Below are 72,089 nucleotides of genomic sequence, written 5' to 3'. Positions count from 1 at the left end.
AGATGTACACTCGCATGCATGCCCTTCTTAAATAGTGCTGTGCTTTTGAGGTGATGCCACAGATTGTATTAAGGTACATATAAAGAGCTCCATAGTTTTATTTTAAGTTCTCTTCCTACTTTTCTCACATATTGTTGTATACCATCTATCATCATTCCATGAGTAATGTGAGCAAGAGCACATTTACCATAAGGAAGTCTTGCTCAACCATACCTTGTTTCACTCTGTCCAACCCTATCATTGTAAGTCAATCTTTCTAATCCCGTTAGGGTTATCAGTTACCAGAAAACACCTTTGGTATGTATTGTAATTAGTTCCAGGAAACTGAGATTACATCATGTTTAATCCGATAGGCTGCATGGATCAAAATAGAAATTGGTACTGTGTCATTTAATCAGATCCAGCATAATTCTGCAAGCTTCAGCAAGCAAGCCTGCTGACATATAATGTACATCATTACCAATGATGATAACTTACACCACCTTCAAAGAAAAACAAAACAAAAACATCCTAGAAAAAGCCTGGTTGAGAAAGTTAATAAGAACAAAGAATCAAAATCCTGAGAATGGATTTCATATTAATCTCCCAACTAATAATTACATCCACCGGTGAATAAATGCACATATTTGGGGAAGGGGAGTCATTCCATTTTAATAATATAATAAAGATTGTTTATGTATGCATATATTTATTTTATTAAGTGCTCTTCACTGCCTAGAATCACTTCTTGCGAAATGGGTGGCTCTACAAAAAAATAAATAAATATCTAACAGTCTTGTTTTCTGTCAGCATCTCTATCTATTACTTTGCTTTTTCCCCCCCAAGGATCAGTTTCTCCATTGATGCTTGCCTTTGCTTTATCTACCCCACATTTTTATTGATGCTTATTGTAGCATAGGGACGTGGTGGCTCAGTGGGTTAGGACGTTGAGCTTGTCGATCAGAAGGTCGGCAGTTTGGCAGGTCGAATCCCGAGTGTCCCATAACGGAGTGAGCGCCTGTTACTCGTCCCAGCTTCTGCCAACCTACCAGTTCGAAAGCATGTAAAAATGCAAGTAGAAAAATAGGGACCACTACGGTGGGAAGGTAACAGCATTCCGTGCGCCTTTGGCGTCTAGTCATGCCAGCCACATGACCACAGAGACGTCCTCGGACAAGCGCTGGCTCTTTGGCTTTGAAACGGAGATGAGCACCAGCCCCTAGAGTCGGAAACGACTAGCACGCATGTGTGGGGGAACCTTTACCTTTACCTATAGCATAAAATAAAATGAAAATAAAGATTAATTTTAAAAAGTGTGCAGGATAAGAAAGAAAGAAAGAAAGAAAGAAAGAAAGAAAGAAAGAAAGAAAGAAAGAAAGAAAGAAAGAAAGAAAGAAAGAATTGTCTTTCTCTCTGCAACGTATCTATCCTAATACAGCTACTATGACCGCAGCTTTTTACATTGGCTATAATTATTACAAACTAGTTCTTTAATTACTTAATTACTAAATATTCAATCTAAATTCTGAATTTCAATTTTTCTATCTCAAGTACAAAAATCAGAACTAATATCCCAATAGAAAGAAGACCAAATAAAATCTCTCTGTTTGAAACAATTTACATCTTAACCAAATCCATTTTTTCCTTTCTTCCCTGTTGTTACCTTTATTAATCTTTCTAAATGATCATTTATATTAAATAAAATCACTATACTCCTTCACATTTTTGAATCTTAAAGGAGAAACTCTTTTATATTCATTTTAAAATGCTAAACATTTCTTAAAAAATTATCTTTGTAACCAAAATAATTAATTCAAATTCATTTTAAACTCCCTTTTAGTGAACACTGGGCACTATCTAACAAAATGAAATTCAATGGTGAAAAAAGTAAGGTTCTACACTTAGGCAGGAAAAACCAAATGCACAGGTATAGTATAGGTGGTTCCTTGCTCAATAGTAGTAACTGTGAGAGGGATCTCGGAGTCCTAGTAGACAATCACTTCAATATGAGCCAGCAGTGTGCTGCAGCTGCCAAAAAAGCCAACACAGTGCTAGGCTGCATTAACAGAGGGATAGAATCAAGATCACGTGAAGTGTTAATACCACTTTACAATGCCTTGGTAAGGCCACACTTGGAATACTACATCCAGTTTTGGTCACCACAAGGTAAGAAAAGATGTTGAGACTCTAGAAAGAGTACAGAGAAGAGCAACAAAGATGATTAGGGGACTGGAGGCTAAAACATATAAGGAACGGTTGCTGGAATTGGGTATGTTTAGTCTAATGAAGAGAAGTGTGAGGGGTGACATGATAGCAGTGTTCCAATATCTCAGGGGCTGCCACAAAGAAGAGGGAGTCAAGCTATTCTCCAAAGCACCTGAAGGCAGGACAAGAAGCAATGGATGGAAACTGACCAAAGAAAGAAGCAACCTAGAACTAAGAAACTTTCTGACAGCTAGATCAATTAATCAGTGGAACAACATGCCTCCAGAAGCTGTGAATGCTCCAACACTGGAATTTTTAAAGAAGAAATTGGACATCCATTTGTCTGAAATGGTATAGGGCAGGGGTGTCAAACTGCCAGCCTGTGGGCCGGTTGCATCATAGCGAAACCATGCCCACCTCATTACTGTGACATTGCGGGTTTGACACCCTTGGTATAGGGTTTCCTGCCTGAGCACGGGTTGGACTAGAGGACCTCCAAGGTCCCTTCCAACATCATCATCATCATCATCATCATCATCATCATTATTATTATTATTATTATTATTATTATTATTATTATTATTATTACTATTATTATTATTTTGTTGTTTCAAATTCACTTTGAATAATATTTTGCAAACTTTAGGAATTTCTCAATATGAAAAAGAAAAAACTATCTGAAAAGAAAACTCTATATGAAAAGAAAAAAAAAGAAGCAATCCATTTTCAAATTCAATTTACAAGCACATAATCAATAGAAAAGCTATTCTAAGTTTATTTAACTTATTAAATTTAAGTCACTCCTTCCAGTTTGCAGTCCTAAAACAAAATATTTTTCTTTTTTGGAATGCCTATCAAATGAATATAAACAACTCTTTTTCTCTAAAGATTTTCCAATATGATTTTTAAAGCAAATATGTCAACCTTATCAATTTCCATTTTGATTTTAAAGTTGAAATCCCAAATGTGTTCTTTTGAGGAATGTGTAATTAAACATCTTCATAATAGGCACAGCTGATGTCAGGTTTATATCTAAAATTGGAGTTAAATCCTTTGCATTGTCAAATACTTTCTGCACTTGGTTGCACCTCTGGATTATTCTACTTTCTTCCAATTACTAAAGTAATGTGTTCCTCTTGCTCCTCTTTCACAACATCTTTGGAACATAGTTGATTTATAAAATGAATTGTTTTGTTTAAATAATATTGGCAATTTCTGTTCTGGTTAAATGCCTTCTGTGTTGTTTCTGTTCTTTAGCTTCCTCCTGTGGTCAAAGAAATATCTTTTTTTTAAAAAATAGATCATTTGATATCCTGTCAATCCATTAAAGTCAGAAGATTTCAGCTTCCCACATCAAACAATACAAAAATGCAAATTGCAACTGCCAACATCAAATAAAGATGGCAAATTCGTGAAAATGAGGATATAAAATCACAATTTTAAAATCATATATTTATGTTACCTCACCTCTAGCAACCCTCTTCTTCATTTTTCAACAAGAACAATGTCCTAAAATGGCATAGATCAGGGGCCTTCAAACTTGGCCCTTTTATGACTTGTGGACTCCAACTCCCAGAATTCCTCAGCCAGCGTGCCTGGTTGAGGAATTTTGGGAGTTGAAGTACACCAAGTCATAAAAGGGCCAAGTTTGAAGACCCCTGGCATAGATCTTCAAAAAGAAGTCATAGGCTGTGACTGAAGAGAGGCTGTTTTAAGTTATTAAAGATAAAAATCAAAGAAAGTGCTTAAGAAGTAAAAGGCATGAATTATTGTCCATTTGAAAAATAGATTCCCAATTGGCTGCTTTTTCAACAGTGAAGTGATTGTAGCCCTGATTGTCAGCTAATGGATTACTCACCTGGCTACTTTGGAGTGCTGCTTCAGAATCTCCTTGCAAAACACTGCAGTAAGGAGCTTTTGTGGGGTTACAGCAGAGTCATCAAAATAAGGAATTCAGTTCCCAAAGTTTTTAAATTAAAAAAGCTTCAACCCAGAAAGAGTTTTCTGGACTGGTCAGTCGTCTGTTTTCACTAGAAGTCCCACCCCACATTTTAAAGATTTAGTTTCTATAATGAACGCAGAAGAGTTTAGAGCAGATGTGGGCATTTTACAGCCTATGGGCCACATCCAGTCTGCAGGTTCTCCCAGCCCAGCCTGCAAGACCAGGTGATGGCAACTGGGGAGGGAACGTCACTGGTGGCAGGGAATTGGGCACAATCATCAGGGCGTGGGACATCAGTCACAGGGAATGGGTGTCAGCAGGGCGCTAGCAGCACCAGTCCTTACAACAGTCCCTCATGTGGCCCCTTGAGAAAATGTATTGCCCACCCTGATTTATAGAAAGATACTGAAGAGAACATCAGAGGTAGAGAATATGGCAACATTTTTCAATACCTAAAGTCATATAAAAGATCAATGCCTGTTTCCAATTTATCCAAGACCATAGGACATGGACTTAACTTACAAGAAGGAATATACCTCTTGAATACTAGGAAAAAATTAGTAACTGCCAGAGAAGTGTTGATCTCCTTTTCAGAGAATATTCATGTAGAAGCTAGGCAGCCATTTTACAGGGAGGCCTATTTCGGATTCCGTTACTTAGCAAGGGAATTAGACTTTATGGTTTAATGAATCTTTCCAAATCTGTGATCTGATTATTCCAAGCTATTAGCTCATACCTATTTGAACAACTATCCAAGAAACTGATGTGGGAAGGGATCATTCAGAATACTTCCAGCTTACTTACTTTAACAGAAACTGCCATAAGCTGAAGCTTGGAACCCTCATTATTTAAGGAATAGAAAGAATTTTAGAACTTTTACAGCTCAATAGTCTTTTAATGTCTGTGTGTCATATAACTAAGTTATCTTCGATTATTGAATGCTCTTTTGCTAGATACCTGGATGGATACATGGATACACAACCTTCTGGAACAGACTGAACTACAACTAACACATCCTTCATCACGCTAGCTCTGCTTTCTGGATTGCAGTTTAGCAGTATTTCAAGTTAATTGTCAACATAATGGCTCTTGAAAGAGATGACAGTGCTATCGTTTCACTGACCTTGAGCAGCAAAAATGTGATTGAGGTCAATGGATTTTAAAAAGTCCAGTGATAATCTTTTACACTGGCCCAACACTCTCTGCATCTATAAAGGATATCCATCATCCGTTGCACCCCAGTATTACTGGGGTTTCTTTCAAATGTGAATGACAGGGCAGGGAGAGGCAAAAATTGGATGAAATTGAAAAATCAGATTAATGATATGTAGCATCAAGGTAATACTCTTTTTGAACTCTTGTGAGGTGTCATAATGGAAATAATTTACTGTATAGATTATACGTAGATCAGTGATCATGCACCTGTTCTTTTAAAACTGGTAACAAATATAACAAGGAGCTGAAAACTGATGATGGGCCAGGAAAATTAGCTGAGATAAGATTCTAGCAGCTGGCCAAGAGTTACTTCTAAGAAGTGTTGTTCTCCGAATTAATATAAACTGCTGAAGATTTTTTGCTGCCTCAAGTAGCATTCCTTTCCAATCTATCATGAAGCTCAATAAGAAAACATAAATAAATTATGATTTGCTATAATGTGACACCCCAAATATTTTATCTGGCCATTTCATTATGCCTACTGCTATGAATGAGCCTACAAATAGATTGCATATTAACTGAAACCTATTCTAGAGAATGACCTATCAGATATTGATCAAGCTAAAATTAAAATTAATAAACAAACAAATGATTATCTAATTCATTTTGTCTTCATTTTCTCTAAGTTCAGGAGTATTCACACATTCTCTTCTACCATCCGTGCATCACAGATGAAAATAGGTCTGTATATTTTTATGTTACGTATGTTGGGATGGATACGTACAGGCATGCATGCATGAAAGGAGGAGTGTGTTTGCTGCTAATTGCCATGCAAAAACAACACTAATTGTATAAACAAAGCATCCAAATAAAATTGCCAGTGATTGTGCATCATATGGAAATCATATGGAAGCCTGGGGAAAGAGCCTATTAATGAAAAAACAGATTTCTAATATTCTATAATCCAGTTGTTTTAATATCTAGAAATAAAAAAATCTCTTCAAAAATTTGCAACAGAAAGCAGTTGCCTTATTCTTGTGCCCCCTCTAGTGTTCGCTCCTAGATATTTTTACCTAATTATCTTGATATTTCGGACATAATATCACGAACTAAGGAAAATAGAAACGGCCTTTCCATTTAATCATTTTGAAGGGAAGATATACTCATTTGCATTTAGTGCTCAGATAGTGCACATATTTCCAAGTCAGCATAGCCTGGTAATGAAATAGTGGGGCTTTTTTCTAAAAGCTGAAAATAAAACAAGGAAAGTGTAACCTGATTCCAATGATTCTTTTTTTCACTTAAATACAGGTGGTCCCTGCTTAATGATCAATTTGTTCAGCAACCATCTGAAGTTGCAACAGTGCTGAACAAGTGAGTGATACTTATGACCAATACTTGGAATTCCAGCCACTGCAGCATCATTGAAGTCATGTGATCATAATCAGAGCCCCTGGCTCCCGGCTTGCAGTGTCATATTGCAGTGTCCCATGGTTGCCATTTATAACTTCCTTTGCCAGCTTCTGAAAAGCAACATCAGTGGGGAAGCTGGCAGGAGACTGCAAATGGCAATTATACAATGTTGTCGCTAAACAACCCACAGTAATTTGGGTAACAACAGCTACCATTAATTAAATAAATAAATAAACCGCCCTGAGTCCTTCAGGAATAGGGCGGTATAGAAATTTAATTAAATAAACCAGGAAAGCCAGAATTGCTGTTGTTGCTAAAAAGGAATGATGCCATGCTTTATGACTGTGTCAATTAACAACAGCAATTCTAGTCTCAAATGCTGTTGTTAACCAAGGACTACCTGTAAATAAAACAACAAACATCAAAGTATCGCAATAAGATAACAACGAGCAATGTTTGCACCCTTCATCACTCCTTGATTGTGCTACTGAATTTTGATGACACAATTTTGCCTTTGTGGAAAAAAATGGGGGTTTTAGAAGGTAGACAATGGGAATGGTTTGCATTTTACAGCCTTCATATTATAAATACGTCCAAAAGAATAGGTGCAATGAGATACTGACTTGTTTCTTAGAGAACATTGTACTATAAAGCAATCACACCGGTTGGTTTTATGCAGCATGTTAAATCGCAAAGTTGCCAACCACATTTTAACTCAAAATATTTTATTTTAGATGTTATATAATCTTTTAATATTATAGTTTTTAATGGTTTGCTTTCAGAGCCTATTAGGGTTTCATAGAATATAAATGCCAAAGATTCCAACCCATACTGACCATGCATTGCTTCCAGCAGACAGCTAGTTTTCACTGATCAATGGTAACTGGGACCAGAATGTCTGTCGCTAAGTGACATGGCTGAAAAGTGCAACATCACATGACTGTCTTGCTTCAGGTTTCAATAACATCAAATACAGTTGCTATGGAGATTAGCAATTTAGGCAAGGTTAGGCGGTAACAGCAGATAAAGAATGTAAACCAAACAATACTCTCTGAGGAAGAAAGATTCCCTGGTTAGATTTACTTTTAGTAGGAGTACACAGAACAGAAGTCAAATCCAATGTGAAAGTCAGATAGCCCAGTCAGTTGGTCAACCAGTCTATGGTTTGATGATCCAAATTCAAAAGAATGACATACCAGAGCAGGAATTCAAATGGTTGTTTCCAGTGAAGGAACATGGGTCAAAGCAGCCTCTTAAATCATGCTGTAGCCAGCAGCTGCATTTAATCAAGAGAGTTAGTCTCTTGCTTGGCAAAGAGCCTCATAGAATATCTTTGCTTTGTGTCTCTTGAAGCTGACATTCCACAGAGTCTGCTGTTTTTTTCAAAATCAGATTCAAAGTCTGAGGGTTAGGTTTAGGGGAGAAAGAAGCATTCAGATTTCCAATATATTCTGTTACTATAGCTATTCTAATAAAATTAGCTTTAGATCTATACAGTCGTTTTTTCCCTAGTCTGATCTACTAAATATGTCTGATAGATATATCTGATAGGGCATGAATATTTGGCATCTGTTTTTCCATATAGGGTTCTAATCTCTGTTGAATGATCATAATCATTGTTTTGCTAGCATGTGAAATTAAGGTTATTGTATAATAGTTTGATAATAACTAAATTAAGAGCATTGCCTAATAGTTTGGTAATAATTAGAATGCTTATTTAACTTTATCTTCTAGTGTTAGAGGTTCTTGTATCTTCTAACATATCTTGGATAGTGACATCTCTATTGTACTAATATTTCAGCATATTCCTACCATCTTTGTTTCATCTTCTTAAAATTATTTTTAAAATGTCTAAAAAAACATTAAACTGCTGAATCCTGTCCTGATGGGTTTGTTCTCTTGTGTTGTGCTATGCATTTATGAAGTTGTTGTTTTGTTTTCCCAATGTACAGATCTGCATTGGGAAAACAAAACAACCACTTCATAAACATATGGCACAACATAGGAGAACAAACCCATCAGGACAAGATTCAGCAATCCATCTGCATTTAAAAGACAAAGGCCACTCTTTTGAAGACAGCAAAGTCCACATTTTGGACAGAGAGGAGCACTGGTTTGAAAGAGGGGTCAAAGACACCATCTAAGTCAAAACTGAATAGCCCTCTCTCCACAGAGGGGGAGGGATACAACATCATATATCTCCAGTCTACAACACAGTCCTTTCAACAGTTCCAAGAAGGTGCCACACACATTTGCACTACTCAGGTGACCCTGAAGACATAGATAAGAATCCAGATAGCACTAATGACTCGCTAAAAGAATGCAAATGACCTGCAAGGTGTATACATCTTTCCATTCTTCAGTTAGAGCTGAAGAAGCTTCTTGGATTAGAAGCAAAATGTCTTCAAAGAAAAACAAGAAAGTGTAGTTGCCTGGTGAAAAAGCATCTTTGGGATAACTATGATCTAGATGACTGAGAATTTCCATAGACATCTCAGTAGGCAGTGGGAATCTTGCAAACAGAGCCATTATCTCAAGTTTCCAGTATCTACGCTAAGATATTCATATAGGTTTTTATATATTTCTTTTGCTGTTTTTTTGTTTTTTTATATCTCTTTGTAGGGAATGTTTGGGCACAAAATTAAAAGATGTAGATTCCCTAATTCTTTGGTAGATATGCCCCGATGAAATTATGCCTAATGCATATATTATAAGGCACAACACTTCCACAACCACTGATTACAATCACTAGTTTATGTATTTTATTCAAAAGTGTTTAGAAAGGAATACATTTCTATACATGATTAGTAACTGCTTGATATATTTATAGGAAAAATGTACATTACATATCTAAAAACGTGAAGAAACATTTTCCACTAGATGGCAGTATTAATATTTTTTTTTTGATTCTTAAAATTATCATTAACATCAGAACTGGATTTAGATATGATGAAGCCTTAAGGTATGGGAAACATAGAGGCAAGTGCTAACAGTGAATAAAGTTGTGTCACAAGTGAACTTGGAAAGCATGCTGCTAATATGCATAATGAACTTCTGATACAGTGAGGGAAGAGTGTTATGAATACATGTGGAAACAAAATATATCTTAACTAATGAAGGTTACATAAGCCTTACAGGAAATTTTAATTTACTTTCATGTATGAAATTATAGTAAAACTGTAATAAATGAAGCAAAATCTGAAATTTTGAGATACTCCTTTTGATGTGCGGTTCTCAACCACTGTTTGTTTAACTTATGCTCAAATCCACCTTTGATTAGCACTAAATTGACCTGTTTAAATACTAGTACTTTGCATTTGCAAAATTACATTGAACTAAGAACCTAATGTTAATTCATAAGACTGTGTCAGGAATGACAGCATTCAAAACAAAGACATATTGTACGATTATAATCATAATTGTCATTGAGCTGGGAAAAAGAATTTTCCTATTTTATTGAAAATAAAAAAAACTTTCTGACTTCTAGTTTACAAGACTCAAACTAGAAATATCTGCAATTCAGTTTATTCCCAAAGAGAACAGCAACAAGAAAAAGAAGTTACCAAATACAAAGCAAAATAAGAGATGCCTAATTCCACAGTGTTGGCACAATGGCTTCCTGATTATGATGAGCACAAGTATTCATAAAATAAAGTTAATCTTTACATGATGCCAGAATATTAAAAAAAGTAGTACATCCTAGATAAGATGATAGTAGATGTCATCCTAGCTAATAAAACAACTGAAAGATCTCAATGCTGGTAAAAGGCTTAGTGTAGTTGGTGTGGAAACTGAAAAACAATTTTCTCTTGTTTTTGTTATTATGAGATTAAATGATATCTCAGTTTATTTCCTTCACATTGAATGAAAAAACTTTGCTAATGGGTGTTATGATCATTAAATAGAATCCCATGTACAGTGACATGCAGCAAGTATAAAAAGGGGAACGTGAGGTGTCTAAATGTCTTGGCTACTAAGAACCTTTATAGGTGTCTTGTGGTCTGATGGTTTTGATCTCTCTGAAAAATATGAGAAGTGTGACCTCTGGAAGAGTTATGGGGAACCTAAAATGGTTCTGCAAAAATGAAGTCGATGACCACAGCAAAGATCAAGAAACCAGTGAGTATCTGATTCCGTGGAAACTCTCTGGATAAGGAAATGACTACCCTATTTCTTCCAGATGGCTGCTTCTTCCAAGGAGACCGCATGACAGAGGTTTTCTGTGAGTTTGAGCACTGTGAGACCAAGGGATGAACCATCTTACAGTGGAACCTTTTAAAAGAAGCTAACTTTCTAATAACTTTTGAAAATTGCCTATTAGCCATTTTAAAGCTACTAGAGAACTTTGGAACAATAAGTTGGAAAAGTCTTCATTGGGTGAAACTTCAACTGTGAGAAGGATAAAAAATAATTATACGCTTAAGAACTTAAAGAATCCGAAATAACCAACATAAAGCTAAATAAGATTTTGATCTTAGAAAGTTATAAATGAATTAAGGGTCCAGATAAATTTGAAATATCAGAATAAGATTTGGAATTACTTACAAAGAACACGTAGTTTCTCATAAGAAATAGACCTGTATTGGTGTTTCAGAGATATTACAAAGATAACCAATTTCATAATTTAAAAATTGACACTAGAGAGAATTAAATATTTTATTAAGAGAAAAATATACAAGCCTATGATCTGAACAATATTTTCCTGATGTACAAAGGAAGCTTGTTAAAGCTTGAAGAACTCTGTGTGATGGGACAAAGAAGAAATGAAGAGAAATCAAATCCTATGACAATATTTGAATGAACTAAATATTAAGATTGTCAAAAGCAAAAGGAAGAAATACAGAATTGATTCACTTGATCAAGTTTAATACAAGCTATGTTGTTACTTCCAGCAATCCTTTATGGACTTTCTGCTAATACCAGGAATGAGAAGATTATGTTTTATGAACGTATCCATAGATAAGGGATGGGATAAGGTAGGAATAAATCATCACAATAAAGTCTAAATTTGTTTATACATGTTGCAATGAATGTTGGGGATCACTTTTTTATATATTTCCAAATCAATTAATCCATATCCACACTGAGCAAGTCATTCAAATGCTCTGCATGCTTTTACAGCACATCCTTATGAAGATGGGAGCATGTGATGGGGATGGGAATATAATGCCCCCAATATATGCCCCCAATATAACTTAGGAGATCATGGTAAATTACATCTTCCAGTATCTCCCCCTATTGGTTATGCTGGGACATGCACCTCAACAACAGCTGTAAACTTTTATTTTCTCACAGCCTAATCTAGTTGGTTAAGATTTTGCAATGGTTGTTGTTGAGTTTGCACTTTCAGTTCCAGTTAATTCATTTTGACCTCTTCATCTGGATAGAAAATTCTTCGTTGCCAGAAACACCACTTGCATTGCTAATAGTGCAACTAGTCTCTTGAAGACATCTCAAAAACATCACTTGAAGAAGGCTGATTGTACGGTAAACTGACCATCCGTGTAGTGATTTTGAACTTTAAAACCTTTAACTTTAAAATGCTGGGATGTTGGTGATATGACTGCTTGAAAAGTGCTCTGTACAAATGTTAACTATTCATAAATGGACTAGAAAACCGGTCATCTGAATTGCCTAGGCTTCTTAATCCCTTACATTTTTATCAGTTTAATCATTGTTTCTTTTCCTTGAGAACACTTACATATCAGGACCATCTGCCCTTCTGAATCTTTCAAAGCATATTAAAGCCAAATTCTAAACACATTCACATCTGCTAGCTTGCTGAAATTAGGCAAAGGACACCACGAACAAATGAGTGCTCCATACAGTATAAAGTCTGGCATTCGATCACTGTCCTATTCTCTGAATTGCTCCACTCAAAATAGATTTTTTTTAAAAAAAATGTTAGCATTCTCCATCTTTTCAGAATATGTTGTATGCTTTTGTCTTACCATTTGCCGGAAATGCTGAGAAATTGATATAAGGGGAATATGTTTCTATTTTATTCTACTTCTATATAGAACTATGAAGACTATTGAAGCCACTGAAACATATGTTAGCCTATAGCAACCAGCCACTTCTAACAATGGCCCAAACTATAGTACTTTGTTACTATGGTAGCAGTAGTGGGGCGGGGAATGTGGCTGAGACTGATCTGGGCGGGTTTTGTTTTTATTTAGAAATGTGAAACTTTTCCCACAGTAAAAAATAGCTCAGAAAAAACAAGCATGGGATCAAATTGGAGTTCTGCTTTCTTTTTCTATTTGGCAGGCAACCAGAAACTGCTGCTTAGGTCTAAACTAAACTTTGGGGGTTGCGGGAGGGGGAGGCTTTAATCAATGGATTAAATTTCGGAAATAGACAATGGGGTGAAGTGAGCATTTCTACTAATGTGAAAAGTGGACTGCTATCGAGCAAAATGCTGCAAGATACTGTAAATGCTAATTTTGTTATAGCTTCAAATGTAATCCAGAAAGTCAAAAATAGATCCAATTCTCAAACTGTAGCTCCTGGGAAATTATAGATGTTTGAAGCACATTTTGAACTAATACAGAATCTTCATGTGGGAGTACAATAGGCCCAAGCTGGGAATTCCTTGAACTACAAGATGGCCACTGAAAATTAGAATATTTGAGTTAGATTTTCTTTTCTTAATAGAGCCAATGTCAGATCATGAATATATGACACCACATAAATTGATAGTGTCACCTCCTGCTGAAGTGATGCGCATTTTAGAATGATTTGGAATAAGAGGCAACACAGGCGTGTTCTGGCACCCTAAGCTAGTACATTTGCATCTCATTATCCATATGATTTCAATATGTACATGTTTATTTTTCCACTGAAAGATGACTAAAGACATTCACAGGCAAACACATAGATCAAGAAGGACCAAGTGAAACCATTCTTAGTAAGCAAAGATTGGAAGCAGAATCTATGAAGTAGAGTAGGCAACGGATGGGATTTTCTGAGATTTCCAAAGACTTCTGGAAGTAGGTTTGCCATTATTTTGAGTGTAGTATGTTTATTTTATGTACTTTTTCCTCAAAATGCTTGGAAATTGCACCATTACTTTGGTTTGCACTGGGCTCTGGAAGCCCCACAGGAAAACCTGGAGGGCTGCTTTTGATTCTGGAGTTGTTGTTGTTGCCCATCTTTGTCCTATATTAACTCTTTAATCCCATGAATATTGACTAGGACAGTGTTTCTCAACTTCAACAGTTTTTAAGATGTCTGGGCTTTTTGAGAACTGAACCCATCTTAAAATTGCTGAGGTTGAGAAATACTAGACTATGCTGGATTTCTGAATAAAGATACACAGGATTGAATTAACTATCATTTCCCTTCTCTCTTTCCACTCCCTGTTTGCCCCCCCCCCAAATCTTTGATATTACCATTTTAGGGCTTGCTGGAAATTGGACAGATTTTGGACAATTAACTTCATTTCATTAAGGACATGCTTTACATTCCAGCATTCCATGTATGTGATGGCAGTAGAAAATAGACCGCTGGATTATAAAATGCTGAGTGCACATTTTCTTTCTTCTGTCTCTTGGTAAAGCTTTTCAAATACTGAAGCATCTCAATTAGGTCACATGTGGGAGAAACACTGAACCACAGGCTGCAAGGAAGTTCAATAGTTTCCTGTGAAAAATGTGGCTGAACATTTACAGCAAAGCTTTTGTTTTTTGTGGCTAAGAAGCTCAGAGACTTTGTGAAAATGCTTCCTTTATCACCTTTATGATAAACTGGTATTTTTTGTTCAATACTAGCTGCATGTTTAATTCTCTTTCAAATTATCAGCCTACTCCAAATGCTTTTTAAGTTGAAAAACAGGAATTGAATGTTTGAAATAAATATATTTTGCAATTGTCTTTTCTTCATACTCTTCTTATTACTATTTATTTTATTTTTATTCTGCTCTTTCTCAGATTCTAAATGAAGATGCTCTTGATAGAGTGTCTCTAAAAGACAAACTATGAATACAAAAGTGAAATATATAAATTGAACAAAACTCACAATAAGAGCAAAGAATACGAGCAAGAGCGTCCATTCCCACCATTAATTTCATGTACAGTGACATTTGCACAAGTGGCTTGTCTCCTGTCCTCCATTCATCATGCTTCAGATCACAAGGTTCCCATGGCCAAACATGGGATTCCCGAGGATTTCTTGATAAAGGGCTTGGTGATACCGCCCAAGTTGATCAATAAACTCTTGGGAAAGGCAAAGAGGGGGAGCACCCCTGCTGACTCCAGAAATGGCTTTCATCAACCACCATATCTGTGCTAAGCTACAGTTTAATGTACAAAGAGTAAGACTGACAACGTATTTTACACTTGTTTCTCTCTGCCTCCCCTCCTGTGCAGCTGCAAAGTGGCTTAAAGTCTGTACTTCTATATTGACTACAGTTTCATGTAAAATATAAAACACAAATTGTGGATCTTATTTATTTTATTAAAAACAAGCCATCTTTTTCTCTGTAGTTTGAATCTGGCTTGTTTGGTAATTATAACTGATATTAAGCATTTTTTTTTAGTTTAGATAGAACTCTGATCTGCAGGTGAAGTTTGGGACCCTTTTATTTTTGTAATGAAAAAGCAGATAATTCTTTAAAAAAAAATATCCACATTCCTACACAATGTTCTTCAACACAGGTACAAAAAACAATGGAAGTCATTTTTCAGTATTTTTTTCTTATTTCTCTCATTCCACTTATAACTTTCTAACTTTTCTGTTTTTTTGATCCCTTACTGCTTCTTTTAATCTTCTTTCTTTTTGTTAATTTATAATTTATATTTTTTTGAAACTTAATAATGTTAGCTTTTTTAAAAAAAAGCATCAATATTCCTACATTGTCCCGAGAAGAATCTTTTATGTCCATATCAATACTCATATGCTTTTCATTTGGCAGGGACTGTATCAACAATGTCCTCAATTTTCTAGTAGACTTTTCTCATTGAAAAACATATCCATTTTCTTAAGTACATATTCTGGTCTTATTTCTCTTCAAATTTCTTCTTTTTATTGCTTTAAATGTTATTCTCTGCACATGTGTTACAAAAATATATTGCAAATCTACAAAGATATAGTTTAAAACATTTATATATACATATGTAATGATTAGGAACAAAATACAGAACAATAAGCCATCCAGGAAAATATTTAAATTGTTTGAAAACAACAGCAGTCATACAATCATAAAACTAGGTCAAAGCCTTTCTATCAGTAGTCATGAAGACCTATATAGCTTTTTGTGCGGGACTAATAATTTTGTGCGGGACGCGGTGGCTCAGTGGGTTAGGACGCTGAGCTTGTTGATCAGAAGGTTGGCAGTTTGGCGGGTTGAATCGCGAGTGCCGCGTAACAGAGTGAGCGCCTGTTACTCTCTCCCAGCTTCTGCCAACCTAGCAGTTCGAAAGCACGTAAAAATGCAAGTAGAAAAATAGGGACCACTACGGTGGGAAGGTAACAGCGTTCCGTGCGCCTTTGGCGTCTAGTCATGCCTGCCACATGACCACGGAGACGTCCTCGGTCAAGCGCTGGCTCTTCAGCTTTGAAACGGAGATGAGCACCGGCCCCTAGAGTCGGTAACGACTAGCACGCATGTGCAGGGGAACCTTTACCTTTACCTACCTTAATAAGTTACTCTGAATCTTCTGATTTCCTGGTTTTGGTTCTTAACTAATCTATTTGCCAACAGCCACACTTTAAGCCTGCTCAGAGTTGGCTGGCTAACCATAAGTTCATAAAAATCACAATGGCAATATGGAAAGCGAAAATACTTCTTCTGAGGTAAGTATGCAACACAAAAATACCTAAGGTCTTTCTTTTATGCGCCGGGGTGGTTTCGGATGAGGGCATGATTTGGAAGGACCAGTCTGTTGTTTCAATTCAAAAGGAGGTGAGCTGCTTTTTTGAGGTGTTGGATTCGAGCCAGAAGAAACAGGAATCTCAGGAAGTTTCCTTTGTTTCATGTGATTGTTAATCTGGAGTTGCAGGGCATACTCCTCAACTGCAATAAGGACAAACAACAAAAACTCTAAGTAATACTGATTGACCTAGTTGAAGAACAGCAGAACAAAATCAGTTCTGGATTGCATGAATTTTATGCAGAATATCACAAAGGTGAAGTAGCATAGTGTTCTGAACCAGCCAACTACCGGCCTTGTAATAAGGCAAACCCCTGTTCAAGCAGTAGAGACTGGAGAGCATCTGAGGCTGCAAAGCGTCTGCCAAGTTTAATTCACAAGCAAAACAACAGAACAAGAAACACAGGAACTTGAATCCTCAAGCGGAAGGGTTGCTTTCAGCAACCAGCCCCTCCCCAAACACTCCTTTTATTTAGAGTTCAGGGCGTGGTCTCCCTGTGTCTCCTCCCGAGGAGTCCCACAGCCTTTCTTTGTTTGTTCCTGCTCGACTGCCTCCTGCGTCGGGCGTCCTTGAACAGGGCCAGCTGTGGGTCATCATCCTCCGCACTATCGGGCTCACGCAGCTGAGAAGAGGGCCCCGGCTGAGGGCTCTGCGAAGCCTCCAAGCCATCATCAGCCGGTTCGTCTTCCACACCCTCCTCCTCCCCCTCATCTGAGTCATCCGATACATCCGAGCCGGCTGCCGGACCCACCGGCTGGCCCTGAGTCACAACACATAGGATTATTGTGAAGTACTCAATTTCCAATACTAATTCAAATCTGGACTAAGGTAGACAGTCTCAGAAATGAAGACTGCCATGTCAAAGTTTCCAATCTAGCACCAAGGTTTAAATCATCCTTCCCCAACCTGGTAACATTATATGTGCTTAATATAGCCAGCATCAAAATGAAGAATTGTAATCCAATATATTTGGAGGCTACTGGTTGGGGAAATCTGCATCATGATGACTTGATTATCACTAGGCTGCCTTTTTTTCTCTTATCATCTTCAGTCATCTGTACTTAATATCACTTTTTTAAAAAATATATATTTCATGACACATGGAGTCTCCAAAAGCCTTGGGTAAATCATTATCATCATCATCACTATCATCATGCTCCACTTTAAAAAGTAAACATTGGTCAGAAATAAAGAATATCAATTAATTAAAATATACAAAAGTACAAATAGATTACTGTACAAAAAACTCTTATGTAGCACAAATACAAAATAGGTCTTTATCATTAAAAAAGCTAGATCAAAGACCTATTAACAAAATATATATAAATAAATCAGATAAAATTAAACAATACAATATAAAAGGCTGGAAAGTCTACTACCAAGGCTAGTCAGAAGTCACAGAGCCCAAACAGAGGATTACTCCTACTCCATAAAGTCAAACTAAAGAAATTGATAAATAAGAAAGTCATCAGTCATCCAAAGATAAAAAGTCAATTCCAAAGTAATGGGACTAATTCTGAAAGACTCTCAGCCTTGACTTTCCTGGTGGAATTGTGGGGATTGACAAAAGAGCCCAAGGAAGATGACTGAGTACATTTTGTTGGGATGAACTTGCTCAATGATGAAGATAGGAAGAGGTACCACACTGCATTACCTCAGAGACTGAAAGAGATTTTCTAGTGGTATCTATCCCTAATTAGGGACGCAGTGGCTCAGTGGGTTAGAACACTGAGCTTGTCGATCAGAAGGTTGGCCGTTTGGCGGGTCGAATCCCGAGTGCTGCGTAACAGAGTGAGTGCCTCTTACTTGTTCCAGCTTCTGCCAACCTAGCAGTTCTAAAGCACGTAAAAATGCAAGTAGAAAAATAGGGACCAATATGGTGGGAAGGTAACAGCATTCCGTGAGCCTTTGGCGTCTAGTCATGCCGGCCACATGACCACGGAGACATCCTTGGACAAGCGCTGGCTCTTCAGCTTTGAAACGGAGATAAGCATTGACCTCTAGAGTTGGAAACGACTAGCAAGCATGTGCGGGGGAACCTTTACCTTTACCTTTATCTCTAATTAGAAACCAGGACAGGATTGTGAAGTTTATGAGGGGGGAAAAATGACAATATTAAATTTTATTGTGTAATTTGACAGGAGAAACTTATGAAATACATGACTTAAGCATAATCATGCTAACCCACGTTTAATACTATTTAAAGGTTAATTTAACAAGATCAAATCTACTTTTTGTCGCTTTATGCTAATCTTTGGAAATGGCAGACCATTTAAGACTCAGTGGGGTCTTCTAAACATTTGTGCTTGGTCAGGGAAAAGGAAAAAAAAACATGCATCCTTCCTCAGCACATTTTAATGATTTTCACCTTTGAGGAACCAATACAATTTTCAATCACAAATCACTTATTTTATTTTTTTAATGTAGAAACCAGGCTTAAAAAAATCTAAAGAAAATCAAAGGCTTTTATAAAAATCAGGCTTTTTTTGGACACATTAAGTAAAATACTGTATTTTCTGTGTTCTTTTTTTTTTAATCCCATTTATATCCCGCCCTTCTCCGAAGACTCAGGGCGGCTTACAAACTAAGAAGCACAAATCAATGTGCTTAGCAATAGCCTTCATTCTATGTATATGCCTGCTTATTAGGGCTTTCGCCCCCCCCCCCAGCGGCATTTTTACAAAGTCAGCTTATTGCCCCCAACAATCTGGGTCCTCATTTTACCTACCTCGGAAGGATGGAAGGCTGAGTCAACCTTGAGCCTGGTGGAACTCGAACCTGCACTAATTGCAGGCAGCTGGTGTTACTTAAGGAGGCATTAGCCCACTGCTTAAGGAGGCATTAGCCCACTGCTCCACCAAGACTCCCCTTCCTTCAGGGGCTAGGCCTGAACTTTAATTTTCATTAAAATATGGCTAAAATTTACTTAGTGCATGATTTCTTGTTAGAAAGAGAGAATCTTGTTCGATTTTAAATGGAAGGAATGCCAGGCTTACCTTCCCTTTCACATCTTTTTGCTTTCTTCCTTCTGATGCAGTAAATAATCAGAGCCAAAAAGATTATCATTATGACTACACTTCCTGTGATGATCGCGATGAGGAACGTAGGTTCTAAACCACGGGACTCTAAAACACAGAAAAACTCACAATAAAATATTGAATGTGGGTACTTATACATTCATGCATATAGAGAAGGGGAAGGAGACATATACAAAGGAGACAAAAAAACAGTCTATTATTTTTTCTGCCCTCCTAACATGTTAAAAATTAGGGGAAAAACACAAAGCTTTTATTCATGGCTTCCTTAAAAATTGTTTTTTGAATATATCACAGTAGGCATAAACAATCAAATCACAATTTCATTTAGCATTTATTCATGTAACTGATTGGCTCTGTCACAATTACAGGTACTGTATATATTTAGATATATGGAATATCTCAAATTGATTTGATTCATGTTAAAAATTAAAAACCACTCAGTCTGAATTTACACATTAAGCCAGAAACTAAACAAACTGTATTATGGTTTACATATGTAATATTCCAACCTATACAGTCTACCATTTAGAAGTGTGCTATGAAACTAAGTTAATACCTTCTGCTGGACATGTTATTTGTTTCTCAGTATGATTCTTCTCAGAATTAATATCAATCTCACATCTGAATTTTCCAGAAAGGACTTTTAATTGTAATGTCACCTTCCATGTCGCGTTGTCATATTTTGGCTGTACAAAGATTTCAATTTCTTTAGTATCTTGAAACAATTTAAATCTGGGTTTTGGTTCCTCAGAAGCTTTCACCTCACATGCCAATATTCTTTGGAAACAAAGCTCAGTAAGTTTTGGTTGAAGATCTGAAAGAAAAGAAATAGGCTCTGCTCAATATAATTCTGGTTTAAATACACTATTATTTTAAAAAAATCCAAGAATTGCATAATGGAGAATTAAATCTTTATATTTTTGACTGTGTTTCCATGCAGAGCCGTGATGGTGCAATGGTATAAAATGAAGTATTGCAGGCTAACTTTGCCTACAGCCAGGAGTTCGATCCTGACTGACTCAAGGTTGATTCAGCCTTCCATCCTTCCAAGATCAGTAAAACAAGGACCTAGATTGTTGTGGGCAACATGCTGATACTGTATATCAGAGTGTGGTAAAGCATTATGGGATGGTATCTAAGTTCAAGCACTATGATCCCCTGCTATTGGCTTTGCTGGATGGAGTAAATAGGAATTTAAGTCCAAAACATATCAAGGATATTAAAATGCATAACCAGCATGTAAAGAAACATGATGTTTTAAAGTCATCTTACAAACTGTAAATTAAACAAATTTTCTCTGGTGAGAAAAATAATAGTATTTGGCTATCTAATATTGACAGATATTCAGTTAATACTGTAACTATTACTATTATCATATAGAGTAGAGTAAAATACAATATAGTAAAGGTAAAGGTAAAGGTTCCCCCGCACATGTGTGCTAGTCGTTTCCAACTCTAGGGGCCGGTGCTCATCTCCGTTTCAAAGCCAAAGAGCCAGCACTTGTCCGAGGACTTCTCTGTGGTCATGTGGCCAGCATGACCAGACGCCAAAGGCGCATGGAACGCTGTTACCTTCCCACCGTAGTGGTCCCTATTTTTCTACTTGCATTTTTACGTGCTTTCGAACTGCTAGGTTGGCAGAAGCTGGGACGAGTAACAGGCGCTCACTCTGTTACGCAGCACTCGGGATTCGACCCGCCAAACTGCCAACCATCTGATCAACAAGCTCAGCGTCCTAACCCACTGAGCCACCGCGTCCCTAAAATACAATATAATACAATGTAATAAAATATAATACATAGATACATGAATGAATTCCATCTGACTCCTGTTTTCTTTTATCTAAATATAATTTGCCTATGTGCAGACTACTTGAGGGATTTTCATCTTTTGTATTCACTGTTGTCCCACTATAGAACAATATTCTATATATCATACCTTTTTGGATAGTCTGGCATTCTGCAGCAAGGTTATGCATTTTTTTATTTTTATTTTTGGATCATACCCATGCACTGGTGCTGAGAGATTACTTTTTGTCCCAAGGCAGGGATAGGAAATTGTTGGTTCTCCAGATGTTGCTAAAGTATAAAGTCTGGCTTCTTTATTTGCCAAGATGTCTGGAATTGTTGGAAGTTCAACAACAAGCTACCGGTTTCTACCCCTGCTTTATGATGTTCCATACCTTTTCATTCCCATACACCATCTAACATCAACATGAGACTGTTAGGAAATGTCATTTTATGGTTTCAATACTTCAACAAAGGTCAAGTGAGGCTTTCATTTCTGGAAAATTTATCTGTTGTTTTTTTTCACAAATTGCAGGAATTTGCCTACTAACTGAACTATGGTATCACAATCATGTTACGTCAATGTTGCATGTTTTCCATTGTCAGACAGGTTTTCTTGGCTTACTCCGATCTATTGGCATTTGTTAGACACTTGGGAATCTAAGACATTCTGAGGGCTGTCAATCTTTTTAATGCTTACCAATTTTTCAAAATTTACAGTAAACACCATATAGGAATATCACTACCCACATAAACCCAACTATGGCCAATCCAAAGTACCTGTTTATAGAAGGACAAAAGAAGTAAAACAAAGGTGCTCACAGGTTGATGAATGGTAGATATATAGTATTCAAAAACTCACCATCAACTTGCAAAGTAATTAATCGATGAAATAAACGTACGCCTTTCATAAATCCTTCTACTTTGTAATTTCCAGCATCTGTTTTCTTCAATCTATTTATTTTCAGACTTCCATTAAGAAATAAGTGATATTTGTTTGGTTCTGGTTCTTTTTTTGTTATCTCAGTATCATTATTCGTACACTCTGCAATAAATACAGTGTCCTTAATCCACCTTAAGTCATCCGGTCTGTCACTGGCTCTGGGTCCGGAAAGAATAATTTGGCTTCCCACATGAGCGTGAACCTTGTCATTCGTGGACACAGAACCTACCAAAAAATGTACAAATTTTGTTCTTTAGATTATAAATGGAAAAATATGTGCTTGCTGCTTTTTAAAATCCATCATTTTCCCCACATATCTCATGACATGCAAGGTTTCATCTTCCAAAGAAATTAAGCTCAGTGTTGAACACATTACCTTTATCTAAAGTAATTTGTAGGTATAACAGTGGTAAGTATAGAAAAGGTTTGGTCCCTACAGAAGCAGTTATATTACTTAAATTTTACTTTAAAAAATTAACAGCTAAATCAACTTCCCTTTTACTCACATATATATACACAGTTAAAGATAACATCTTCCCTGAAGAAACTGTAACTACTGTATATAAATATAGTAAATTGCTTTCTCTGGCAACCATACAGAAACATACTTTTCTTTTTCAGAATATTGTCTTTAACTTCCCAGGCTAGTCTACTGCCCTGAGATTTTTGATGGTCTCTGTTATGTACTGGGCTTTTGGTACCACACCACGTGCATTGCTGGAGAGCTAACGGCTCTCCAGCAACCCAGTCAGGATGTCTCCGGTCCTGCAATTGGTCAACCTCGGGCAGCAAGCATGGGTTCAATCTGATTGGTTGCTACCATAGGGTTTGGCTATATATTGTGGCGAGGTGTGCCCCAAGTCCTAGTACAGTTCCAGCTTGAATAAAAGAATGAGTTTCTCTGTACTCAGCTGTGTGTCTTCATTCCTGCTCACCAGAGCCCATGATAACAGTGGCGACGAAGGTGGGATCCTGCTTCACTGCCTAAAGGGCTGAAGTTCACGAGTGGTTGGCATTACATGCTGGAGGGAAGAGGCATCTTTCCCCCCCCCTCTAGGCCGGCTAGTAAAGCTACACTAGCGGCCGCGTACTCAGTGGACGCATTCCCTGAGCCCAAGAAGCAGGATCCAAGAACTCAGGAATTGTGGAAAGATGCCGAAGGTCAGCAAACTCATTCGATGTAAAGCATCCAGAAGAATGGCCATCTTACCTCTCGCAAGTGGAGAACTATCTACGAGCAAACCAGATTGCAAAGGAAGGCCTAAAAGCTGCCACGTTGTGGGCCAGCGACTTTCGACCTAGTGGAAAATCTTTTCACACCAATGCCCATTGAAGCGGTTTCATTTGCAGACCTTAACAAGAAGCTGACCGGGCATTTTCAGCCCAAGATGTTGGAGATGGCGTGGCATTTTAAATTCGATCAAAGAGTGCAGCTTCCTGGAGAGACAGCTTCAGAGTTTATCGCGGGCCTAAGGCAGGCCGCACGCCTTTGCAAGTTCTCGAATTTAGAGGAACGACTGAGAGACCAACTCGTCTGTGGCCTTAGAGACAGAACCCTACAGCAGAGATTGTTTGCCAAATCCAATCTCACATTCACCGAGGCACAGGATGAGGTCATGGCTGACGAAGCAGCTGGAGGTGCAGTGCAAACAGTGCAGCCCACCAAATCTTCAAAAGTAGAAGATTCTGTCCATCTCTAGGTTGCCAAATGCATTGGAGAATCATCAGAAGATGAAGAACCCAAAATAAACAAGCTCCAAAGGCAGCCAAACACGCAAAACTGTGGCAACCACCAATGAGGGAACGATTACAAGGCAGTTCTCTTACCTAGATGTAAGGGGTATGGAGGCAACCATTTCCGCACCAATTGCAAATTTCGTTCAGCCACATGTAGAGCTTGCGGAAGGACCGGCAATATTGCAGTGGTGTGCAGAGCCCACCAGAGAGACAGGCCACCCAAACACCAGTCGGAGGAACTGACTAGGAGAGGTACTGGGACCCAGGGTCCAGTTAGTGTGGGGTTCTTCAGAAGCCGGAGAAGCGTTTGCCGCACCAGGGCTCGTCGCCCCCTTAAGCCTAAACTCAAGCTCTCGGTAGAGGTACAAGGAGTTCCATGTAAGATGGAGTTGGACTCCGGCTCGGTGCTATCGATCATCTTGAATGACACGTTCAACTTTGTGTGCAGACGCAGTAACCATTGGGCTAAACTAAGGCCCTCAGATATTATTTTAACAGATTTTCAGAACGCTCATGTTAAAGTTAAGGGTGAAGCCACTTTATTGGTAAAATTTAAAGGGTTTTTGGGGCACCTGGATGTCATAGTAGTAGAGGGCCAAAGAACAAGTCTTATTGGACTTGATTGGTTTGAGGCTTTGGGCATACAAATTACAGGCATTAACCGGACACAGACAGCAGACCTCATGACTGTTTGTGAGGAATACGCAGATGTTTTTGAGTCAAAACTGGGAACTTATACTGGCCCACCAATTTCTTTTAAATTAGATCCTAACGTTGTACCAATTAGGGTTAAGCCTCGCAGGGTCCCCTTTGCCCTAAACACAAAATCGATTCTGAAATTGATAAGTTGGTAGAACAGGGCGTATTACAGCCTGTTGATGGGGGGGGGAGTGGGAAACTCCTATTGTCACCCCACTTAAGTCCAACGGGGAAGTTCACATTTGCACAGACTATAAATGCACATTAAATAAGGTCTTCAATCAACATGCGTACCCAGTCCCTGTAGTCAGCCATATTCTAGCCTCCTTGCAAGGGGGAACCATTTTTGCTAAACTTGATTTAGCGCAGGCATATCAGCAGTTGCCTGTTGATGAGGCCACAGCCACAGCTCAAACAATAGTAACTCACAGAGGGGCATTCAAAGTCAAATGCTTGCAGTTTGGAGTCAGTGTTGCACCGGGTATTTTCCAAGGGATTATGGAACACACACTTAAGGGTACTCAGGGTGTCTGCCCCTATTTTGATGATGTTCTCATTGCTGGGGAATCCCCAGAGGTGTTAGCCAATAGGCTCAGGGCTGTTTTGCAAAGGCTCCGTGATGCAGGCCTCAAATTAAAGAGAAACAAATGTAGCATTGGGGTCTCATCAACGGAATTCTTGGGGTTCTGTATCGATGCTAGTGGAATTCACCCCGCTGATTCAAAAGTGAAGGCCATCAAAATGGCTCCTAGGCCAAAATCAAAAGGAGAGCTGCAAGCATTTTTGGGCCTCCTGAATTTTTATCACACATTTCTACCTCATAAGGCTGCAATAGCAGAGCCCCTCCACAGGCTACTTGATAAAAAAAGCCCCTTGTAAATGGACTAACTTACATGAAAAAAGTTTCCAGGATCTCAAAGCCCTTCTTTCAGAAAAGTCCACTGTAACTCATTACATTGAGTCTAAACCTATATGTCTTGCATGTGATGCATCTCCCTACGGGGTGGGCGCAGTCTTAAGCCACGTAGAGAAGAATGGGAAACAGGTTCCTATTGTGTTTTATTCTAGGACTTTATCTTCCGCTGAGCGCAATTATGTGCAGATTGATAAAGAAGCCTTTGCCATAGTGGCTGGAGTTAAGAAATTTCATGATTATTTATATGGCAGGGATTTCACTGTCTACACTGACCACAAACCCCTTTTGGGGTTATTCACAACAGATAAGCAAACTCCCCACATACTATCTCCAAGAATGCTGAGATGGTCTATATTTTTTTCTGCAAATTTTAAGTTAATTCATAAACCTGGCAAGGAAATGGGCCATGCAGATGGCCTCAGCAGTGTCACTGTGTTTTTTTTAAAGTGTTTGTCAGCTCCGCATGTCTCACTCTGTTTTTCTGCCAGCTGCATAGTAATCTTATCAATGTAACCAAGGTGATTGTCACATGTCCAGCCATGTTATGGTTTCATGCCTAGAACTGCTATTCAATGCACATCTCTACAAAAGTTTTCTCACTTTACTTTTTCTCTTCTCTTTTGTATTCTGTCTGATGAGAGGATGTAGTCAGTTAGGAGTTTTCCTTTGCTTTCCAATTAAAATTTTATATACAATAGAATATGGCTCAGTTTTGTTTATTTTTACCTGATGTTTACCATGCGTCAAATGAACCACGGTTCATCGCCCTCTGATAGGGAACTATTAATTTATTTTCCCTGACAAGCAGACTACCACTGCCACTAATAGATCCTGATCCAGCTCCTGCTGCTAAAATATTGTCCATTCAGGACTTACCTGAGTTTCCCCTCCACGCAGGGGATATTGCTGCTGAAACTGCCACAGATAAAATTCTGAGCAGAGTACTGTCATGGGTATACACGGGCTGGTTGGAAAAAAGTCCAGGCTCTGAATTTCAAAGTTATTTTGTCAGGTGACGTGAGTTGTCTGCACACAAGGGCTGCATTTTATGGGGCAACAGAGTCATTATCCCCACTTCATTGAGGGACAGAGTCTTACAATCTTTACATGAAGGCCATCCAGGCGTTGTGTGAATGAAAGCCTTAGCTAGAAGCTACTTTTGGTGGCCTGGCCTGGATAAGGCTGTAGAAGATCAAGTTCATGGTTGCTATACCTGCCAGCAATCTAGGCCTGAAATGCCTCAAGCCCCAGTTCACAGGTGGGAAGAAACACATACTCCCTGGTCCAGGGTTCATATAGACTACGCTGGGTCTTTTCAAGGACAGCTTTTCATGGTAGTAGTGGATAGCCACTCAAAATGGCTGGAAGTAGTTCCAGTCCCTAATATGACTACTGCTAGGACCATTCAGGTGCTGAGAAAACTCTTTGCAACACATTGGTTGCCTGATGTTTTGGTTTCTGATAATGGAGCTCAATTCACTGCTGCTGAGTTTCAGGCTTTTCTTAGAGCTAACCTCATCAGACATGCTACGTCTGCACTATTTCATCTTTCTTTGAATGGACAAGCCGAACGCATGGTGAGGACAACAAAGGAGGCACTCAAGCGCATTATCACAGGTGACTGGCATCATAGACTGGCAGATTTTTTGCTCTGTCAGCATTCTACACCCTGCACGGCTACAGGTAAAAGTCCTGCTGAGCTTCATTGGGGAAGGGGTTTAATTACTAAACTGGACAGGTTGCATCCAGACAGAGTGGCATCCAAAGTCGCTAGACCAAAACCCCTGAGGGGGCTGCAAATGGGTGATAGGGTTTGGGCCAGAAACTATGGGCCTGGAAATTTGTGGGTTCCTGGCCAGATGACCAAAGCATCCGGACCCCTATCTTACAAAGTGGGGTTGGAGGGAGGGCAACTGGTCAGAAGACACATCGACCAATTTAGAAAGAGGTTTCCAGAACGGTCACTAAGTGAGGACTATGGCATAACTCCCTCCTGAAGTCCTGGCACCCAAGCCAGCCCACACAAGAACCACCAGGGTTTTCCCTTCTCAGCTGGTTGACTCCGAGGAAGAACAAAGAAGCTGAGAAGTGCAACATGGGACCCCTGACCAGGCAAACCAGCCGAATCTCAGCAACCGCTGTGCCTACTCTGTAGAACAGACTGACTCTGGGGTGGGCCAACCTGGTGAGGCCAGCCAGAGTGTTTCAATTCCCCTGGACGATGGAGCACAAAGGGACATGGGTCTACCCAGCCCACCGGGTAAGCTGGTAGACCACAAAGTGAGTGGAACTCCAAGGCATTCCTCCAGGCCACACAGACCTCCAGCATATCTTACAGACTATATTGTAAAATAAAGTGATGTATAGTGTTGTGACAATTGTACCACTACCTACAGAAATTGGGGCAATTTGTAACTGCTGGTAAGCATGTTCATTGAGATGTTGTTTCATCCCTTTGTAGTCCTTACTGCATTGACTAGCCATTTAGCCATTGTTTAATCTTATTGTAGTCCATACTACAAGGCATGTCTGTAAAGGTTGCGTAATGTCATTCTAACCACCTTGAATTAACAAGCATTATTTTTTTTGTGTTATTTTGTTATTGTGTATTTTGGTTGTTGGAGTGATTCATAGTCTTGACTATTGTCAAGTTTATTAAGGGGATTATAGCCTGATCTTAGGAGGAAGGGGTGTTATGTACTGGGCTTTTGGTACCACACCACGTGCTAACAGCTTTCCAGCAACCCAGTCAGGACGTCTCCGGTCCTGCAATTGGTCAACCTCGGGCAGCAAGCACAGGTTCAATCTGATTGGTTGCTACCATAGGGTTTGGCTATATATTGTGGCGAGGTGCGCCCCAAGTCCTAGTACAGTTCCAGCTTGAATAAAAGAATGAGTTTCTCTGTACTTAGCTGTGTGTCTTCATTCCTGCTCACCAGAGCCCACGACATAACAGTCTCCATCCAAATATTAATCATATCTAGCCATTTTTTAATTGTTTGCTATATTAGATGTTAGTTTAAGTAGAGGCATGGGTCTTTAAAATCCTCTTTGCTTCAATTTTCCTTTTCTTTCTTTCTTTTTCCTTTCTTGAACACATATAAAACCAACTTTGTAAAAATTCTGATATTGGTGGAGCAGTGGGCTAATGCCTCCTTAAGTAACACCAGCTGCCTGCAATTAGTGCAGGTTCGCATCCCACCAGGCTCAAGGTTGACTCAGCCTTCCATCCTTCCGAGGTAGGTAAAATGAGGACCCAGATTGTTGGGGGCAATTAAGCTGACTTTGTAATAATGCCGCTTGGGGTGTGTGTGAAAGCCCTAATAAGCAGGCATATACATAGAATGAAGGCTACTGCTAAGCTTGTAAGCCGCCCTGAGTCTTCGGAGAAGGGCGGGATATAAATGGAATTAAAATAAATAAATAAATAAATAAATAAATAAATAAATAAATTTTGTGAAAAATATGATAAACTCTTTTTAAAACTTTTTACTCCTGGTGACTATACGAATTATATCCATGCAGTTTTAATGCTGATAGTTTGGGGATTAGTTTTCCATTTGCCTTTTTCCCAAGGTTCTAAAAGAATGATTGATTTTCTAAGGCAGGACTAGAATTTAGAATTTTAAATGTATTCCCCAGGACTACGTCACCAAGTGCTATTGAAATGGAGAAAGGTGTCGAGCAAGGCTGCATATTGGCCCAGTTCTTATCAACTCCAGGGTGAGTGATCTCCTCAATACAAACTTTCACCCACCCAGTCCCGAAATTGTAAGACATTTCTCTGTTCCACTGTGCTGATAATGCAGATTGTCAGCATTAAAAAACATCTAGAAGGGCATTGAGAAGGGCATTGAGAGCACTAACATGGTATTGCAAGGAAGAAATCCAAAATCAGAAAACCAAAATCATGGCATTTGCCAAAAGGCCCAAGAACCACTCATGGGGGATAGACAGCCTCCTGTTTCAAATACCTGTAATAATCTTTCATTCTGCCAACAGTAGGAAACCTCATGGGAACTATGTGCAGAGAGGTGCTCATCTGCCCTCCTTAAATTTTAAGACAAGAAGAGACCACTATACACCCACAGCTTTCAAAGTATTGAAAGCTGAGCCAATACCACAACTTCTTTATGAATCCCATTTTCAATTCTACACCTTTAGAACTTGTTCAATCCAATTTTTTAATATTGGCACTTTAAGTCCCAAAAGGTATATCTGATAGCATCACGAGACTGGACATAGGTCTCGTGAAAACAGAGGCTAGAATATGGGTGATCATACTCAACTATTGACTCAAACTATTCATTTTCTCCCTAGCTTTGCTCCATTAACTGTTTTAATTCACATGGGAAAAGACAGGAGCAACTAAAATCTCATCTTTGGCCTTCTGTCCAGCATGGATATGATCAGCCCAAAGCACTCATTAAATAGCCTGTAATAGACACAGAGCAATAATTACACCTAGCCAGGCCCAACTTTTATTGCCAGGTATTCTGTCTCTCTTATGACATATTTAATTAACATGGAATTACCTAACCATCGGAGGGCCTATACTCTGGCACAGCATTATGCCATCTCCTCAGCTATCCATGAAGACTAGAATGGGAAAATTCCCTACCCAGAAGGGCAATGCTCCTGGGATTCTGGACACAGAGAACATGACCTTGGGAGATGACAAAGAGATGCTACCAAAGGAATGGTCAAATAAAAGGCAGCATAGCTCACAACTGGATACTGGCCAGGACAAGAAGTTCAGAAGAGACCCTCCATAGTTTCTCAGACTGTAAAAGAGAAAGAGGTGGAATTGTACTTTGAGGCTTGCAAAATTTTATCAATCTAGCTTTATAATAAAGTAGAAGTAGGTCATCCGGTTCCCATTACTAATTGGCTTATCTCATGTCGTCAATACATGGGACACACTTGCCTTAATAAGCCAAGATGTGACTAATGACTGGCACCGGGTACGCATGCTGTTTAAGTGCCCTATTTATGGTGCACTTGTAATCAGCACAAATCCTGACCTCCCCATTGGCCTTAAGTGGCATTACAATTGGGGTTTCCCATTCACCCCCATCTACAGGCTGTAGTACCCCCCTGACTGACTAGCTTGTCCAGATCTGCATCGAATTTGTGTTTCAGTGCAAATGACACTCTGTTAGGGGTTTGATCCTAACAGGCATTATGGCAGGATCAAGTTTAAAGGCTATCAGAGGGCCCTTGTACTCTCCCAGGCTAGTGTCAAAAACATCCACGAATTCCTCGCATACTGACGCCAAGTGCGGTGGATCCCGGTGACTTGGATGCCCAGAGCATCAAACCAATCAAGCCCTATTAAGCTTGTTCTCTGGCCCTCCACCACAATCACATCTAGGCGCCCCCAAAACCCCTTGAATTTGACGGCCATGATGGCCTCGCCTTTGACGGCTACTCGGGAATTCTGGAAGTCAGTCAGGATGATGTCAGATGGCCTAAGCGTGGCCCACCTCTTGCTTCGGTTGCACATGAACCAGAAAGTCTCCATGGAAATGATGGATACAGTTGAACCACTGTCCAGTTCCATCCTGCAAGGAACGCCTTGCAACTCAACTTGAAACCAAAGTTTGGGCTTAAGGGGGCAGTGAGCTCCTGTACGGCAAATGCTCTGATGGCTGGAGCAAAACCTTACTCTATGCGCCCCTGGGGCCCCAGTACCTCTCCTGATCAGATCGTCTGATTGGCAGTCCTTCTGGTGACCTCTACAAACTGATGCGATGTGGCCGATTTTCCCACAGGCCTGACACGTGGCTGTCTGGAACCTGCAGTCTGCTTGTTGGTGGCGGCTGCCACAGCCCGAACACCGAGGGAAAGGAACTGCCTTGTAAGGGAGCTTCAGTTCCTTGTCATGGTGCTATTGGATCTTGTCAACTTTGTGCTCAAAGTCGGCATCTTCTGGAAATTCGGCGTCCTCGTGGTGGACGGCTTCCTCGTGAGGAGTGCTTTTGGCGGGCCGCAAGGCCTTCACGGCTCCACCGGTGGCTTCATCCACCATGACTTCTTTTAAGGCTTCCTGGAGTGAGAGAGTGTCTTTTGCAAAAAGTTTCTGTTGCAGCTCTCTGCTCCTTAGTCCACAGACAAGTCAGTCTCGAAGCCTTTCTTCCAAATCCAAAAATTGGCACAGATGCAAAGCTTTTCTTAATGCCGCGATGAATTACGTGGCTGTCTCTCCAGGTTGTTGAACTCATTGTTCGAAGGCATGCCTCCACGCAATCACTGACAGCTTGGGCTGGAAATGGTCATCAAGCCATTTCATCAGGTCCGTGTAAGTAACGGACTCCAGCTGCACCGGTGCGACCAAGTTCTCTGCGATGTCAAATGTTGCAGACCCGCAGACACAGAGAAGTGTTGTGGCCTTCAGGCCATCTTCAGCAACTTGGTTGCCCAGAGGTAGTTTTCTACTCTTGAGATGTAGGATGACCATCTCTCCGGGTGAATAACATCAAATTCCTCAAGCTTTCCGACTATCGTTATTGTAGGGAAGTCTTCACGGCTCGTACCTCATGTTGCCTCGTCCTGCTTCTTCTGTAGTCCCTGAAACTGGTCCGCAGGGTGGTGTGGTCGCTAGTGTGGCTTGCTAGGCCGACTGAGGGGGGGAATGCAGTGCCTGCCAGGTGCTTTGCTGGCCTCACCCCCTAGTGACCTTCAGCTCTTCCGTAGAAGGAGGATCCCATCCTTGTCGCCAGTGTTGTGTAGTGAGTTCTTTGGAGGCAGTAAGTGAGATGACAGGTTGCAAACAGGAACATTGCTTTATTGAGGCAAGCAGGAACAGAACTAAATCAGAGGCTTCTGCACAGCTACTTATACGGTTGGCCCCTAGGCGGTGGCCAATAGGTTTAAAGGAACCCGTTCCTGCCCCAAATCATCCAATGATCTTCTTGGAGACAGCAAGTCTTGCAAGTCAGTAACTGTTACACAGACACACCAATTGAGCAACATTAAGCAACATTCAAACAGACATGTGAAACAGTTCAGGTAAAATCCCAATACATTACAGGTTGTAAGTTTGAAAAAATGGTCATAAGTCCAATTTAATAAAATTCTTTTTATAACTACTTTTGTTTTTTATCCTCCTGAATAGTTTAGTATTTTCTACAAACTACTTACCCTTATCTTTAATGAGTAAATTAAAAAATATTGGTCTAAACACAGATCCTTGAAAAAGTCTACTTTTTTTCTTCTCTTCATTGAGAAAACTGCCCGTTCTGAGCTGCGATATTTAGTTTAAGCTGTGCAATAGGATTAGGAGGAGGAGAAGGAAAAACCTAGTAACACATGCATTCCCCTCACTTCCAATTGTGATAAACTGAACGAAACACAAAGATAATTGGACCTGTTTGGATATGTTTACTGTAATGTATTGGGCCTTTTACTTGAACTGTTTTCACATGTCTTTGAATGCTGCTTGAGATTGCTTAATTAGGGTGTCTGTGTAACGGTTGCTGGCTGCCCAGACATGCAGTCTCCAGGACGATCATTAGTTGGCTCTGGGGCGGGAATAGGTTCCTTTAAACCTATTGGCTGCTGCCTAGTGGCCAATCGTATAAGTAGCTGCATAGAAGCTTCTGTTCTGTTTGACCTTCAATAAAGCATGTTGCTGTTTTGAACCTTCCGTCTCGCTCAATACCTGCAAAGAACTGGCTACACAACATTTATGATTTCTAATGAATTGTAAATTTTACTCCACACAAATTTACAATTAAAAAGGAACATTCAGAAATGAAAAGAATATTTTTGATTGCAGAAGCATAATATTAAAAAGGTTTCTTCTTTCTCATGTTAATATTTTGTTGCCCAGAGATTTAAGGCAGCTTATTTATTTATTTATAGTATGGCGATGGCACAATTAACCAAGAGACTACAATATTAATACATAGTGGTTATTTGGCTGCCAAAGAGTTAAGGCAGCTTTTTTCAGCCTACTGCCAGTCAGATGCACTGGATTTTTAGTCCTTTATTATCCTAGTTTAAATTACAAAGTATCAGAAAGGTATTACATTTGGGAATAAGTTTTTTAAAGTTACAGCAAAGTCTGCAGGGATTTTCATTACAAGGAGGAAAAAAATTCCTAATTTGTTTTGCTCATAAAATTCTGAATGGCAGTTATATTTTTCATTGCACCACTTCAGGGTAGTCCAAAAGTCTATCAACAATTATTTCATATTTGACATTTTCTCAAACATTTCTCACAACTTCAACAGCCTATTATAGTAACATTGCAGTAGATAATCATAATCGATTTTTGGTTTAAACCGATTTAATTTTGGGACTGTTAGCTCCAGGTGAAATCTACCCACCCAGTATAGGCCAATTGGGATTGAGCAGTGTGGGCATATAAAACCAAAGGATTAGTGTAACTGTAAAAGCTATATTTCCTTGACAGTAAAGATGTTAAATAAAATGGTTTCTATTTTATTTCCATTGGGGTTCAGTATGATATTTAATATTTTCCAAATAATAAAATCCTACCTGAAAAGAGTACTGTACAGTAAATTTTATACACGTGTTCTATTTTTATTATCTATTACAAATGTAAATTTTAAGAAAGCAATTTAGCTGATTCTAAACTATTTCAGATTTGTATTTTTCAGTGTTTGCATAACAATACTATTTTCCTCTGATCACTTTTTTGTAAATGTTAGTATTAAACTGCTGGGTATTCACAATATTGCATCATATGTTCCATAACATCTAGAATGTCCATAGCTGACTTTTATAAACTTCAATAAAATTTTACAAAACTCAAACTCTACTAAATCCTAGCAGACTTATTTCCAATCTTAATAGCTGTAAATCTAGAGTAGTGATTAAGATGTTATACTTGGACCTAGAGGATCCAGGTTTTAATCCAGTCTCAGCTGCAGCGATTAACTGGAAGATTTTGAAACTATATTTTTTTCTCAGTCCAATGTTTGAGAGACTGGCCTAAGGACATCTTAGCCACTGAATACTCTCCTTTCAATTTCAAATTTTTTATTCTAAAAAATACTAAACTGTAATCACTTAACAGTGTTCTTCTTATTTTCAAAGAAATTCAAAGAATACTGCAGTTTTAAACTCACCTTCCAAGCTGAACAAGATAATTAGGAATACAATTAGGAATGGGTTATCCAAGTTCATGTTCAAGGCTGTATTTATCTAGAGAAACAAGGAAGTATATTCTTGTGACAAAGCCTGCAATATCTGACACACATACATCACATCCCCTCTCTCTCTCTCTCTCTCTCTCTCTCTCTCTCTCTCTCTCTCTCTCTCTCTCTCTCTCTCTCTCTCTCTCTCTCTCTCTCTCTCTCTCTCTCTCTCTCTACCACCCACCTGCACTTTGCAGCCTTTGCAGCTTTTCTTTCTCTAACTTGCAGAAATGAAAATAGCAGAGCCAGTTGTGGTGGGCATAGCCTTGAATTCTGTGACGTGACAATTGTAGCTTTGCTGCTTAATTCAATAAAATAATATATGACAAAAGGAAAATATGCAGTAAAATAAATTACTGCTTAGCAAATGATTCAATTTTCTGTAGGAAGTATGTCAATTCTTTGTGATGTGTTCTTATTTAAAATATTGATGAAGATATTGATAAGAAATGGTTGTGGCCAGATGAGACGTGCAGGTTTTGGACAGAAATGTGTTATTAGTGAATCCACGTGCAACAAATATTACATAAATTTTCAGATATAAGAAGGGTGGATCTGGAAATATGTGAAATGTGCTGAATACCAAAATAGTTGTATTTAACAGGAAAAATGCCAGCTATGCCAGATAATTTTTTAAAAAAATAAGAGAAAGAGATGAATGAATATATTTGGTAGAATATTGACTGAAGACAGGAAAATGGATGCAAATGCAAATAAGAACAAAAAGGAATTGGATATGATTTGTTGTAAAAATGAATTTTTATGAGAGAAGCAAAAAATTGCATGGGATGGTGTGCCTTTCATTATTTTCTTATAGGAAAGTGAGAGTTAGAATTTTCAAGTAAAAGGTAAAAAGAAATTGAATTACATGGGAATGACCTGTATGATAAAATAAAGAGTGGATTTTGCTCTGAATAGAAAAGTATGTTATCACAAAAAAAAGAAAGAGCCCACCAACAATGATACGAGTAGCACTGGAGCAGTGTTTTTCAACCACTGTTCCGCGGCACACTAGTGTGCCGCGAGATGTTGCCTGGTGTGCCGTGGGAAAAATTGAAAAGTAATTATAAAATACTTTCTTTGTGTTTATTTGATTCCTATTCAAGAGAATTACTTTATATATAGTCAATATAGGCACAGAGTTAAATTTTTTAACATTTTCTAATGGTGGAGTGCCTCGTGATTTTTTTCATGAAACAAGTGTGCCTTTGCCCAAAAAAGGTTGAAAAACACTGCACTAGAGTATAAAATGAGAGCAAACTTCACTCCCTACTAGCATTGATGAGGTTATCTAAGTTGGTAATGAAATGTCTGCAAGAAAACAACCAAGCTCAGAAAGCCTCAAGAACACACACACATCCCATGATAAATGTTGTTGCTATGTGTAACCCATGTCTATGGAGATTTCCAGTAATCCAGGTCATAGTTATCCCATAGATGCTTTTTCACGAGGCAACTGGAGTTTCTTATTTTTCTTTGAAGACATTTCGCTTCTCATCCAAGAAGCTTCTTCAGCTCTGACTGGATGGTGAGGAATGGAAAGGTTTATACTTTCAACAGTTCCAAGAAGGCTTCACACCCCTTTACACTACTTAAAGCCTCCAGAAAGCTTTAACCACTCGCTAAAAGAATGCAAATGAACAGCTATCTGCAGGAGTATAAATCTTTCCATTCCCCACCATCCAGTCAGAGCTGAAGAAGCTTCTTGGATGAAAAGTGAAATGTCTTCAAAGAAAAATAAGAAACTCCAGTTGCCTCATGAAAAAGCATCTTTGGGATATGTGTAACCCATGTAACAGCAGCTTTGCTATGGCTATTAATTAGCTATTTACAGGCACTATCAGCCACAAAGTCAAAACTGCACTCTTTGGTCACTCATTGCAGCAATACTCAAGACAGAGTTTATTCATATTATCGTGACCTCCCATTTCATTCTGCACCAGTCCTCCGATCTTTTTATCTGTCAAGCAAGGTATTTTGGGATACATGTTTAGCACTTTTTTGGTTGCTAGTGCTCTGTTCAGAAATAGCACAAGTGACATGTCACAGGTACAAAGGAAGGATTGTATCAATCCAGAACTCTGGAACTTTTTATAAGAACTCCTTTGCCAGCAAACATGAAAGGGAAGGAATGATTAAAAATTATCCAAATCAGCGATGAAGGCAGATATTGTTCTGAAGGCATGAAGGTAGCTATTCCAACAGTAGGAGACCAGCTATCACTTAGGTTGAGAAGGACATTACAAGGAAGGCCACGTTACCTTTCCTCATAGCTGTCTTCATTTTTATCTTTCTCCATATGGAGATGAAAATGGCAATAGATTTTTTAAAGAATAATTTCAGAGAACAATGGGCAAATACTTGCTCACAACTTGGCCTCAGTTTTGTCAATGGCATAATATTACACACCAGATTTCATGCCATTATTCAGTGTTAGACTTTGGAGGAAAAGCTTGTTACTTTGGAGGAAAAGCTTGTTAGTGTCAAACAGATTAGAATCTATTAATGCTAAATAACCTGCCTTCTGAAACACTGGAGCTCTTCAAGAAAAGATTGGGCAGAATTTTCTCCAAGATGGTATGAAGATTTCTATGTTGGGCAGTGAGTTGGACTAGTTGATTTCCAAGTCCCTTCCACTTCTGTAATTCTATTGAAATATGAGTGTGCATAAGAAAAGGTTAACTTTATGTGAACAAAGCGTAAAACCAAGGCTGGCATTGATGCAGGGAAGTGGGATCTTTTATTTAGGGCAAGAATAGGGCAAGAAGCTTCTTTCTTCTAGCATTATGAACTATGCAAGATTTCACTGACTTTCAGTGAAAAATAAAATAAAAGAGGCATATTCAGCCATATATGTTATTTTTAAAAAATTAGAAATGCACAAGACGAAAAAGAGCCAAAAAAACCCCCCATCCCTTGACTAGCCACTTCCTGTGAAATAATTTCAGTTTTGCCTTGCTCCTTCTTGTCATTGCCTGTTAGTTTTTGTTTTTCAGTGTAACCCCTCTCTCACAAAAATTCTTACATATATCCAGTGCTTGTTTTGTAAAAGAAAAAGGTGCCGGAACTCACACATGTCATATAACCCGCCTTGCCTACCCTACAAGGTTCCATCCAAAAAAGGTGCCGGAACTCCGTTCTGAGCGTTCTATGACAAAAAAAGCCCTGCATATATCTTTGATAGATAGATCTCCATTCAGTCACTGTTGACATACAGCCAATTACTCTGTTTGCTTGTTTGAAATATTAGTGAGTGGAACCCGGTGCAGAGGAGAGCAGAAGAAAGGAAGAAGGAGAGACAGAAAGAAAGAGATATGACCAGTTATAATAAATGTGGTTCCAGCTCCTCCCACTTGCATATTTTAGTTGCAGAAGGATTTTGTATCTTTGCAAACTGCCTTGCTATTATAACATAAGTAAAACAATATTTATATCCGGAGGAAAGCTGTATTATTCAGTTCTCCATCAGGTTACTCCCAAAGTTATAATTATCCTGCTGGAAGTTGGCAGTCATGTCTATCTAATTTTTGGAACTGCTTCAGACAATAGCATTATACAACAAAAGCTTGTATTCATAGAGCTGTGTCCTTTGTGCAATTCATCCTCCACTGGGTTGGAGAGTTACTTTAGTTACTTTGGCTTGGAGTTAAAGAGAAGCCTGCTTTTTTTTTAACCATTGCATTCTCCACTATATTATGAGGGAGCTCAAAGTTTAGATCATCTTTATAAAAATGAGTTACTAAAGTATCACTGTGGGTAAGAAATCAGGATAATAGTTCACAATTCTCCCAGTTATTATAAACCAAGCAGTTCAATTGCAGAAAGTGGAACCAAGCAGTTAGAAATAATGTGTACCATTCAGTGGTGGGATTCAAATATGTGAACAGCCAGTTCTCTGTGTGGATGCCACTTCTAAAAAGTCCAGTCTGGGCCTGGGCAACAAAATATTAGCTACCGGTTCTGCCGAAATGGTGCGAATTGGCTGAATCCCACCACTGATACCATTACAATAAGTAACAGGTAGTAGCAATTAGCCTAATATTGCAAGTTTTCATAGGAAGGAAAAAAGTGGCTGGAAATAAAGTGAAATATATGCATTTAGGCTGCACAAATTTAGGACAGGTAACTCTGTCGCAAAGGTGGTTTTTCAAAAGGCAGCTGGATTTGTTTTTTTTTCTAGGAAAAAGCACCTTTGGGACAACCATGACCTGAATGACTGAAAATTTCCAGAGACAGATAAGTAACTCTGACCAATGAGAAAACTGCATATTCTGTCTTGTGGTTTTAATAGATACAAGGCAAATAAGAGTTAGAAGCAGGGCTTTTTTTCTCATAGAACGCTCAGAACGGAGCTCCGGCACCTTTTTTGGATGGAACCTTGTAGGGTAGGCAAAGCGGGTTGTATGACATGTGTGTGTTCCGGCACCTTTTTCTTTTACAAAAAAAGCACTGTTTAGAAGCATGATAAAATAGCTAAAAATGTAGTTATCAAGATCCAAGTGTTGTTGAGTTTTGGTTATCATTCTACTCTGCTTTACCTCAACATAAATCCAGTGCATAGTTGCAGAGTTGTTCTCCTGATAACCATAAAGGGCTTCTCAAAATGAACAAATTCTGTGAATCTCAGCAGTCTTTCACTTACAGGAACAGGAAGCTAGTAAAAAAAAACCCACTCTAATGTTTCCACATGCATTGTGGGGGGAAAAACTGAAAGTTGTTTTTTATTTTCATAAAGTATATCAAAAGTGTAAAACAAATCAAGATTTTTAAAATGTGCAGTGCAAAACAACATACTATGGAAAGGCTCTGTAAGTCTTGCAATAGCAAACTATTTTTCTGAAAGTTGAATGTTTGTGACTGAACTTTTTTTCGTTTTAGTTTGAAATGTTTCGCTGCTTATCCAACTAGCTTCTTCAGTCTGAACCTACTTTACCTAAGTTATTCTCAATGCAGAATGTCCATCCCAGACTATGATAATTAGTTATTATTTTAGCCTCTGTAATTCAGTGTATGAGCTACACTAGCCCATATCTTAGCAGGCTAAATCACCTGCAAATGATAACCTCTGTGACATTTCAAATGCTGCTGAATACAAATCTCAGCCATCTTCCCCACTGGCTAAACTGCTTGGGACCACTGAGAGTTGCATTTAATGGAACAGCATCTGGAGTGCCACAGATTGCCTATTCCTGGCATAAGTAATATTGGGCAAAAAAAACAAATTAGCCTTAAGTATTATTTTCTTCCTTCCTTCCTTTTTTCTTTCTATCTCCCCATTTTATCTTTACAACAATCTTATAGGACAGTTAGGCTGAAAGATAGACAAGGCTACTCACTGAATAGTTGCCATTCCATCATTTTGTTGTTGTTGTTAGCTGCGAAGTCGTGTCTGACCCATCGTGACCCCATGAACAACGTTCCTCCAGGCCTTCCTGTCCTTTACCATCTTCTGGAGTCCATTTAAACTCACGCCTACTGCTTCAGTGACTCCATCCAGCCACCTCACTCTCTGTCGTCCCCTTCTTCTATTGCCCTCAATCTTTCCCAGCATTAGGCTCTTCTCCAGTGAGTCCTCCCTTCTCATTAGGTGGCCAAAGTATTTGAGTTTCAACTTCAGGATCTGGCCTTCTAAAGAGCAGTCAGGGTTGATCTCCTCTAGGATTCTTTGGAGCTCAGCCTTTCTTATGGTCCAACTTTCACTGCCATACATTGCAACTGGGAAGACCATAGCCTTGACTATACACACTTTTGTTGACAGGGTGATGTCTCTGCTTTTTAGTGTGCTGTCTAGATTTGCCATGGTTTTCCTGCCAAGAAACAAGCATCTTTTAATTTCTTGGCTGCAGTCCCCATCTGCAGTGATCTTGGAGCCCAAGAAAATAAAATCTGTCACTACCTCCATTTCTTCCCCATCTGTTTGCCAGGAATTGAGAGAGCTGGATGCCATGATCTTGGTTTTCTTACTTTTGCACTCTCCTTCTTCACCCACAACAAGAGGCTCCTTAGTTCTTCTTCACTTTCTGCCTTTAGAGTGGTATCATCTGCATATCTTAGGTTGTTGATATTTCTCCCAGCAATCTTAATTCCAATTTTTGATTCATCTAGCCCTGCCTTTCTCATGATGTGTTCTGCATATAAGTTAAACAGGCAGGACGACAGTATACAGGATCTGTGACCAAGGGGGCCTTCTCCCGGGTTCGACTGGTGCGCCAACTACGACCTTATCTGGACCTGGATGCCTTACGTACAGTCACCCATGCCCTTGTGACCTCTCGCCTAGACTACTGTAACGCTCTCTACATGGGGCTGCCCTTGAGATCCACTCGGAAGCTTCAACTGGTGCAAAGTGCAGCGGCACGGACACTTTTGGGGGCCTCCCGATACTCCCATATCACACCTCTCCTCCGTGAGCTGCACTGGCTTCCGGTTGCCTTCCGAGTGAAATTCAAGGTGCTAACAATGACATACAAAGCCCTACATGGCATGGGTCCGGACTACCTACGGGAGCACCTTCTGCCAATGTCAACACCCCACCGTCCTGTGCGCTCCCACAGAGAGGGCCTCCTCAGGGTGCCACCGCTCAAGGAATGTCGGCTGGTGGCCCCCAGGGGGAGGGCATTCTCAGTGGGTGCGCCAGCCCTCTGGAACTGCTTGCCAACCGAAATCCGGATGGCCCCCGACCTCCGCACCTTCCGGCGCGACTTAAAAACTTACCTGTTCCAGCAGTCCGGCCTGGCCTGATAGCTCTAATTGGGGTCCCAGTTTGTTTTTACTATTGTTTTTTCACTATTGTTCAATCTGTATACCTACCTTACTCTGTACACCGCCCCGAGTCCCTCGGGAGAAGGGCGGTTTATAAAAACAAACAAATAAATAAATAAATAAATAAATAAATAAATAAATACAGCCTTGCCGGACTCCTTTCCCAATTTTGAATCAATCAGTGGTTCCGTGTCCAGTTCTCACTGTTGCTTCTTGACCCGCATATAGGTTTCTCAAGAGACATATAAGATGGTCTGGTACTCCCATCTCTTTAAGAACTTGCCACAGTTTGTTGTGATCCACACAATCAAATTCTTTAGCATAGTCAATGAAGCAGAAGTAGATGTTTTTCTGGAACTCTCTAGCTTTCTCCATGATCCAGCATATGTTGGCAATTTGATCTCTAGTTCCTCTGCCTCTTCGAAATCCTGCCTGTACTTCTGGTAGTTCTCGACCCACATACTGCTGGAGTCTAGCTTGTAGGATTTTTTTTTTTATTGAAAAGTTTTAAAATACAGTTTTCCTTTAAAAAACCCCCCTTCCCCCTCCCTCCTCCCCCCGCCACCCCCCCTCCCCCCCTCCCTCCTTCCCCCCTACCTCCCCCCCTCCCCCCCTCCCCCCCCGACTTCCCAGAGCTAAATACAAGGTATATATAAAAAAAAGCAATCATAAACAACCATATACTAACAACTATAAATTCTAAAATCCATCACTCTCTAGCTTATATAGGATAAAACAAACCTTAGCATTATTAAATATATATAAAAAAACTAAAATAGAAAAAGAAAAAAGAAAACGAAGGAAGACTTATTTGAATGCTACATAAAACTTCTTAACCCTATACTTGTTCTGGATAAACTCAATCCATTTTCTCCATTCCATAATATAACGTTCTTGCGAATGATCTTTCAAATAGGCCGAAATCTTCGCCATCTCTGCCAGGTCGGAAACCTTTAAAGTCCACTCTTCTATGGTCGGCAGTTCCTCTTTCTTCCAGTATTGGCCTATCAAAAGTCTTGCCGCCGTAATTAAGTTCAACATCAGCTTGGTGTCCACAACTGTAGCGTCTGCAATTATTCCCAACAGAAAAAGTTGCGGACAAAACTTTATCCTCTGTTTAAGAATCTTCTGCATATTCCACCAGACTTTTATCCAAAAAGCCTTAACCTTCTTACATGTCCACCATATGTGAAAGTATGTTGCATCTTCCTCAGCACACCTCCAACATTTAGGCTGATAATTCGGATACATACTTGCAAGCTTTTTAGGATCTAGATGCCATCTATAAAACATTTTGTAAAAATTCTCTCTTAGATTTTGAGCTTGAGTAAATTTTACGTTCCTCACCCTAATCTTTTCCCACGTGTCCATTGAGATAACTTCCTGGATGTTTTGGGCCCATTTTATCATACAATCCTTAACAAGCTCTGTTTCTGAGTCAATCTCTATCAATGCAAGATATATCCGTTTAATATGTGCTGATCCCTGATTTCTAATCTGCTTTATCAAGTTTTCATCAGTCATTGTAAATCCATTTTTCTGGTCTTCTTTCCACCTGGCCTGTAGTTGAATATATTGAAACCAAGTTTGAACAACCTTCTCTTCTCACAAGAAGCTATATGATTTCAAACACCAAACATTCCTTTCGAAACTTAAAATTTCCTTGTACGTAGTCACGTCATGTTTGAAACCAGCATGTATATTTTCTATTGCGTGTTTTGGAATTGCCCACAATGGTATCTTGCTGCTTAGCTTATGTCTATACTTCTTCCAAACTCTCAGCAATGCCTGTCTTAAAATATGCATCCTAAACACAGTATCTACCTTCTTATCATACAACAAATATGCATGCCAGCCAAACAACAAGTCATGGCCCTCAAGATTTAATAACCTCGATTGCGTCAAATTAATCCAATCACTTATTCCTACTAATGCAGCAGCTTCATAATATAATTTAAAATTAGGCAATTTAAGGCCACCTCTCTCACGAGTATCCTGCATAATCTTAAGTTTAACTCGTGGCTTTTTCCCTGCCCACACAAATTTATTGATACCACGCTGCCATTCCTCCAAATTAGAATCTTTCTTAAGAATCGGTATCATTTGAAATAAAAATAAAAATTTGGGCAGGACATTCATTTTCACTGCTGCAATCCGTCCCAACAAAGACAATTGCAATTTTTGCCAACTCTCCAATTCTTTTTGAATTTTCCCCCATAGTTTTTCATAATTATTTTTATATAGCTTTGTATTAGAGGGCGACAAAATCACCCCCAGATATTTAACCCTCTTAACAATCTCAAATCCAGTTAATCCTTCTAAGAGAGCCTTCTGTGAAATTGTCATATTTCTAGCCAAAATTTTAGTTTTCTGTGTATTTACTTTAAATCCAGAAACCTTCCCATATTGCGTTATTATCTCCATCAGGTCCACAACAGAGTTCTCTGGCTGGGTCACTGTAACAACCAGATCATCTGCAAATGCTCTCAGTCTATAATCCTGATCTCCAACTTGTATCCCCTTAATTTTTTCCGAGCTCCGAATCTTAGCCAATAGTATCTCTAATGTTAACACAAATAACAAGGGCGATAACGGACACCCTTGCCTTGTGCCCTTCTCAATATTACATACTGCCGTCAGGCTATTGTTAACTATAATGCGGGCAGTTTGTTTTTGATATAATGCCCTAATCGGCTGTAAAAAATTTTCCCCAAAGTCCATTTTATCTAAAACTTTCAACAAAAATTGCCAATTCAATTGATCAAAGGCCTTTTCAGCATCTAAAAAGATTAGCGCTGCAGAGATCTGGTTGTGCCTTTCCAAAAACTCTAACACATCAACTATATGTCTCACATTGTTTTTCATTTGCCTACCACTAATAAACCCCGTTTGATCACCATGAATCACCTGTTGCAGAACCCTCATCAGTCTATTAGCCAAAACCTTAGCAAATATCTTATAATCTGTATTTAAAAGCGATATCGGTCTATAATTTTTAACTTGAGTAGCGTCCTGGTCTTCCTTCGGAATCAAAGAGATAAAAGCTGTTTTCCAAGACGGTGGCACCTTTCCCCCCCTCTGAATTGTCTGAAACAGTTCCTTTAACGGCTTTATCATCTCAAATTGTAAATTTTTATAGTAGGCCGCAGTCAAGCCATCCGTGCCTGGCGCTTTATCCACCTTCAGTTCTTTAATTGCTGTACGAATTTCTTCTTCTGTGATCAATTGATTAATCCCCTCTTTTTGTACTTGCGTAAGAACTGGGATGCTAGCATTCTCCAGATATATATCGATATCTTTTACATTAATTTCCTCTTTAGTATATAATTTCGAGTAAAAATCCACAAAAGCATCCTTAATAAGATTCTGTTGAAACACAACCCTACCTTTATACTCAATCTTGTCTATATTAGAGGCCCTTTGTTTTTTCCTCAGTCTATAAGCTAACCATCTGCCTGGTTTATTGGCGTTGCAAAAAGTATTGTGCCTAGCAAACCGCAGATTGGTTGCCACTTGATCTGCCATTAATTTATCAAATTGTCCTCTTAGCAGTCTAATAGCCTCCTTAAGCTTCACATCCTCTGGATTCAAAATCAAAGCCTTTTCTTTTTCCTTTATTTCATTCTCCAATTCTTTCCTTCTAGATTCCACTGCATGTCTATGTCTATTATTCATATATATCAACACCCCTCTCATATAGGCCTTGCTAGCATCCCAAACCATGTCCATAGAGGTACCTTTATTCATATTAATCTCAAAAAAATCCTTCATCCTCTGTTTACATTCTTCCACGTTTCTCTGATTTCTAAACAAATTCTCATTTACACGCCACGAGCGCCTGTCTCTTTTCTCCTTATCAATCTCCAACCAAACTGGACTGTGGTCAGAAATAGTTCTTGCACAAATCTTCACCTTTTTAGTTCTCAAAAAAAAATCATTAGTCAACAAAATAAAATCAATCCTCGAAAAAGATTGGTGTCTGTCAGAATAAAAAGTATAATCCTTCTCCTGTAAGTGTCTCTCACGCCAAATATCTCGCAATTCCAGGTCATCCTTCATTTCAAAAAAAGATTTAGGCAATCTAGCATGACTTGGAATGCGCTTAAAAGCTCCAGCCTTGTCCAACTGTACATCCAAAACACCATTCCAGTCTCCCATAAAAATAAAAGATTTATAATCCAACTGGGTAAGCTTTGTGTGGAGTAAGCTAAAAAAATCAGCTTGTTGTTGGTTAGGTGCATATAATCCAACTAAAAGCGTCTTTTTACCTTCTAACAACAGCTCAATCATAACATATCTTCCATGTTTATCTGCTTCAATTAAGTCTGCTGTTAAGGCACTTTTAACATAAACAACCACTCCATTTTTCTTATTCTCTGCAGAGGCAACAAATTGCGTACCCAGTCTCGAGTTCAATAAATGCTTTTGATCCAAAAGTCTAATATGCGTTTCTTGCAAACATATAACATCTATCTTAAATTGTTTTAAATATTGAAAAACTTTCTTCCTCTTCTGCGGTGAATTTAGTCCATTAACATTCCAGGTTAAAAATTTAGTTGCCATGCATATCCTCCCAAAGCTCTTGAAGCACTGCTTTGATAGGACTAAGTTCTTTAGGCCGTGCTCCTCCCACAGCTTGACTATATGTACGTTGTGAAGAATCTGAGGACTTTTGCTGATCTTGTTCTTTTATTTTCTTTGCTCGTTTTAAAGCAGCACGCGTTACTCTTTGCTCTCTAGGATCATCCAGAGAAGTTGTAGCTTGATCTCCTCCGGCACCACTTTCCTCTGTTTCATCCTCTTGATGTTCTCCTTCTCCCGATCCCTTTCCAGCTTCCAGAAGTGTTAATGGGGTTGCTTTTAAGACATTATTGTAGAAATCATGCGCTTGCTTCACAGTAATCAGCCGATACCTTTTACCTTCATGCATCACCATCAGCCCATCTGGAATCTCCCATCTGAACCTTATATCTCTTTGCTTGAGCTCATGCACGAGAAATGTATAGTCCTTCCTTCCCCTTAAAATCCTTGGAGGAATTTCTTTTAAAACCAAGACTTCTTGTTCAGCAATCACCACTTTAACATCATAGGCAGCTTGTATAACTTGATCTCTGATCTCTCTTTTTGCAAAATAAACCACCACATCTCTAGGCAATTTTCTCTGTCTGGCAATCCATGAGTTCACCCGAAACACTTTATCCATAGCTGCTCTTATTTCAGATGCTGGCTGCTTTAATACCACTTCAAGAGCCTCAGAAATCAGCTGCTTTAAATCTTCTTTAATATTCTCTTTTAAACCTCTGATTCTGACAGCAAACTGCATCTGGTAATATTGGGCTAGGCTTAACTCCCTTTCCACTTTTTCTCTTGCATTTTCATTCTCCCGTGCTTTTACTTCTAATATAGCATTCCTTTGAGCCAGATCATCCATTTTTTCATCTAATTCTTCCACACATCCCGCCACTTTATGCACTGAAGACAAAATGTCTACCTTCATCACGCTGAACTTCTGTTCCATCCTCTCTTCCATTCTCTCCTCCAATTTCTCCAATTTCTCCTCCATCTGTGCAAATTTATCACCCATTGATTGATTGATTGATTCCAAAAGTTTAGCTTGTAGGATTTTAAGCATAACTTTACTAGCATGTGAAATGAGTGCAATGGTGCGATAGTTTGAACATTCTTGGCACTGTCTTTCTTTGGTATTGGAATGTAAACTGATCTTTTCCAATCCTGTGGCCACTGTTGAGTTTTCCAAATTTGCTGGCAAATTGAGTGTAGCATTTTTACTGCATCGTCTTTTAAGATTTTGAATATCGCAGCTGGAATACTGTTACCTCCACTAGCTTTGTTGTTGCTCAGCTTTCCTAAGGCCCATTTCACTTCACATTCTAGGATATCTGGCTTGAGGTCAGTGACCACCTCATCGTGGTTATCAGGGACGTTAAGCTCATTCTTGTATAGTTCTTCTATGTAATTCTGCCACCTCTTCTTAATCTCTTCTGCCTCTGTTAGGTCCCTGCCATTCATGCCCATTTTTGCATGAAACGTTCCCTCCATCTCTCCAATTTTCTTGAAGAGATCTCTAGTCCTCCCTATTCTATTGTTTTCTTCTATTTCTTTGCACTGTTCATTTAAGAAGACATTCTTATCTCTTCTAGCTATTCTCTGGAATTCTGCATTCAATTGGGCATATCTTTCTTTTTCTCCCTTGCCTTTCGCTTCCCTCCTTTCCTCAGCTATTTGCAAAGCTTCCTCAGACAGCCATTTGGCTTTCTTGCATTTCTTTTTCTTTGGGATGGTTTTAGTTGCTACCTCTTGTACAATGTTGCGAACCTCTGTCCATAGTTCTTCAGGCACTCTGTCTATCTGATCTAATTCCTTAAATCTATTTGTCACCTCTACTGTATATTCAACAGGGATATGATTTAATTCATACCTGAGTGGCCTAGTGCTTTTCCCTACTTTCTTCAGTTTAAGCCTAAACTTTGCAACAAGAAGCTCATGGTCTGAGCAACAGTCAGCTCCTGGTCTTGTTTTTACTGACTATATAGAGCTTCTCCATCTTTGGCTGCAGAGCACATAGTCAATCTGATTTCTGTGTTGAACGTCTGGTGATGTGCATGTGTAGAGCCCTCTCTTGGGTTGTCGGAAAAGAGTGTTTGCTATGTCCATCGTATTCTCTTAACAAAATTCTATCAGCCTGTGCCCTGCTTCATTTTGTATTCCAAGGCCAAACTTGCCTGTTATTCCAGTTATCTTTTGGCTTCCTACTTTAGCATTCCAATCCCCCATGATGATAAGGACATCATTTTTTTGGTGTTAGTTGTATAAGGGGTTGTAGGGCTTCGTAGAACCAGTCAATTTCATCCTCTTCAGCACTGGTGGTTGGGGCATAGACTTGGACTACTATGATATTGAATGGTTTGCCTTGGATTCGAATTGAGATCACTCTGTCATTTTGGCGATTGTATCCCAGTATTGCTTTTCCTACTCTTTTATTGACTATGAAGGCTACTGCATTTCTTCTGAGGGATTCTTGCCTGCAGTAGTATACCTGATGGTCATCTGAATTAAATTCACCCATTCCTGTCCATTTTAGTTTGCTGATTCCTAAGATGTCGATGTTCAGTCTTGTCATCTCTTTTTTGACCACGTCCAGCTTGCCTTGATTCATGGATCTTACATTCCAGGTTCGTATGGAGAAAAAATGTTTACAGCATCGGACTTTCCTTTCACCACCAGATACATCCACAGCTGAGCGTCCTTTCGGCTTTGGCCCAGTCGCTTCATTCTTTCTGGTGCTACTAGTACTAGCCCTCTGCTCTTCCCCAGTAGCTTATTGGACACCTTCCAACCTGAGGGGCTCATCTTCCAGCGTCATATCGTTTTTCCTTTTGGTACTGTCCATAGGGTTTTCATGGCAAAGATATTGGAGTGGGTTGCCATTTCCTTCTCCAGTGGATCATGTTTTGTCAGAACTCTCTGCTATGACCTGTCCATCTTGGGTGGCCCTGCACGGCATAGCTCATAGCTTCATTGAATTATGCAAGCCACTTTGCCATGACATGGCAGTAATCCATGAAGGGATTCCATACTTAATATCACACTTTATATTCTTTTCTGTTAAAGAAGAATCCTCTCCTGTCTGCAACCTTTTCCCATGATGTCCCTCCAACCCTGGGTGAACAAAAACTAAAGGAGCATGAAATTGCTGTCCCCAGTGCTGATCTTTATCCAGCCTGTATTGCCTCTGCTCCCAGGCACAGTCTGATTTTCCTCCAGCCTAGATTTTTCTTTTTCTTTTTATGACCCTTTAGTTTAATTCCTTTATTCGGGTGGAGTCAGGGTGACTAAATGGAGCTGAGCATTTACTGGCTGGATGCACTTCCTGACACTTACATTGAGTTCACAGCAGATACTTTCTCTTTGCACCCTGATAGAGAAAAGTGTGCCATTGCCTGTGATTGAACTCTTAACCTTCTGAGTGGGAGGTGAGCGTCTTGACCTCTAGGCCACTGTGCCACTCATGCTCCAGCCTAGATAATGAGCAAGAAAGTAAAGCAGATTTTACACAAGTAGAGGTTGCCTCTGGGTTGTGTAGGAATAATGAAATAAATTCTACTTCGATACAAGAACAGTTAAGAAGAAGATAACTCTGACTTATTCTTGGACAAGATGAAAGCAACGTCATAGAGACACAAAAAGAGAAAGAGGCTGCTGGGCAACATAAATGCTGTGATCAGGCATATGTGTGAGAAAGCCATACACTTTCCTTATTGGTAGTCCATCTGCTTTGTGGTATTTATTATTATTATTATTCGCTTTGAAATGGGTCTTGCAGAAAGGCTGGATAAAACAAAGGATGAGGGCCTATATCTAGTTCCGTATTTACTAAGCTCTAAGCTGGCTTCTAGTGGATTAAGCATTTTGAAAGTGACAAAGCAGTTTGCATTCCAAACTTGCTCAGTTTTTTAATTCGCTCCTCTTGTATTAATCTTTTTACACAAAATATTACTTATTAATGAATGGTTATTTTCCCCAAGTGTGTTGTTGTTTTCAGCATCTTTGCAGGAGTGTGGTAGTTAGTAATGGCTGATGTAATTCATAACAATGGAATTAAAGAAGTCAAGGTCATTGTAGAAATGTTCTATAAGTCTTCTTTGAATTTAGGTTTTATGTTTACAAAAATATTTACCTTTTCCTAGTTAAATTTACAAAACTACAAATAAGCTATGTAATATTTACAATGAGGCATCATTTCAATTTTTTAAACTTTATGCTTCTCCTCAACTTGGGATTTTTCAACTATAACTCCCAACAGCTCAATGAACATCAATATTTGACATGCTGGGTTAGTGACAATTGTAGACTAGCACAACTGCTTTGGATACCAATAATTCTGAGCTTTGTGGAGATATTTTGATTTTAACATTTCAATCCATCCTTTATTTTTAGTTAGAACCAGACTATTGATATTTTTATTTTTATTTTTTATTTTTTGCTCTATCATTGTGGCATTCAGCTGACAGGGGAGAGGAAGTTTCCAAATTACACATTTCTGCACTGAGGTTTCAGTGATATGGTAGAGACATATCAAATAACATATGCTAGCCTATTCTGGAAGAATTAATTCAAGACATTGCTTGTCTGGAACTTGTTTATAAACATTATTTCTTTTCCTAAAATTGTCAAACAATATGGTTGCGTTAGATTCTCTCTCTCTCTCTCTCTCTCTCTCTCTCTCTCTCTCTCTCTCTCTCTCTCTCTCTCTCTCTCTCCCTCCCTCCCTCCCTCCCTCCCTCCCTCCCTCCCTCCCTCTCTCTCTCTCTCTCTCTCTCCTGCAGCAAGTATATTTGGGTAGAGAAGAAAGAAACAGAAGGAGAATAAAGGAAGAAAACTATGTCTTCTCCTTTCTGAGTACCGGTACTTGAAAAAGTAAAAAGTCCTGGGGAAAAAAACCTCCCAATGCTGAAGTTTGCCCTTTGCTGTCACCTGGTGGCAACATTGCCAAATTGCACAGCTCTGCAATGCTTGACATAGCTCCCTGAATACATGCTGGCATAGAACAGGGGTGTCAAACTTGCAACATCACCTGATGTGTTGCGTCGTATCGTGCCTTTTTTCCATTGCTGGCAATGGGGTGGGCATGGTTTTGGCATGACGCATGATGCTGGCAGTTTGACACTCCTGGAGTAGAAGATTTCAACCTTTCTGCTTTAAGAGTCAGCTCTTGGACAGTTTGTAAATTAATGGTCTCCATGCACATATGGATTTGTCTGGGGTAAACTTTGCATGATTGGGAGATTGAGATTGCCATTAATATGTTGCCATGGCCAAATTATACCCTGATCTAGGATGTGCTTTATTTAAACCATTGACTCTAATGGTTTAAATAAATGGATTGCAGATCAATCTAGTGCTTGGTGAGTTACTGGCAATGACAGACAAGCAGACCACTGGATTCACTTGCCAACTAGCACCCTCCTTCTGTGGGCTGATCCCATCTGGTATCTTGGTTCACTAACATACTTCAGAAAATGAAGTATTGGAAATGATACCTGAAATGCTACTGAAAAAATATGAAAAATAATTCAATCATATTCAGACATTTTCTATGGCAATAAGAGATGCAAAAGATTCTCACTTCTTTTTTATTGCATTGATGGGCTATGTCCAGAGGCTTATCTAATGTTGGAAATTCCCTTTTAGTAAGCAATCATCATTGAATTTTCCTATATGACTTTGTGGCTAAATTGCACAGGCTTTATTGCACAGATAAGGTCATTCAGATTCACCAAAGTCTTGAGATTTCATGGACATCATCTTTAACATTGTCCAGAGTACTGTTCTATAATGTTATCTGGGACTCCTTCTAGCTTCGGTATGCTAGGAAAATGGATAGGGGATTGTCTAGACTGTTTTCCAATGGGAGGTTTGAGACTGGCTCATAATTATGTAAAGCCCCCAGATTCAGAAATGGCCCTTTCAGAATGGGGCACAGATCAGCCTTCTGCAAGGTTATGGGCAGTTTCGCTTCCCGTAAAAAGATACTGACAGTGACCTGGACCTAAGTCCTTACTTCCACCATGAAGAAGCCAGGACAAACAGAAGAAAGAGGGCATGCCTACACTTTTCCAACGTCCCATACCCATACTGTACCTACAATTATACACAATCACCTGACCTCATCTTCAAAGTAAAAACTGATAAAGAAGGACAACTTTAAACATTATGAAGCTGTGATAGAATAGTGTATGCCTAAGGTGGGGGGAGTCTAGTTTAACACTGGTACAATGCTGCCAGTTAAAGAGAAGCAAGCAAAGAATTAAATATCAGTATGTCCCCTTGTTTTAAAATAGAAATTTGGTGCTGGTGTAATTAACAATGAAAGCTAGTGTGGAGTATTTCTTAAGATGTTTAAATTAGGACTGAAGGGACCCCAATTCAAGTTCATCATCAGCCCCTGGGTAATATTGCGACTCTTTTGACTTAGCCTACTGTCTAATGCTAATGTTTCCAGATGGAAGACAGAATTTAAAGTTAACACATACAGTAACAGGGAATAAGCAGGAATAGGACTGTTGTTTATACTTAATTCCCAGGATTTCTTCTCTTCTCTGGAAAATGGAATAGTAAAATTAGAATAGAACCAGCTTTGAATTGCTGGAGGATAAAGGTCACTCCTGGTTTAGCAAAATGCCAAGATTGCTGAATATGCTGCCAGGTAAGAGTTTCAGCCAGTGTTGAAGAATAAGCAGGTTAATACAAAGAATCCAACTCCTCATTCTAGGTATATAAAACAATCTCTTTATTAGTGAAGGACAGCATCATAAAAAAAATCACCACAGTATGAATACAGCTCAAAGCATTACAGAAGAATGATTTTTCAGACATTGTATTATTGCAATGTATAGTGGGGCGAAAAAATTAAGCAAAGCGGCAAGCTCTAGCTGTTCAACAGAATAAACAAAGCTACCTCGTGCCTGGGTTTTCCTTGCATCTTCTCTGGTGTAGTAAAGATGCTCCTCAATCAAAAAGCAGGAAGCATCTGTTTTATTGTCCAAGGGGCTTCTCTAAAAATGCCTATCACCAGATTACGATCGTTTTGATTTGTTACTTTTTCCTAATTGCTATTTTTATTATATAATCCCCAATCAGCCTGGTCAAAACTACCTTAAAGCATTTAGGAAGATGAAGAAGAAAATCCTGCAACTTTATGCAAGTGGTACAAAATAATTTACAATCCAGGTAACTATTATTACATGCCATGTTTATATACCACATTTCTCTGAAAAAGAAAAAGCAAGGTTTGGATGGCAATAAAGTAGAAGAGGAAAAAAACCAGCTTTTTCTCCACCTCTTGTTTATTATTCTTGAAATCTTTCAGAGTACGATACTTTAAAGGGCGTTTATAATAGATGCCAAAGCTGCATTTGTCATCACCAAATTGTTTGCTTGTTTTCTTTTTTTTAAGTGCACTGGATACACCTACAACCAGTTCATATTATACTATACACTTCTGCCAAGTGTATTCATTTTTTTATAGCAGGCTAAGCAGTTGGAAAAATTTTCTTTCCTAAAAGGAAGAGTTTTAAGCCTTAGTTTCAGTTTTTCATTAAATTAAGGCCTATGTCATTTAAAAAATATTCTCTTTTTTCCTATGGCAAGGTCAGCATAAAATTGTTGCTGATTTAGACCAATAGCCAAGCATGTTCAGCATCATAGTTCCCACAGTGGTTGAGCTGATGTTTACAGGAAGTACACAAGACAATATGGGAGCAAACACTTCTCCTGGTTTCGTCCTTCAGAAAATGGAAAATGGTTTTAGAAGCATGAAGCACTGGTCTTTTAAGCAGTTTGTAGCTACTGTAATTGGAAGTCCTATCTTCTTACATAAACATGTTCACAAAGTTCCACAATAGGGTACCTTCTATAAACATTTCTCATATTCAACAAGATTCACAAGACAGATAAACTCAGAAGATACCTATTCTTCATTTAAATAAAGATGAGGAAAACTGAAACTATTGTTGGAAAAACAGTCGGCTTAAAATGATGACACCATCTGTAAAAATGGTGGTGAGGGAAATGTTCTGTTACTCTCTATCTGTTACTCACACATTAAGAGCGAGAGTATGTATAGAAAAATACTTTTGCCTAATTCTCTACAAATGTCCAAGAGAAATATATGATCAGAATCCTCACGCTCAGCATTACAAAAATGTGTTGAAAGGTTTTTTGTTCATAATACAGATGACTCTTGAAAGATATGGGCTGAGGCAAATCTCTGGATCCCAAACATTGGTATATATATGGTCTACTGTTGAAACAGACCACTATCCAGAAGACCCAAAATGTCATAGGCAGTTTGAGAAGATCCTGTGTAACATAGCTATAGGAGTCTGCGGCTAACCCCTGGAACCAGTTTTGGTTCATGTAAACACTTAGCACAGAAGTAAATAGACGTTATGTTTAATCACAAAAATCTGCAACAACTAAACATTTCAGCAAGGTTGCTTAAAACGTGCTCTAGAATTTTCTATAGAATTCTTGATTCTGATTTCAGTGTAAAAAGAGCTAGAATTCCTCAATTTCGTCATTTGTATGTCTACTTAGGATGAACCAGAAATCTTGGGGATTGAATGTTGTCTTGGAAGAGAAATTATTCCAGTTTGGGGAGAAGGGTATCTGATATTTAGATTTCTCATATTTAATTCTATAAATGCCCTTAGAAGTAGGAACACAGCAGAAAACCACATTTGGGCTAATTTAAAATGGTTTGTAGGCTTATGCTATTAGCAGGTAAGTAATTTATAAAGGACATTATATTATTCTGAGAAAGCTTGGAATGAAGAAGGCCCAGTTCCCCAGACCTGGAGAAGGCAAAAGGAAGACATTGGATCAAGCATCAATAGGATCAGGAAAACAGTCGTCTATAACTTCCTGAGCTACGTTGTCAATTGTATCATCTCGGAACTCTGTTTCTGTCCCCACTTTCTCCTCTCTTCTGCATTCTGACTTCACCTCAGGTCCCACTGAAGGATTTGGATCTTCCTTATGGTCTGGTTTGAAACTTTCACAGAGTTGTGCACCTTTAAAAGAATGTCAGGAAAATTCATAAAGTATATAATTTAGTATTGTGTACATTTGCTTAAATCTTTAATCAAATCTTCATGTCATCTTGCTTTTCATCCTTGGAAATGACACTAACATTAAAAGGTGAGAACTGAGTTCTTGAACTTAAACATGCTTATTTCTGGTGAAGCTGTTTATGGGTTAGTTAAGGTCCATTTATCTGAGGAAGTCTTCAGAAAATCATAGCAGATAACTGTTATTATTAACAAGGAAAACCTATATCAGTTTTACTTGACCTGATGTTGTGAGTAAGCATTTGACAAGGAATTCTGGCACACAAGACCAGTTTTGGCAAGTTTGCTTTATACCAACAATTGTTTAAAACAATACCTATACATATAGAACAATCACTACATAGAAACTGTTCCAAGATTTCTTATTGCACTTGTAATAAGTGTGAAATATTGGCTTACTTCAAAGGATATTGGAAAGAGAGGCATTTCCATGGTTCATTACCATATCTCTTCTCAATGCCAAGGTAGACAATAGGGAAAACAGCTTTTAGAAACAACACATATACATTTAGCTTTCTGTTGTATAATAACAACAGTCACATCTCTGTACTTACTCGTATTGGGGGTACTATCAACAAGGACATCTGTAACTTCACAATGGTCTCCATTAGGAGGACGATTTGGCCTTTCACTAGAAATGGCAGACATGGTTATGCCCTCATCCTTTTCGTCTTCTGTGGAAAAACACAATCAGTACCTGAAAGCTGAAATTCATGTGTGTCCTTTCATTCTTAATGTGGAACAGAGAGACACTTCAGTCCTATACCCTACTTATATCGAAAGAAGCCTTAATGGGCTTTATGACAGTCATATTGTTGTCTTATTTATTTTATTTATTAAATTTGATGGCTACCCATCTCTCTGCAAGGCAACTCTGGAGGCTTACAACATCAAGATATATGTATATATTTTATATATCAGGGTTTAGCAAAGCTTTGAGGGATGCTTTGAGCTGATGAAGGTTCAAATGATTATCCCCTGAAGCAGTTTTGTGAAGCAAAATAGTGTCTTTGCTTCTAAAAGTGAAACAGTGTGACCATACTCTTACACATCACTCTGTTTCAGAGCCAATCTCTGCTTTTCCCATAATATTATGCTACAACACAGAAGAGAGCTGAGATATTTTTCCCCCTCTATTTTTAGCAAATGGTCCCGAGTGTTCTTGGATGAGCTACGAAAATGCTTGTTCTATAAAACTAACCAAGATCCATCAACAGTAAGTGACTTTAGCCACCATTATTTTATTGCCAGTCAAAAGCCACTTAACATGCGCTGCCACAGGTCTTCCAATCTGGGCAACTTTGGCAAACATGGGCACATTGAGACTACACAACCTGGAGCCTCTTCCAGACTATTTGGCAACTGCTTTGGTGAAGATCATCCTTTGGTGAATGCTGTGGAGGACACTCTGTTTATAATACACATTTAGTAAGTGGTCTGAGGAGGTAAACAACATGTGTTCAGCAGGATTCACCAATGATGATGTCTTCCACAAAAAGATCTGCTAAGAGCCATGGTGGTGTAGTGGTTAGAATGCAGTAAAAGGTAAAGGTTCCCCCGCACATACGTGCTAGTCGTTTCCGACTCTAGGGGCCGGTGCTCATCTCCGTTTCAAAGCCGAAGAGCCAGAATTTGTCCAAGGACGTCTCCATGGTCATGTGGCCGGCATGACTAGATGCCAAAGGCGCACGGAGCGCTGTTACCTTCCCACCGTAGTGGTCCCTATTTTTCTATTTGCATTTTTACGTGCTTTCAAACTTCTAGGTTGGCAGAAGCTGGGATGAGTATCAGGCACTCACTCTGTTACGCGGCACTCAGGATTCAACCCGCCAAACTGCTGACCTTCTGATTGACAAGCTCGGCGTCTAACCCACTGAGCCACCGCGTCCCTTAGAATGCAGTACTGCAGGCTAACTCACTGCTTGCTCCAGGAGTTCAATTCTGAGTGGCTCAAGGTTGACTCAGCCGTCCATCCTTCTGAGATCAGTAAAATGGAGAGCCAGATTGTTGAGGGCAATATGGTGACTCTGCAAACTGCTTAGAGAGGCCTATAAAGCACTGTGAAGCAGTACATAAGTCTAAGTGCTATTGCTATTGCTAGTTATTTGCCAATTTGCCAAAGGGTAATAATAAATAAAGGGGACACGGTTGCTCAGTGGGTTAGGACGCTGAGCTTGTCAATCAGAAGGTCGGCAGTTTGGCAGGTCGAATCCCGAGTGCCGCGTAACAGAGTGAGCACCTGTTACTCGTCCCAGCTTCTGCCAACCTAGCAGTTTGAAAGCACGTAAAAATGCAAGTAGAAAAATAGGGACCACTACGGTGGGAAGGTAACAGCATTCCGTGCGCCTTTGGCGTCTAGTCATGCCGGCCACATGACCACGGAGACGTCCTCGTACAAGCGCTGGCTCTTCAGCTTTGAAACGGAGATGAGCACCGGCCCCTAGAGTCGGAAACGACTAGCACGCATGTGCAGGGGAACCTTTACCTTTTACCTTTTTAATAATAAATAATAAATAAATGGAAACACACTTTCCCTCTATTTTTTTTTCTGATTTTGTTCATGATTTTGTTTAAATCCTTGTTTTCAAGTAAGCATACATGGGGCTCCTTGTGAAACACTACAACAAAGAGAAAAGGCATTACTCACCCACAGGGACCGGAACGAAGTTGTGTTTGGTTTTCATGCAGCAGCAGGTGACCAATGAGGCTGTGATAGCTAGCAAAATCGCTCCACCTCCGCAGGCTGTCAGGACATACAGGAAGAGTGGATGCTGCAGCAGATCCCCTGCTAGAAAGGTAGAGATGGCCTTGAGCAGTTGAAAAAGCAGAAGAAACGAGCGCTTGTTTTCTAAACAGCCAAACTAAGGCTGATGTCAAATGCACCTTGACACTAAAAAAGGCAGAGTTTTATTTTTTTTAATGTTTGAATATATACACCAAAATATTACAAAATGAAAAAAGATTCACAAAACATAGGTCTCCTATGCCTTAAATAAAATTAGTGCTATGTACCTATTCATGTCAAATTCCACCACGCTGAGGTCTTTTTGTTGATTTGTTGATTTATTTATTTTATTTTTCACATTTCTTTACTGGCCATCTCCCTCAAAGAGGGACTCTGAGTGATGAAAGAAGGACTTTGGGTAGTGATTTAACAATTAGAAGCCAGAATAAAAGATATGAATATACACAGAACAAGGTTTTTTTATTGTTAGTTTTCCAAAGGGAATTCCGGACTGTAAAATACTTTTCCGGAAAAAAAGGGGACTCAGAATATAGTCAAATCTATCAATTTCTTCTTAAATAAGTGCTATTATATTCAAAACAAGTTTTTAATTAAATTAAATTTAAATAAATTAAACAAAAATCTATATAACAGGCAGGCAACAAATATATATTTGATATAATATAATCATGTGTTTTATAGCAACTCCCTTTATTTCACATATTAATTTTATACTGGAAACTCACTGCTTTTTATAGATGTTTCTGTATTTTTGCATTATATGTGAAATGTTTGGAAACCAATTAGAGAATAATGGACATGAATATTGCTTTTGTAGTTGCCTTCCTGCTGACCTTAACATTAATCATCTGGAAGTGAGCCAGCAAATAAATTAATTAATTAAACTCACCTTTTTTATATAGCCAAGTAAGCTTTGAACTGCTTGAAATCCATTTGGAGGATTTTTTTTAAAAAAAAGATTTGGATTGTATATATTCTAATTTATAGGCTTAATCCGTAGGACTAATTTTATTTTATTTATAAGAGTTGTACTTTTATGAGTTTTTCTTTCTTTTTTTCCCCCTCTTTCTACTTGCTGTAATTTATAGTAATCTTATTTATAGCAATCAATGTAAATTGCATGACATGGCTTGCTTGCAATCAGCGGTACAGGCAAAGACTACATAACTTTTTCCGTTTCTGCAGCCGTTCGGAGTACTTTTTTTTCCACAGAAGCTGCTACCTGCAGGTTGGAAAATCTTACACCAGTATCTTCCACTGACTTTGATGCAAAGGCCCAATTAGACTCTCTTTCAACAGCTCACTGAACCCTTTGTCAGCTTTCTCACCAATTTTCCAATTTAGCCTGCTGTCTAAAACCATTTCAGTCTGTCGTGTGAACCTATAGTAATTGGATTGAGAAAATCATAGCTAACGTAACTACAAGTCAGTTGGCTTGTGAATGTAATTTTAGGGTCACTTCTGGTATATTAAAAAGGCAGGAAAAGGCAACTTCTTAATTTGAAAAATTTCTTGGCAATTAATCAGGTCAGGAATTATCTGTCCTTCCTCTGGCAAGGCAATCCAGCGGGAGCTGAGAGAGAGGAAGGCTAGAGAAAAAAAAGAGGTATAACGTATAGTAGGAGACAAAGTGATCAGTTTAGCCCTGCCCATTCCTAGGGCCAACAGGCAGTTCTTACTAGTTCAAGCCTAAAGAAGCAGTATCTTTCTCAACAGGGAAAAAGTTCCCTTTCCTGAACTGAAGTCCCTAGAAGGAAATGAAAATGATACAAGAAAGCAAAGTACATCAATACAGAAACACCATTTCAGGCATCAGCAGAAAAGGGGCAAAAAATAGTAAACCAAAGCAATTAAAGGCATATGATAAGGAAATCCAGCTACATGTAACCATTTGCTATACTTCCTCCTTCATTTGCCATTCATTGTGCTCTAACATTTTCTTTTATTTTTCTCACCTCTTTTTTTTTTTTTGAAGATCTCAACTCCATCCAGCCACAACTTTCTCATACCCCTCCCTTTCATCTCAGTCCCTATATTTTGCAGCTTGATCCTTGGTTTCATTTCAGGACATTTCATTTTTGTTATTAATTCTGTTTATTTTAGTAGAGGCTCTGTGTTTAGCTGTCTTTACCTACTTTTGTTTTATTTCCATCAAAGTCATTCTACTTTTCTAGACCTCATTTGATAATTTTTGCCTTGTTTAAGCAACTGCCGTATCTTCGGACCATTCATTCCTTCTATGTCTATTTTTTCAGAAAATCCATTCCTGATACTACTAATAATGGTTTGTCAGATTCTTCAATGATCCTCCCGGTCTTTCTTCATAAACAATTCTATTAAGCATGCTTTTGGGCTTAGATCCAGTTCTTTGTCAAGTCTACAGTGTTTAAATCACATATTCAAATAATCATTTTCTATGAAGATATTCACAACTCCAATGAATTCTTGACTGTTCAAAACACATTAAATGAAACCAAGCAGGACAATTTTACAGAAGTGGTTAAATATTGCTCAGTGTTATTTGAATGGAAATTTGCTCTTTATGCAGATGTTGTTATCAACATTCTAGCATTGCAGGGGGGGGGTTCTTAGCAACTTTGGATACTCTTTGAACTTTTGTTATACTGCTCATGGAGAATCAAGAACTGAACTGAAATAAATTTTACAAAAATTGTTTTATATTTCTGAAAAAGATGGACAGTTACACTTTAGTCAATTTTAGTTTCTATACATGTTTCTGTAGGTCATTTAATAGATTAAATAAAGTTTTAATAAATGAAACTTTATTATATAATATAACATAACATAATATTATATTATAATATAACATAATAATAATTACTTTCAAAGTTATTTCAAAGTTATTATTTAGAAAAGTGCTCTATCTCCCTTGTTTTACAGAACAGACCCACAAAATTTACATTGAAAGCTAAAATTAGTTTAAGGACATCTAATCCATATCAGAACCTACAATTCATTATTCAGGGTTACTTTGTGTTTCAGAAGATTACCATACACATTATGCTTTATTTAGTAAAAAATGTTATCATCCTTTACAAATGAGAAATTTTTACAAAATGGCTGACAATTTAGAAACATAATGAAATAACATGATAAAACAGGATAACAGGTGAAGAAGGCACAGCATGATATAAATAAAATATCCAGACACAGTAGACAGATTGGTAAAATTGTTCAAAAATATTTTAGCAAAATAGGAAGATTTTTTTTCCACATAACATCCAATTATTCTTATGTAGTGTTCATAATACAAGCTAAGAGGCAGAATTAATCTCAGGATGTCACTGGCTCAAATGTCTCTAATACCATGATTATCATACAAAATTGCATTATAAATCTGGGGAAAAACTCCCCCCAAAAGGAGCATGTAAACATGTAGAAGCATGTATGTCTTCTAAATCTTCTGGATCCAATAATTTGCAGAATGTAACCTGTATCTACATTTTCAAAGACTCTTCATCTAAACCAGGGGTAAGCAACCTTGGCTGTTTTATGACTCGTGGACTTCAACTCCCAGAATTCCAGAGCCAGCCGTGCTGGCTCATGTTGTGATTCAGGGTCAGCCTGTGGGTTCGGCAGTTGGGTCGGATGACTCAGATGAGGGGGAGGAGGGGTGTGTTGAAGAACTTGCTGATGATGGCTTTGAGGCTCCGCAGAGCCCCCAGCCAGGCCCCTCCTACCTGGTGGAGACCCAGCTGTGTGAGCCTGATAGTGTGGATGAAGATGACCCACAGCTGGCCCTGTTCAAGGACGCCCGACGCAGGAGGCAGTCAAGTAGGAGCAAGCAGAGGAAGGCTGTGGGACTTCTCGGAAGGAGGCAAAGAGAGGCCACGCCCTGAACTCTGTATAAAGGGAATGTTTGGGGGAGGGCTGGTTTGCTGAAAGCAACCACTCCGATAGAGTTTCAAAGCTCCGGTATCTTGTTTCATGTTTTGTTTGTTTTTGTAATAAATTTGGCAGACGTATTCCAGCCTCTTGCCGTCTGTAAAGGGGTTGCCTTTTCTGCAAGGCCGGTAGCAGGCTGGTACAGAACAGCTCAGGAATTTTGGGAGTTGAAGTCCACGAGTCATAAAAGAGCCAAGGTTGCCTACCCCGATCTAAACTTCCATCCCCAGATAGAGAGGCAGATCCTAGGTACCCAAACTGGGACAGGACTTTCAGAGTATGGATTCTTCCAAATCAGATGCCAGGTAAGGATGATACGTAGTTGTGATACACACTTTGTCTTCTATGTTTAGCAAGAGTAAGAAGAATATGCATGAGTAGGAAAAATATGCATACATAGGTATATTCCTCCTATTCTTGCTAAACTTAGAAGACAAAGTGTATATCACAACTACGTATCATCCTCATCTGGTACCTGTCTATGCTTGTGTGTATGTATCTGCTTTAGGGCAGAAACTATTTCCCTTGGTAGGACTGATAAGCTGTATTCCAGATCTTTGAGTCACAAAGTTGTCATGATCACAATGTGACAGAATACCTTCAGCTCAACAGCACTGAGTTGAATGTTCAAGGCATGACCATTTCCTTAGCTCTAATATTTTTATAAAATATCTGCAAATATTAGCAGTTGTAGAAACACCTCCTTAAGCATAGTTAGACAAAATATTTTCTGTTTTAATGTTTACACCCTATATAATATAATGATTATATGATTCAGTAACAGCTGCACAATCCCCTCAGAAATAATTATTTTGCTCTTTTGGACCTGGCAAACCTATCGTGATATAGCATAAACTATAGGAATCACTCAGTGTTAGTTCAAATACAGGCCATACCTTCCTCTTCCTATTTTCTGTTACAACCAAAACCCTTTGATGTAAGTTGGGCTGAGAGACAGGGTCTGGCCCAAAGACACTCAGCTGGCTTTGATGCCTAAGGCAAGACTAGAAATCCTACATTCCCAGTTTCTAGCCAAGTGTTGTGATTCCTCGCCAGCCAGTGGACCAGACAGCTAGGTCTGTGAAATCAAAGAAGGAGGAGGTGTCAGGAGTAACATCAGAGTCAGAGGAAGGCTTTGAGGAGCTCCAGGACTTACAGTCTGATGAGGAGCCTGGCCCCTCTACTCGCACTCAGGCTGAGACACAGCTGTGCTGGGAGTCTGAGTTGGACAATGATGAATCACAGCTGGGAGATATCCAGGATGCACGAAAACACTGGGAAGAAAAGAGAGTAGGGTAGAGGAATACACTGGGGCAGATCCAAAGGCAAAGGAGAAGGCATTAGGAAGCCATGCCTTGGCTGAATAATAAAAGGAAAGATGTGGGAGGTGCTGGTTGTCAAAGGCAACCAGTCATGTTGAGGATCGAGTTTCTCTGAACTGTGTTTGTTTGCCTTGAACATTGACTCAGGTCTGTGAATAATAAAAGGGGATTGGTTTTTTCCTGCAGTTCCAGCCTGCTTGTTGGAAGAGGGGTTTCTCCTTGTGAGCATAACAAGGACTCACGTAGGTTGCGACAGAATACCAAGTACCTTAACCATTAGACCACTTCAGACTCACTCTGTCTGTATATTTGCATTAACAGCCAGGTATTTTATTTTCTGTTATAGTTGTTGAAAAATGAGGTTTCAGAGCAATCAGTGAATTCACATGCTACAGCTGGGAGGTCTGGGGAGGGCGTAAGGCATTATTAACTGCTTGTTTAAACAGTCTGATATAGAATATACCAATGAAAAGCAAACTATTTTGTATGAATTATGTATAATTATCATCTTTACAATTATCCATAATTTCCAGGTTCTAGAATATGTATTTTAAGAGTACAGAAAGCTGCCTTATACTAAATATGACCTTTGATCTAGGTAGCTTGCTTAATCTACAACAGTTGATTTCAATTCCTCAGTCTTAGATCTTTTTCCTCCAGCTTTTCTTGAAGTCCTCAAGAATTGAGACTTAGACCTTCCATATGCAAAGTTTGTGCATAACCATTGCTCTATAATTTATAATACAGATTCCTGGTATTTCAGTGCATTTGAAGACCATGGCATCTAAGCAAATTGCTATGGATTTGCTCATATTCACATCAGGTCCAAAGAGCCATTGATGCAGCCTCCTTCTCTCTACCCCACCCCTTTTCTTATATCCAAACTATGACTTCAGAAAATAAATACAAATGCATAAACCGCAGTAGTCATATCCAGCCTTAGGCTTGAAATAAAGGATAAATTACATAGGAACTACATGCCAGAGGATTTTTAGTTTAGAGAAGCTGGAATGGGGAATGATTGCTGGTGTTGATATTACATCATTACTCTGGCATGATCATATCTAATGGGTGCATTTATTTTGCATCAGCATTGAATATATTTGTGTATTTTTTCCTCCTGAAGTAATTATTAGAAGAGAGCACAATCTACTTATCTATATAGCTATATTTATTCATGTAGCATTTTGAACTCCAATAAGAGAAGTTAGATAAAATATAACTTACCATTGTCACATCTTATTTCAACAGGAGAACTCTTACAGTGATTTCCTCTTCGGCAAACATACTTGCCACCTTTATCTTTTTCCAAGGTAATTGTAGTGCCATTATCCTTGATACAGGCATCACTTATAGGATTTCCATTCAGAGTCCAGAGAACATTGTCATTGAACTGTCCACCTACTTCACAGAACAGGCTGATTTTTCCATTAGGCAGACAATGAATATGAACAGTTGGAAGCACATCTAAGTAGTGGGATGTCAACAGTCAGAAGGGAGACAAAAAATCAATATGGTATGTCAATAATGTTGTGTGAAATATAGAAAATACAATAAAATAAATAAAAATCAGTCTGGTCTAGAGTCCATAGGAAAATATACGAGAACTTTACTCTGGCTAGTTTTACAAATAAGAAACTTATATACCAACAAAAATTTTATCACATTTCATTTTTATATTTAAAAGCTGTACACTTTTCCCCTGACATGTGGCATACCTCCTGATGTGTGGTACGTCTCTTTATTCAAAATCACTCAACACCTAATTACTACACTTTTCACAAAACCTATATCAACTTCTTCAGATGGAAAAACAACAATTACATATACTACTTGGTAAGTTGCCATAGATCTTTTCTGTACTCTGCTTCCTGGGGAAAAAAGTAGCCTGTAAAAAATATTTCTTTTTATACAAATTGTTTAGGGGGAAAAATGAAATCTAGGAACATCATAAAATAAATCACTTAATATAATATTTCCAAATGTACCATAGTATTTAGTTAAATATGAAATGACACTGCAATGAAGGTATAATACAGATAGCCCCTGGTTTATGAAAATTTGTTCAGTAACCTTTGAAAATTATGACTGCACTGAAGAAGTGGTACTTATGACCAGTCCTCAGATTTTCAGCTGTCACAATAACTCTGCAGTCACCACTCACAACTGCAATATTACAGTAAGCGGTGGCCTTTTCACAAGCAAATTCAATGGGAAAGCTGGCAGGAAGTCAGATGTTGTGCCTACATGAGGTCCTCATTTAATGACCTGCATGGTCTTTGTATAACAAAATCAACCAGGGCTGCTGTATGGTCCCACAATATCACGTTATTTAGGGATGGCAATTCCAATCCTCATTTCCATTGTAAACTAGCTGAAATTGAATCCCAAGTTAGCCAAATGGCAAAATATACGAAATGGAACTGAGTTTTTGAAGGACATTTATGCCTAAAATTATATCCATGACATTCTTGAACTGCCCACAGCTCATACACTAACACTGAAGAGAAGGGTAATTAGTTTCCCTCCACACCGAACATTCTCCTAGTCATTGGGTTTCTGCAGCTCTACTGAATTCAGAACAATTCTGCAGCATTTTATTTGATCTGGGATGTAAGCAGTTTCTGGTTGATGAGAACTTCCCATATCATCCTGGCTCACTTGAAGCCAAGGCTCTATTGCTCCTAAACACCATTTCATTCATGTTTAAATTAAGTGACCAGTGTTGCCTCCCAGTTAAAACAAACACAATGCGGTACTGAAAAAGATTTGAGGGGAGATGGGGAATGAGAGACGTGTGGAAACTAACTTTTACGTCCCCCCCCACACCGCCTATATTGGTGGAGCACTGAGTGTTACAAGGAAGGCACTGTTAAGAAAACTGAAGTGTGTGTGATGTTCCTCCTCCTTCACCCTACATCTGTTCTCTGCATCTCTGACTTGTCAGCCAAGTTATTTTTGGACACAAGTTAGCAGGGTTTTTTTTTGTTTGTTTCTTTTTAAAGCAATAGACCCATGTTCAGAAATAGCCTGATTGACAGGTCAAAGACAAGGAGGAAGTATTGTGAGAGGCCCCTGGGTGTTCCTTTCTGCCTCTTTCATGCCTGTGACTGTCAACTGAGTTAACAGACTAAAGGTAGAGCACGAGGGAAAAGATCAATAATGAGTAGATTCGATTCTTGACTGCCAGAGAATGGCAGAGCTGCCAGCAAATGGCCATTCCTGCAGCATTTGGAAGCAGCAGGTTAAATTGGCACAAAAGACACACACACGCCAGCAAAGTAATAAATACAGTAAAAGTATGGCCACAGGAAACACCTTGTCAACAGAACTAATACAAAAACTAAAGCACTCATTCGTGATAGAACTTGGCTGCCTTTCCTGGTTTAAACTGATTTTTGCCCCGCTCAGGTCTAGCACTTTCTCAAAACAGAACTAAAATCCACGTATATAAAAAGCCTGGACATGCATTACATACTGTAGGTGGATGGTTCAGAAGCCGGATGTCCCAGCTCATCTGTACACAAGGCTAAAATGAGCATAGAAGAAAATGGCAGGGAACTGCACAGAAAGGGGTCTACGACTGAAGCAGCACGAAGTGGCCGAGGGAAGTGGGACAAATCCCCCTAACTTCTCCATCAACCACATACTCAGCGAAGCATACTGGATTGTGTACAGAGCAGAAGTTGTGCCATGACAGAAGGAAATACACTACTGAGAAACTAAAGATAAATTGAACTGCATCACTATGGGCTCAGGATGAATGAAGGCAATATTATGAGGAAATGTATATAAATATTTATAAAAGAAATGGATAAAAAATATTCTTGCCAATATTAGGGAGACATAAGAAATGAACCCCCATCATTCAAATGTAATAATCAAAGGTATGCCATGGGCCTTTTTAACAATCATAAGCAGAAACAGAAGAGATGGTGCTTTGAATAAAGCCTCTCCTTTTCACAGTCTGTTTCCCAGATACCTGAGGGATTTTTTTTCAAATATCTCTTTGTCTTGCTTGTCATAGGAATACTTTTGTCAAAAATTCTCTTGTACGGCGTTAATTTTGTTTAGTAAATAAGATGGGCATACTTATGGAAGCATTTTGTTCAATTCCTGTTCCTGCACAGAATAAAAATACGAACAGAAAACATTGAAAAATACAAATCTGTGGTTAGAGGAAGAAGACTGCATTTTTGGGTGACAACAGAAATTGCACCTTTATAATTTAAATCTTCACTATGTGTGCAAATGTGCATCCGAAGGAGTTAAGAGTGATGCTTGTTCTGTGCAATTCTGGAAAGTAAATGCTGTTCTGAGAATTCTTCTTCCTTTAAAGTATATTATCTCATACTTGAATTAAAGAAAGAAGCTTTATCATTTGTAATAATCCAGGGTTAGACCTGTATATTCAAAAGGTTGGAGGAGAAATAGTATACTCATAAATACAGCATGAGAAAAGAGTATTTTCATTGTTCCAAATCTGTTGATTTGTGCAAAAAATATTTATTTATTATTTATTTAAGTTCTATCCCCTCCATTTCACAGTCAAGTAAATCTTTTTTGTTGTAATGTATAATAACTAAAACATTTTTGTTGCTTGTTAGACAGAGACTAAGATGACAAACCCCCATAATCTTTCTAGGATGAACTATATATTTTTAATTTCAGTTGAAATTATTTTAGGTTCATGGTAAAACAATAATGTGAAATGGCAGTAATATACTCCAGTCATTATTTAGTAAGTCTATATGGCATCTGTTAGGTGAACATAAAGATAGTTGAAGTTGTGACCTGCTAATAATGTGCCACATGAGGTGATCATGGAATGCCAGGACAATACAAACTAAGTTTTCTGTCCTATAGCCTTTAGTCTCCACTGTACTTAACTCAGATTCAGGTTTGTTTAACTGTAGATCAGGGCTTAAGATTAGATGCTTAACTGAAGTAAACAGGTTTAAGACATCAATATGGAATTGCAATGAAGTTCTTGGATTTTGCCATTGTTGACCCCAAAATCAGAATACTTACCACATATGCAAAGAAAGGAAGTCTCATTTCCAAGGCACTTTCTTTCCTCATCCTTCAAACATATTGGTTTGTCACAGGTGTGCACACAATTTAGGTTTCCTTTCACTGGCTGAGCATACTGTGATTCTTGTGGTTCCGAGGAATTATTCTGAGAGGTTAAATCACTGGCAACACAAATCTTGCCTGTAATAAAAACAAAACACATTCATCATTGAACTACAGTATTATGGTTTTGAGGATTGTATATGTATCTGGCTTTATAACGGTGAAAACAGAGAAAACCTTGGCACAGAGGCGAGTATATCAATAGACTGTTAGAAAGAATAGTATTGCAAATGAAATGCACACAAAAAAATCTACATCACTAACAGAGGAAAAATAGTGAAAATACTAGAAATACTATGATTAAAATAATATGATTAAAGAAAACACTTACAGAAAAGGATGCATCTAATAACATAACGTAACATTAATTCAATCCTAACATTTATGTTTAAATCCTATTTATTTGTTTGTTTGTTTGTATCCCACCCTTATTTACAAATAACCCAAAGCAACAAATATATTCAACACACCTTCCTCTTCCTATTTGCCCAATAACAATACACTGTGAGGTGGGTTGGATTGAGAGAGACTGGCCCAAATAGCTTTCATGGCTAAGTGGGACTTGAACTTATGGTCCCCTGCTTTCTAGCTTGGTACCTTAACCACTAGACAAAATTGGCTCTAATATATCACCATTTTGTCTCATCTGGTCATTTTTAGAACAGAGATTTTTCACTCAAGACCTGATCATCTCACATTCTCATGTTAGGACTATAGCAATGTGCTCTAAGTGGGACTGGCCTTGAAGAGCATTTGTAAGCTACAACTGGTCCAGAATGTGCAGACTGTTCTTGGGTGGCCCATGTTATACCACTGCTCCGTGAGCTGCACTGGCTGCCAGTTTGCTTCTGGGTGCAGTTTAAGGGGTTGCTTATTACTTTTAAAGCCCTGCATCACATGGGTTCAGGTGACTTGAGGAACCATCTCACCTGATGGATCAAGTCCACCCATGCTGACAGAGAGGGGGCATGCTGTGGGCCTGTCAGGGAATTTTGGCTGATGGGTGCAGGAGAAGAGCCTTCTCTGTCATGGCTCCTGCTCTTTGGGACATCCTGACTGTCCATAAGGGTCTGAAGAGCTGCCTCTGCCAATTGTCTTGGGGCCCCAACAGGGGAGTATCACACTGGAGGTGGTTGATAATTTAAGAGAAGATCCCTCTTCTTCTCCTCCCATGATACTGCACACTCCTGCCTTTCCTACAATCCTTTACTTTGGATTGTAATCACATTCTTTATTGTTTTTAGAAATATTTATCTTTTATGTTTTTGTTGCTTTTAATATTGTAAGTCACCCAGATTCACTTCAAAGTGAGATGGGGAAGAAACAAATTTAATAAAATAAATAAAAATGGTACTCAAGCTAGGTAGACTCAAGGTTCTTAATGAGATGGCAGACTCCATGTTTTAGGAATATAATTCAACATCAAATTGACATTCTTAAATATAATATTTCTTTCCATGATTCAGTTGCCATATAATTTAAACCAAAAGAAGGCTGAAGTTGGGCACAATCATTTTAAAAATTAAGAAACATTTCTTACACATACATACAGAAAATCTGGCATCCAACCTTGCTTTGAGAGGTACAATAAATATGAAAAAGTATTTTCTGGTAAATTGATATTTATTCATGCCTAGACCTTTTGATTCTCCAAAACTCAAAATCCTCATTTTTCACTTCACAATTTATATACACACACAATATATATACACACATGATATACATACATATTAAGGAAATATACACATAATCAATTTTAATCTAATTCTCAAGCAACACATAATCTGTCAACATCTTTCAATCAACTACTATATTAGCAACCAACTGATTTAAAGTGTCAGTTCTTTAGTTAACCCAGGTATTACATTAAAACATCTTTCCTGCTGCTTTCAGATTGGGTTTTACTATCATTCCAAAACAAATAGACATCAAAACTAAAGTCAAATTATATAGTTAAAATCCTGATAGGTTAAGTCTATCAACACCAAAGGATAGTCCCAGATAGCCAAGGATATCCTGAGGGCTTAAGCTTGCTATAAAAACATTTAATTAACTCAACTGTCTTTATATCATACAAATTGGCAGTGGAGAAAAGAAGTATCATTGTGATTGCTAATGTAAAATTTCATAGCCTTATTCTTTTCGGAACAGATTTAAAGTTTCTTCATATTGCTTCTTTTAGTTCACATGTTTACCTCATCAAAGTCCAGGGAAACAGGGGTTAACTGTTTAAGGAACCTCACAAACCCTATAATTACCTGGTTTACTTATTAAACTTAATTTGATATGACCATAGTTGACAGTAACTCTTGTTCTCTCTCTCTCTCTCTCTCTCTCTCTCTCTCTCTCTCTCTATATATATATATATATATATATATATATATATATATATATATATATATATATATATATATATATATATATATATATATTCATTTATATCTATCTATCTGAAAACTTTAATAAATTGCAGCAGATGAATTGACAGATCTCAGATTTAAACAAGAATACTTGCTAATGTACTACTAAAAACAAAACTACAATCTATACATCACTCTTACCTGAGTAAATATTTAAAATTTGAAATATATTGTCTGCTTATTTGTGGAATTAAATAGGCCTTATATTGTCATTTGTACTGAATACAAGTGCATATAATTATATTGTGACTTTAAAAATTAGGAACTGTTTGTTCACAGTTTTACACTAACACACATAATAAACCAGTGAGATAAATAATTTCCATTATTTAATAAAAATATAAATAAGAACATAATCAGCACATGTACATCTGAATTTGTAATACTCTTTATAATATATAGTCACTGACTGGAATCATGAATGAACATGTAAATATATCTGGTGTTTCAAATTAAAAAAAATCAGTATGATAAAACCTTGAAATCTATTTTCAAAACTACTTACAACTGGCCTAAGTGACTTGGGAAGATTTTTTTTTAGCATATTGAATCATTTACTCAAGGACATATTGAGAAAAGAGAAAAAACCTAAACCTTATGGTGTTTAACTTCCCTTTTTACCCACTGTATTATAAGCAAAGCCCTTCAATCAATTTTATTTTTATTATAAATGCAGTAAGTGAAAGAACATGATAAATATAGTTCATGACAAAAAATAGACTTAATTACCCATTTTTATGCTTTGATGATGATGACACCAAGATTTTGCTGAGATTTGTTGACACCTTTAAAAAAGGGGTAAGGGTCTGTACAAAAGCACCATTCCATTCAGCTAGGCATCGTGCTAATTTTATAAAATAAAGTTTGACTTACCACTAATAATGGTCAGGATCACCAACATGCATGGCAGGGAAAATGAAAAACTGAAATCCATTTTAAACATCTTCTTGCACTGCATGCTGAGAAGATCTAGCTTTGCTGTTAAACCAATGTACTACTCAGGATATGATGTCAGAAGCAGTAACAAAAAATGAAATAATAAAAAGAACGAATACTGGAAGGATCCAAGATTAATGTAGAATCAAAATAGAATGGAAGGTTGTTTGGTTGACTGACCTCATGCTATAGCCACATTAGCAGGATGATCTATTTTAATGGCCATATACGCAGGAAGTGGGGTGTGTAAGAGTAAATTCAGAAGATGAGATGAAATAGTAATCTAAGCAAGACCATCTTTGCCTACAGGTCAAAGCTAAGAAAAAGAAAACCAAAGCAAATTATGACATTACACC

General features: G+C 38.5%; 2 protein-coding genes across 2 annotated transcripts; both read right to left on the bottom strand.

Moving 5' to 3' along the window:
- Positions 1-15,937: 15,937 nt before the first annotated feature.
- On the bottom strand, positions 15,938-34,842 carry CD2 (CD2 molecule; the record flags this gene model as incomplete). Its single annotated transcript, XM_081326620.1, has 5 exons — positions 15,938-16,709; positions 19,564-19,692; positions 20,162-20,419; positions 22,254-22,559; positions 34,785-34,842. 5 exons carry the CDS (start codon positions 34,840-34,842, stop codon positions 16,513-16,515), a joined length of 948 nt encoding a protein of 315 aa, XP_081182746.1. The 3' UTR covers positions 15,938-16,512.
- An 18,101-nt stretch (positions 34,843-52,943) lies between these two features.
- Positions 52,944-71,743, bottom strand: LOC308667362 (uncharacterized protein). The gene is made up of 6 exons (XM_081326555.1): positions 71,671-71,743; positions 68,273-68,455; positions 64,469-64,708; positions 57,915-58,055; positions 55,822-55,941; positions 52,944-55,210 (listed from the first exon to the last, which is right to left on the bottom strand). Exons 1-6 carry the CDS (start codon positions 71,738-71,740, stop codon positions 55,020-55,022), a joined length of 945 nt encoding a protein of 314 aa, XP_081182681.1. The 5' UTR covers positions 71,741-71,743; the 3' UTR covers positions 52,944-55,019.
- Between the last annotated feature and the right edge of the window lie 346 nt (positions 71,744-72,089).

The sequence above is a fragment of the Vipera berus genome, assembly GCF_964194415.1.
Source record: "Vipera berus genome assembly, chromosome: 4".
NCBI lineage: Eukaryota > Metazoa > Chordata > Lepidosauria > Squamata > Viperidae > Vipera > Vipera berus.
Note: the sequence above shows the minus strand (reverse complement) of the source record. Positions and strands in the feature narration are given on the sequence as shown.

Coding starts and splice junctions, on each gene's coding strand:
- LOC308667362 (XM_081326555.1), bottom strand. CDS start 71,740: ATGTTTAAAATGGATTTCAGTTTTTCATTTTCCCTGCCATGCATGTTG. Junction 68,456..71,670: donor GATCCTGACCATTATTAGTG/GTAAGTCAAACT, acceptor TTTTTATTACAG/GCAAGATTTGTGTTGCCAGT. Junction 55,211..55,821: donor TGATAGTACCCCCAATACGA/GTAAGTACAGAG, acceptor ATTCTTTTAAAG/GTGCACAACTCTGTGAAAGT.